At 38.0% G+C, this 68309-nt stretch overlaps 1 protein-coding gene across 1 annotated transcript; it reads right to left on the reverse strand.

Moving 5' to 3' along the window:
* Positions 1-767: 767 nt before the first annotated feature.
* Positions 768-16418, reverse strand: LOC106090587 (uncharacterized). Its single transcript, XM_013256826.2, has 3 exons — positions 16232-16418; positions 3873-3989; positions 768-1010 (listed from the first exon to the last, which is right to left on the reverse strand). The coding sequence occupies exons 1-3, from the start codon at positions 16292-16294 to the stop codon at positions 834-836; spliced, it is 357 nt and encodes a 118-aa protein (XP_013112280.1). The 5' UTR covers positions 16295-16418; the 3' UTR covers positions 768-833.
* Positions 16419-68309: the final 51891 nt, after the last annotated feature.

Genomic DNA, 68309 nt, shown 5'->3' on the forward strand with positions numbered 1-68309 from the left:
CAGGGATCTTGAATTTTTGAGGATGCAATTCACATCCGATTGGACGAAATTTTGTACAACGGCTTCTTTTATGACCTTCAGCATAAGTGTCTAATATAGTCTGAATCGATCTATAGCTTGATACAGCTCCCATATAAACCTATCTTCCGATTTTGCTTCTTGACCCCCTACAAGGCGCAATTCTTATCCGATTGAACTGAAATATTACACAATGACTTCTACAATGTTCAGCATTCATTTATGGTCCGAATCGGACTATAACTTGATGGTCCGAATCGGACTATAACTAGCTCCAATAACACAACAGTTCGCATTCGATATTCTTTGTTTGCCTAAAAAGAGATACTGCGCATAGAACTCGACAAATGCGATCCATGATGGAGGGTATATAAGATTCGGCACGGCCGTACTTAGCACCTTCTTACTTGTTTATGTATGATGAAATAAGCAAAATCACAAAACACGCTTAGGCAATCTCAAAATCGTAACCATGATTTTCCTATGGTTACATTGACTTACGTATAAGTAGGCAAAACATTTAATTCGACGTACACAAACCGGGAAAGATTCGATTTCGACCGACTGTTGTTTGTTTGACTGGATTAGTCAAGCAATTTACATATACCAATATCGCAGCATGGTATTTCACTAACAGCTCTTTAATTGTCGAAAAGAAATAATTTAAGGATAATTTTTTTCCATATATTGTAAGCCACACCGGGTAGGTCCCGATTCAACTAGCATAAAATAAGCTATTGTATATTGGATAGGGTTTGTTGTAATGTCACGATTTTATTTATGAAATCAATTTGCAATGTTTCAGTTGTTTGTTATTATTCGTCCATCAGCGCCATTGCAAAGCGCAAAATAGATTCGATCTCGGCTGATATGAAAACCCTTGAGTCCAATGTATGTGCTGGCATTCTCTCAATGAAGATATCCTGTTCGTCGTTTGGCGACGACTGGCCCTTCTTAAATTTTTTCTTCATTAACTCAAGTTTTTCCTTTATCTAGAAAAGAAAAATGGGAAAGAGAATAACTGCAAATGCTATGATAACGATTTACAGTCCAATTAAAAATTAAGCTATAGTGATAGACCCACAACCTGATTTACATAAACAACTTAGCCAATTGTGATCCTACAGGAACAACAGATCGAGGACCCTTTAATTTCCTATTGTTGGACTAACCCCATCGTCTAAGTACCACTTGCCCATTTTGTAATGCAACCGGAAGCAGCTTCGGCCAGCAAAGTAAGGTTTTAAGCACACATCTGTGAATCCTGCAAACAGATTAGCCTCACAGAAAAATTAAAGACTTACATTTTCATGAAGAACGAAGAAGCGCTTCTTGTGGTGGGCCTAGACCAAAGCTCAATGAAGTTTGGCTAAGAATCAGTACAAGGCGTTATGCCTTTTTATACTCACCACCGAAGGATGTCATTCCGTTTTGCAATAAAAATATATATATTCGTGATCAGCGTAATAATATAAGACAATCTAGACATGTCCGTCCGTCTGTCCGCCTGTCTGTTGAAATCACGCTACAGTCTTTAAAAATGCAGATATTGAGGTGAAACTGTGCACAAATTCTTTTTTGTCCATAAGCAGGTTAGGTTCGAAGATGGGCTACATCGCACTATGTCTTCATATAGCCCCCATATAGACCGATCTCTCGATTTATGGTCTTGCGCCCATAAAAGACGCATTTATTGTCCGATTTTGCCAACATTTGGGACAGTGAGTTTTGTTAGGCCCTTCGGCATCCTTCTTTAATTTGTCCCAGATCGGTTCAGATTTGGATATAGCTGCCATATAGACCGATCTCTGGATTTAAGGTTTTGGGCCCATAAAAGTCGAGATATTTCTGCAGTTTCGCCTAGATCGATCAAGATTTGCATATAGCTGCCCTACAGACCGATCTCTCGATTTAAGGTTTTGGGCCCATAAAAGCGCTTTTATTGTCCAATGTCGCCAAAATTTGGGACAGTGAGTTGTGTTAGGCCCTTCGACATTTCTCTGAAACTTGGGCCTAATCGGTTCAGATTTGGATATAGCTGCTATATAGACCTGTATTTTGATTTAAAATCTTGCGCCATAAAAGGTTTCACTGAAATTTGACACAGTGATCTATATTTGGCTTTTCGACATCCGTCTTGTTTATGGCTCAGATCGGTTTATTTTTAGATATAGCTACTAAAAAGTAAAAAGGCGTTAAGTTCGGCCGGGCCGAACTTTGGATACCCACCACCTCGAGTATATATGTAAACCACCTTTCATCAAAATCCGGTGAAAATTGCATACCTTATATCCCATAGCAGTTATATCGAAATATGATCCGATTTGGACCAAATACTAATAAGTACAAGTCATTGTTCAATTGTGTATAACAAAATATTGGTCTTTTTAGTAGCAATATCTAAAAATAAACCGATCTGAACCATATACAACATGTATAACGAAAAGCCTAACATAAGTGAATGTGTCAAATTTCAGTGAAATCGGATTATAAATGCGCCTTTTTTGGAGGAGCTTAACTTAACTCTCTGTCCCAAATTTCGATAATCGAACAATAAATGCGCCTTTTATGGTCCCAAAACATTAAATCACGAGAGCGGTTTATATGGCAGCTATATCCAAATTGGGACCGATGTGTGCCATAATGCACAAGTATGTCAAGGGGCTTAACTAAACTCACTGTCCCAAATTTCGACGACATCGGACAATAAATGCGCCTTTTATGGGCCTAAGACCTTAGATCGGAGGATCGGTCTATAAGGCAGCTATATCCAAATCTGAACCGATCTGAGCCAAATTGACGAAGGATTTCGAAGGTCCTAACACAACTCACTGTCCCAAATTTCAGCAAAATCAAATAATTAATGTGGCTATTATGGGCCTAAGGCCCTAAATCGGAGGATCGCTCTGTAAGGAAGCTATATCCAAATCTGAACCGATCTGGGCCAAATTGACGTAGGATGTCGACGGGCCTAAGACAACTCACTCACTCAGCAAAATCGGATAATAAATGTGGCTTTTATGGGCCTAAGACCCTAAATCGGCGGGTCGGTCTATATGGGGGCTATATCGAAATATAGTCCGATATAGCCCATCTTCGAACTTAACCTGCTTATGGACAAAAAAAGAATCTGTGCAAAGTTTCAGCTCAATATCTCTATTTTTAATGACTGTAGAGTGACTTCAACAGACAGATGGACGGACATGACAAGATCTTCTTAGATTTTTACGCTGATCAAGAATATATATACTTTATAGGGTCGGAAATGAATATTTCGATGTGTTGCAAACGGAATGACAAAATGCATATATCCCCTCCTTCGGTGGTGGGTATAAAAAAGGAGCAATCAAGGGAAAAATCTCTATTAAACGTGTTTTGATTTTCCGTGCTAAGCTCCCGAACGGGGGATCTGGATTGTGAGAGGACAAGGCCATAAAAAATAGGAAGTAGGAAAGTTATTGGTTGCAGTACATTGTACACTGAGCTGTCGATGTGGATGAAGGGCTCCATCGGGTCAATACGGTTCGTACAATCGGCTGCCATGGGATTAAAGTAAGAGATCGGTATGGCTTCCGCTTTCTTTGCAGTACTTAGGTACGGATACGAAAACCGATTTTAACCAAATTTGGGACATTGAATGGTAAACGATTAGTGATTTTGTGAGCAGCAAGGAATTCCTGGCAAAAATTTTTCCAGGTTAGTTTTTTTTGGTATTAAGAGCGCCATGGAGTGGTTTAAAATTCGCACTTTCTTCTTCAAACGAATCTAAACTATTATGGTAGAACCCCCTTTTAGTACTCTGAAGTAGTTACAGGACGATTTACAAATTAATTAACGTAGATTGAATTACTTACCATATTAACCAAAAATGGAATGTTATTGCAGTTAAATAGGGCTGCAGAAAATTCATAAATATTCTCCGGCTCCTTATCGATAATCTCATGAAGAAGGACCCTTATTATCGCTCTAAGCTGTGTGAATATGAAAAATTAATATCAGTTTCGTTACAATTCACATATTTATTTCCATAACTATGTACATAGAGCATACAAATACAAAAAAGTTGTATCCCACATCACGGTCAAATGGATTTATGCGCTACAGGGTCGATTGAAATTATATATCGATGGATTAATACAAAGAAATAACAACGTGCCATGTACTGTCGGGCCGAATATTGGGAACCCACCAACATGGATTCTGCTAAAAATTTGCACGAAATAAACTTAGACAAAGGGCTTAATTTTACTCTACGTACCAAATTTATGTCGAACCAGGCAAAAGTTAAAGCTTCTTGGAGCCGTAGAAAGCTAATAGAGAGATCGGTTTGTACGGGAGCTATATCAGGTTATTGACTGATTTGGACCATATTTGACACAATTGTTTGTAGTGAAAACAGAACACTACTTGCAAAATTTAAGCCAAATCTGGTAACTATTGCGGCTTGTAGGGGCTCATGAAGTTAAGTCGAAGGACCACTTAATTGGCAGAATTGGCAAATCTGAACCCTTTGCTACCCCCAACGACCTAAATCAATAAGAATTTTACGCAAAATTTCAAAATGCTAGCTTTTCGCGTTCGTTATTTCGAGCGCAGGGATGACTACATTGACCTACAATGTCGAAACGATCAAGAATATTCAAAGGGTTTTTCAATACTGACTTGACAATTTTGAATTTAATTTGTGAACGCACTCCTACACTATCATTGAACTGCCGCTATTAATTTATTCAGTAAACTCAACATTATCATTATGGTAAAGGCGAACGAACTATGAACGAACAGTAAGGAAAGGCAAAAGTCGGGCGGAGCCGACTATATAATACCCTTCACCTATATATTAATATATATATGATAGTAAGTAAGAATTTTTTTTCGCGAGGTGCTAATAGATGCGCAGCATAGCGGGCCGGGTACAGCTAGTATGTTGTAAAAATCGTTCCAAATGGTCAAAATAAGGTACATATATCGCAAAAATGAGCCTTGGTGTTTTTACACGTTTAGGGTAGGATGTATTGTAGAAACCTTTAACGGTTAGTTAGATGACGTGTGGGGCTACCTAAAAGTTTTAGGATCATGGGAATGGGTGCTTTGCGATTAGGGAGATTCGAAGAATACATTTTTTTGTTTGAAAATAGTCGATTTTGAGACGGCCTTAACATATATCAGATGATCAAATCGGGACTTGTGCAGCATTGTTTGCATATACAGTTAGTCCTTTTCTATATGTAAAAACGAAAATCACACATATTGGAAGAAAAACAAGTAAAAAGGCGTTAAGTTCGGCCGGGCCGAACATTGGATACCCACCACCTCGGGTATATATGTAAAACACCTTTCGTCATAATCCGATGAAAAATGCATAATTTATGTCACCGTAGCAGCTTTATCGAAATATGGTCCGATTTGAACCAAATTCGACACGTATATTGAGTGGTCTGATAAGTACAAGTCATTGTTCAATTTTGCAGAACAAAATATTGGTATTATTGATAGCCATATCCAAACATGAATGGAAAGAAAGTTGTCGAATAGCTTAACACAAGTCACACTGCCAAATTTCGGGGAAATCGGAAAATAAAGGCGCCTTTTATGGGCCCAAAACCACAAATCGAGAGATTGGTCTATATGAGCTATATCCAAATCTGAGCCGATCTGGGTCAAATTGAAGAAGGATGCCGAGTGGCCAACACAACTCATTTCATTTCAAATTTTAGCTAAATCGGATAACAAATGTGGCTTTTATGAGCCTAAAACCCTAAATCGGCGGATCGATCTATATGTGGGCTATATCAAGATATAGTCCGATATAGGCTATCTTCGAAATTAACCTGGTTGGAGAAAAAATAAATTTACAAAAAATTATCTGTGCAAAGTTTCAGCTCAATACCTCTATTTTTAAAGACCGTTGCGTGATTTCAACAGACAGTCGGACAGACAGAAGGACGGACATGGTTAGATCGTCTTAGATTTTTACGGTGATCAAGAATATATATACTTTCCATTTCTATCCTAAATGGATATTTCGATGTGTTGCAAACAGAATGACTAAATAAATATACCCCTATCATTTGGTGGTGTTTATAACAAGTAATGAAGAATATAAATAAGTTAAATTTTTTTGTAAAAAATTTAAAATTGTCCTTTCCAACGGTGTAAACAAATTTTCAATTTGTAAACAAATAGTCCCACAATGTAAAAAATACCGACGAGGGCTTAGTTACAATATTATACGAAACAAAAAAACAAGTAAATCATGCTAAGTTCGGCCGGGCGTTTGGAACCCGCCTTCATGGATTCTGTTAAAAATTTATACAAAATAAATTAAGTTGCCCGGCATTATTTTATTCTACATACTAAGCTTCTGTCAAACCAGCAAAAATTAAAGCTTCTAGGAACCGAAATATCAGGTTTTTGAGTGATTTTAGCCGTACTTTGCACAGCTGTTATAAGTCATAACAAAATACTACATACAAAACTTCATCAAATCGGACAAAAATTGCGGCTTGTAGGGACTCAAGAAGTCAAATCGACGATCCGTTTACATGGGAGCTATATCAGGTTATATACCGATTTGGACCGCACTTGACCAAGTTGCTTAAAGTCATAACTTAACACATCGTTCAAAATTTCAGCCAAATCGAACAAAAATTGCCGTTTCCAGGGGCTCAAGAAGTCAAATCGTGATATGATATAACCCATTTGCAATCCTCAACAACCTACATCGATATTACGTATCTGTGCAAAATTTCAAGCTATCGAGCGCTATCGTGATTTCGACAGAAGGACATACATGGTTAGGTCGAATCAAAACGACGAGACGACCAAGAATATATATAATCTATATTTTATTTCTCGAATAAGTACTCAGCTCAAAAACTATTCATTAAACTTATGAAATGAGATCAATTATTTTTCTACCCACCATCATAGGATGGGGGATGGGGGTGTACTAATCTAGTTATTCCGTTTGTAACACCTCGAACTATTCGTCTGAGACCCCATAAAGTATATATATTCTTGATCGTCGCGACATTTTATATCGATCTAGCCATGTCCGTCCGTCCGTCTGTCTGTCGAAAGCACGCTAACTTCCGAAGGAGTAAAGCTAGCCGCTCGAAATTTTGCACAAATACTTCTTATTAGTGTAGGTCGGTTGGTATTGTAAATGGGCCATATCGGTGCATGTTTTGATATAGCTGCCATATAAACCGATCTTCGGTCTTGACTTCTTGAGCCTCTAGAGGGCGCAATTCTTTTCCGATTGGGAATGAAATTTTGTACGACGTGTTTTGTTATGATATCCAACAACTGTGCCAAGTATGGTTCAAATCGGTCCATAACCTGATATAGCTGTCATGTAAGCCGATCTTGGGTCTTGACTTCTTGAGCCTCTAGAGGTCGCAATAATTATCTGATTTGCCTGAAATTGTGTTCGACGGATTCTCTCATGACCATCAACATACGTGTTTATTATGGTCTGAATCGGTCTGTAGCCTGATGTAGCTCCCATATAAAGCTATCTCTCTATTTACTTCTTGAACCCCCAAAGGGCGCAATTCTAATTCGAATTGGCTGACATTGGCATGACATGGCAGGTCTCCAACATATAATTTGATTGTGGTCCAAACCGGATCATATCTTTATATCGCTCTAATAGCAGAACAAATCTTTTCTAATATCCTTTTTTGCCTAAGAAGAGATGCCGGGAAAAGAACTCGACAAATGCGATCCATGGTGGAGGGTATATAAGATTCGGCCCGGCCGAACTTAGCACCCTTTTATTTATTGTATTTGGAAGGTTTGAGGTCTCCCGCTTGTTTAAAATAATTTTCGCGCCAAGTACCACTTTTATACTCTGGAAGTCCCGCTTGTTGGCAAATTGCAATGGTTAGAAATAAACGAGTGTCTTGGAGTCATCGCGCACATGAAGGTAAACTTGAAACTCTTGAATGAAAATGCTGCCTAATTATGTCTGAAGATAAACATAGCAAAGACCATGTTGATGAGGATAGAAACAACAAATTTGACACCGCTTACTATAAACGGCTATGTTATTGAAGATGTCGAAAACTTTTCCTTTCTTGGCAGTAAAATTACAAAGGACTGAGGATCTGAAGCAAACAACCGGGGATATAGCCACAAGGCTAGAAGTGCCTTTTTTGAATATGAATTAATATCTTATATATTGCAAGGGTGAAAATCTTCAACAACAGTGCGAAATATATCCTATTATATGAATGTAAAACTTGGAAATTGATCGAAGCAAATACCAGTAAAATCTAAGTTTATATAAATCGCTGTCTACCACAGATACTTAAAATTTTCTGGCCAAACTGTATTTCAAATGAAGAATTGCGAATAGGAACAAACAATACCCCTGTCGATGTAAAAGTCCTTAAGAGAAAATGATTTTGGTTGGGCGGCATGATGATATAGCGAGAAATATCCTTGACTGAAAACCAGAAGGACAGCAAAGAAACGGACCCCCCGGGAAACACATGGATCCGTTGTACTAAAAGAGAGTTGGAGTCAACCCATGTATCGTGGAATCAAGCCAAAGCTTTGCCCGACGATAAAGCTAGTTAGAGATAACGAAATAAAATTATATTTTGTTTTTTCGTGTGTCTGGCGTCATTTGTCTATTGCTCTAATGGGTTTTATAATTAGTCATACGAACATTTTTGTACCCACCACCGAAGGATGGGGGTATATTAATTTTGTCATTCCGTTTGCAGCACATCGAAATATCCATTTCTGACCCTATAAAGTATATAAATATATTCTTGATCAGCGTAAAAATCTAAGACGATCTAGACATGTCCGTCCGTCTGTCCGTCTGTCAGTTGAAATCACGCTACAGTCTTTACAAATAGAGATATTGAGCTGAAACTTTGCACAGATTCTTTTTTTGTGTATAAACAGGTTAAGTTCGAAGATGGGCTATATCGGACTATATCTTGATATAGGCCCCATATAGACCGATCTGACGATAGCGTCTTAGGCTCATAAAAACCACATTTATTATCCGATTTTGCCGAAATACGGGACAGTGAGTTGTCTAAGGCCCTTCAATATCCTACACCATTTTGGATCAGATCGGTCCAGATTTGGATATAGCTGCCATATAGATCGATCCTCCGATTTTGGGTCTTAGGCCCATAAATGCCACATTTATTATCCGATTTTGCTGAATCTTGGGACAGTGAGTTACGCTAGGGCTTTGGACAACCTTCGTTAATTTGGCCTAGATCGGTCCAGATTTGAATATAGCTGCCATATAGACCTATCCTCCGATTTAGGGTCTTTGGCCCATAAAAGCCACATTTATTATCCGATTTTGCTGAAATTTGGGACCGTGAGTTGTCTTAGGCCATTCAACATCCTTCATCATTTCGGTCCAGATTTGGATATAGCTGCCATATAGATCGATCCTCCGATTTAGGGTCTTCGGCCCATAAAAGCCACATTTATTATCTGATTTTGCAGAAAATTGGGACAGTGAGTTGCATTAAGCCCTTGGACATCCTTCGTCAATTTGGCTTAGATTGGTCCAGATTTGAATATAGCTGCCATATAGATCGATCCTCCGATTTAGGGTCTTAGGCCCATAAAAGCCACATTTATTATCTGATTTTGCTGAAATTTGGGACAGTGAGTTGTGTTCGGGCCTTCGAAAACCTTCTTCGATTTGGCCCTAATCGGTTCAGATTTGGATATAGATGCCATATAGACCGATTTCTCGATTTGAGGTTTTGGGCCCATAAAAGGCGCATTTAATGTCCGATGTCGTTGAAATTTGGGACAGTGCTTTGTGTTAGGCTCTCCGACATTTTTCTGCAACTTGGCCTAAATCGATCCAGATTTGGATATAGCTGCCATGTAGACCGATATCTCGATTTAAAGTTTTGGCCCCATAAAAGGCGCATTTACAATCTGATTTCACTGAAATTTGACACAGTGACTTATGTTAGGCTTTTCCACATCCGTGTCGTATATGGTTCAGATCGGTTTATTTTTCGATATAGCTACTGTACTTATTAGTATTTGGTCCAAATCGGAACATATTTCGATACAACTACTATGGGACATAAGGTATGAAATTTTCACCTGATTTTGATGAAAGGTGGTTTACATATATACTCGAGGTGGTGGGTATCCAAAGTTCGGCCCGGCCGAACTTAAAGCCTTTTTACTTATTCTACCTAAAGAGAAAATTTAAAAATGGTCATTTTCTGTGTTTACCATTCGCATGCGACCGCGCTGCTAAAACTTACTGGCTGCTCTTTAGAACGTTATAATCACTCACTCAAGGAACAAAAAATGCTATGTGTACATATCCTGACATTGAAGGTGAGGAGTTTGTAGGCATCAACACTACCGTAAGAAAGTTTATTAATAACTTAAGTACTAAAAAATGCATTATTTCAGGTTTGAAATCTGTTGATCAAAAAAGTTGGGTCAGCTAAGGAACTCCTAATGGAGGTGAACAGTCTCATGTACTTTGGAATATAGCCATTAACAATATATTATTGTCTCCGGAAAAAAATTCTAAAACAAAAAAAAAAAAGAAAAAAATTCTAAAACTGGTCTCGAATTATGGTGACGAGGTTATTGCGGTTAGTGGAACGATTTTTACAGCACTCTTAGAAATGTTCTTCAGGAAGCTCTATGTGCCCGCAGCGACCTGAGCTACCGAAAGTGGACTAAGCGTAAATCTGTGCAAGATAGAAGAGTAGTTCTATTCAGTAGGAGATAGAAGACCAAGCACAACAAGATTGTATCTTATATTTTACTGTGCTGGTTCACATTAGTGTATGTTATTAAAGTTTTTGAAACAACTAAAAAAAAAATATTAATAGACAGGGTTGTCAACCGTTGTTAATGTGGTAATTGTATCATAGATGCGTTTTTATACCCACCACCAAAGGATGGGGGTATATTCATTTTGTCATTCCGTTTGCAACACATCGAAATATCCATTTCCGACCCTATAAAGTATATATATTCTTGATCAGCGTAAAAATCTAAGACGATCTAGACATGTCCGTCCGTCTGTCCCTCTGTCCGTCTGTCTGTTGAAATCACGCTACAGTCTTTAAAAATAGAGATATTTAGCTGAAATTTTCCACAGATTCTTTTTTTTTGTCCATAAGCAGGTTAAGTTCGAAGATGGGCTATATCGGACTATATCTTGATATAGCCCCCATATAGACCGATCCGCCGATTTAAGGTCTTAGGCCCATAAATGCCACATTTATTATCCGATTTTGTTGAAATTTGGGGCAGTGAGTTGTGCTAGGCCCTTCGACATCCTTCGTCAATTTAGCTCAGATCGGTCCAGATTTGGATTTAGCTGCCATATAGATCGATCCTCCGATTTATGGTATAAGGCCCATAAAAGCAACATTCATTACCCGATTTTGATGAAATTCGGGACAGTGAGTTGTGTTAGGCTCATCGACATCCTTCGTTAAATTGGCCCAGATCGGTTCAGATTTGGATATAGCTGCCATATAGACCGATCCTCCGGTTAAGGGTCTTAGGCCCACAAAAGCCACATTTATTATCCGATTTTGATGAAATTCGGGACAGTGAGTTGTGTTAGACCCATCGGCATCTTTCGTTAATTTGGCTCAAATCGGTCCAGATTTGGATATAGCTGCCATATAGATCGATCCTCCGATTTATGGTATAAGGCCCATAAAAGCAACATTCATTATCCGATTTTGCTGAAATTTGGGACAGTGAGCTGTGTTAGGCCCTTTGACATATTTTGGTCCAGATCGCTTCAGATTTAGATATAGCTGCCATATAGATCGATTTCTTGATTTATGGTTTTGGGCCCATAATGCTCATTTATTGTCTGATGTCGCCGAAATTTGGTACAGTGAGTTTAGTTAAGCCCCTTGACATACTTCTGCAATATCGCACAGATCGGTCCAAATTTGGATATAGCTGCCATATAGACCGATATCTAGGTTTTAGGTGTTGGGGCGATAAAAGACGCATTTATTGTCCGATGTCGCTGAAATTTGACACAGTGAGTTTGGTTAGGCTCTTCGACGTCCTTCTTCAATTTTGCCCAGATCGGTCCAGATTTGCATATAGCTTCCATATAGACCGATCTCTCAATTTAAGGTTTAGGGCCCATAAAAGGGGCATTTATTGTCCGATTTCGCCGAAATTTAGGACAGTGCTTTGTGTTAGGCTTTTCGACATGTTTATGCAACTTGGCCCAAATCGGTCCAGGTTTGGATATAGCTGGCATGTAGACCGATATCTCGATTTAAAGTCTTGCCCCCATAAAAGGCGCATTTATAATCCGATTTCACTGAAATTTGACACAGTGACTTATATTCGGCTTTTCGACATCTTGTCGTATATAGTTCAGATCGGTATGAGGTATATGAGTATAAGGTATGAAATTTTCACCGAATTTTGATGAAAGGTGGTTTACATATATACCCGAGGTGGTGGGTATCCAAAGTTCGGCCCGGCCGAACTTAACGCCTTTTTACTTGTTGCTATTAATACAATTTAAATACACAATACCAACTCACGGCTCTTAAAGCCATCAAACCTAATATGTTTGAAAAGTTTTCTAACCAAAGGTGAAACGCGTCCAATAGTGGTTGGTGTGTGTTGCTATCTTTGGCATTCCTTTTCCATTTTCATTTCCGATGATTGAGCTCGTCTCGAAAGAGAATCAAACAAGAATTGTAAAATTTAATGATATTCGCCCTAACAGGCAAAAAAAATTAAAAAATGAAAATTTCGGCTGAACCCGGCCGGGATTCGAACTTGGGCACACGGAGCAGCGGCGAAAGCCATTGCCGTTTTCTTAGAGTTCGAAGCCATCAATAAAACTACCAACAGATGCACAAAATCATGTGTAGTATGGAAGAAGTGTAATTTGTCACAGAAAGAATGTCTGCCATTACACAAAAATATATGCATTGGGAAAAGTAAAGCTAATAGAGAGGGTTGTCGAGTTTTGGTAATGTGGTAATTGTATCATGGATGCCTTTTGCGCTATTAATACGATTCAAATACAACATACCAACGCACGGCCCTTGAAGCCATTACACCTAATATGGTTCAAAAGTCTTTTAACCAAAGACGAAACGCGTCCCATAGTGGTTGGTGTGTGTTGCTATCTTTGGCTTTCCTTTTTTTTTAATTTGCATCTCCGATCATTGAGCTTGTCTCGAAGGAGAAACAAACAAGAAGTTTTTGAAATATCTTATAGTAATAGTTCGATTATAGAAAGACTTCTAGACGTAGGTTAGGTTAGGATATTATTCCGTCCATGCCACTATCGACGTACACCTAAACCAGTAAACAATACAAAAGCAAATCATTTTCTTAAAGGCCATGCTTGTTTTGTTCAGCTTTGTCATGTTATACTTATTGACACAATGTCTCACCATTAGAAGTGTGTTTATTAAATTGTTCTTAATTTCCAGCATGTATTAGTGAACTCAAGAAATTGGAAAGAACGTTTTAGTTAAATTGAACTAAAAATCTTTATTTCTTTAAGTAGTTCATTCAGTAATACATTTCAGAAAAGGTATTGTCAACGATGATATGCTTTTACCAATGTTTAGTAAAATTCTCGATTATTTCAAAATAGTCGTTTAAGGAAAATTACTAACTCCACCTGAGTTGTAAGCTTTTTCATCTATACTCACGTGTAGTTAATTCTATTCGTAGAAAGTTTATTTTCTCACCCTTTAGGAATTTTTAACTAATCGTTGATAAATATCATGGACTAACGTGTATAATGTAATTAACTCCTATTTACGATAAACAACTCTCTGAGTGCAAAGACGTGTAATGTATACAATGAACTGTCTTTCTGATTTTTATACCCATCACCGAAGGATGGGTATATTCATTTTGTCATTCCGTTTGCAACATATCGAAATATCCATTTCCGACCTTACAAAGTATATATATTCTTGATCAGCCTAAAAATCTAAGACGATCTAGCCATTTCCGTCCGTCTGTACGTCTGTTGAAATCACGCTAAAGTCTTTTGAAATAGAGATGTTGAGCTGAAACTTCGCACAGATTTTTTTTTATCCATAAGCAGGTTAAGTTCGAAGACGGGATAAATCGGACTATATCTTGATGTAGCCCCCATATAGACCGGAACGCCGATTTAGAGTGTTAGAGATTTGGGACAGTGAGTTGTGTTAGGCCCTTCGACATCCTTCGTCAATTTGTTCCAGATCGGTACAGATTTGGATATATCTGCCATATAGACCGATCCGCCGATTTAGGGTTTTAGACCCATAAAAGCCACATTCATTATCCGATTTTGCTGAAACAGTGAGTTGTGTTAGGCTTTTTGACATCTTTCTACAATTTGGCCCAGATCGGTCCACATTTGGATATAGCTGCCATGTAGACCGATCTCTCGATTTATGCTTTTGGGCCCACAAAAGGCGCATTAATTGTCCGATGTCGACGAAATTTGGGAAAGGGAGTTGTGTTAGGCTCTTCGACATTTTTCTGCAACTTGGACCAAATCGGCCCAGATTTGGATATAGCTGCCATATAGACCGATATCTCGATTAAAGGTCTTGGGCCCATAAAAGGCGCATTTATATTCCGATTTCACTGAAATTTGACACCGTGACTTACGCTAATCATTTCGACATCCATGTCCTTTATGGTTCAGATCGGTTTGTTTTTAGATGTAGCTACTAAAAAGATCAATATTTTGTTATACACAATTGAACAATGACTTGTACTTATTAGTATTTGGTCCAAATCGGAACACCTCAAGAAATAGCTGCTAGGGGGCATAAGGTATGAATTTCTCACAGGATTTTGACGAAAGATGGTTTACATATATACCCGAGGTGGTGGATATCCACAGATCGGTCCGGCCGAACTTAACGCCTTTTTACTTGTTGACTGTTAAATTTTAGCTGAAGCAGTTTGCGTTATCGGTTTGATCTGGCAAATTGCAGGTGTTCATAGAAGTACTTGGGTTCATTGGTGTTGATAATCTTATGCAGTTATTGCATCCATTTAACAGATTTTCAAACGTAATATCTGAATATTCCATTATTCATACAATAATGTGATATTGGGTCATTCCGCCTCTTTTTGAATGCACATCTTGCAATGCCATTGTAAGCAACTTTGAGTTCTTTACTGTCATCAGCACTACAATTTGCAAATAACTCACAACCATATAATAGCGTGTTATGCAATGGATATATCCTGCGGTTTGCAGATCTATAATGCTATATGGTGTTGTGGTCTGGTGGACGGTGTTTCAAAAGTTCACCTACTGTTCAGTACTAAGCCTGACCCAAAGGATGGCTTGTTTGTGCATCACAGACGCATTGAGGACTATGCTATCAATACACCTAATGTCTCTGGACATTGTGGCCAGAAAAATTGTTGCGACCGCTGCTGTGAGGATAAGATAGTTTTGGTCAAGCGTGATCCAGTCAGTCTGAATTACACATTGTCTAAAAGGATAGGACCGATTGGAACTGGAATATTCCTGGTAAAAGAAGCTTGGGACTGTACTCTGAAGAACTAGGATTGGTCATATCGAGAAGACTAGGAACTACCTTACATCGTTATATTATTTTGCTATAAAGAATATAGGCGAAGTTGCTAAAGCAAAGTTACTTGCGTTCAATAATTTTACATTCATGGCTAGCGTTTGGTATGTTGGAACAAAACGTTACACAGTTACAATAAAAATATAACTTTGTGGTAAATACGTTCAAAATGTTTTATTTTGTTGAGTGCATCACCATAGGATGGATATATGGGATGGATGGATGGTATATACTTATCTGACCATGCCCTTTGTAACACCTCGAAATATGGATCTGCGACCACATAAATTGAATATATTGTTGATCGATTAGATTCTATTTCTATTTCTGCATACATTTTCAGGCGAACATCTTTATTCATTCGACCTCTTTAGTGATTTCCCCAAACTGACGGACATGTTTATATCGACTTTCAATGTCAGCAGCATGAACATCCAAATCCCCTGGGTGGGCCTACAACCACACCCCACTGATATAAAGGAGAAACAAGCTTCTTTTCTATTGTTAGATGGGAACACGTTATCTATTGGTTTCCTGATATATTTGTATGAACAATTTTCAATCGTATGTTCATTGTTTTTTTTTTTTATAGATAGAAAACGTTCTATTTACCAACGTACCTCTGGATGGCGTTTCAAATAGCTATAGTTGCCTTTGGTTAAACCTTTTTGGAAAGGTTCCATTGATGCATTGGCTTTCACGAACTCTTGGTTTTAATCAATTGAATAAAATAAATTTTGAATCCTTTTGGATTTTTACTATGTTGAAGTGTGAAGTAATTTTAAAAACTGTCAATAGTGTCATAAGTATGGCACAGTCAACAAGGTACTAGTACCAACAAAGCAGAGCAAAGAGCCCATAGCAACCGATTGTACGTACCGGATTGACCTGGTACGTACAAGGGCTGCCGCCTCAGCGTACAATACGCCGCTATAACAAAAACAAATAATAAGGCAAATTTTTTAATTTTTTAGGAAAATTTTTAATATAATACTAGCTGACCCGGGCCCGCTCCGCTGCGCCTTCTTTTACTTTATATGGGACAAAAGTTTCTTTGGAATATTTATTTTCGACAATTGAAGATCTTTAAGTGAAATACCATGCTACGAAAATAGTATATCGCTTGACAAACAGTTTAACAATATAAGTGCCCTTATCTGAAACACATATGATCTTTATTGGTCTACGAATTTAATTTTGGATGTAAGGTGTACTCCATTCCTAAAATACTTCATTCCAGCCCGATATTCTCATGATGTCTGATTTAGTGGTGTTTTTGGGGGAGAGGTGGTCCCCAAGATACTTGGCCCTGAAAAAATATCAGCATCGTGCTCTTGTCTCAAATACCATTTATTTAAACCCCATATTGCCATTGGCTTAAGGGGAGTTTACAGGATGAGGCGTCCCCCAAACACATGGCCCCAAAATAGGTTATCAAATTCGTTTTCTAATCTCAAATACCTTTTATTTTAGCCACCTTTGGGGGTGTTTTGGGAAAGAGGTGGTGCCCTAAATACATGGACCAACATTTGAATGTCAAATTCGTATTCTACTCCCAAAAACCTTTATTTGAGCCCCATATTGCGATGGTCACTAAAAAATGGCTGTTTGTGGGGTATTTTGGGAAAGGGGTAGATTCCCAGAAAATTGTTTCCGAAAATGGGTATCAATTCTTGCTCTACCCCCCAATACCTTTCATTTAAGCCCCTCATTGTCGTGGTCGATTTAGGGGTGTTTTAGGGATTGGGTGGTCCCCCAAATTCTAAGCCCGGAAAATATATCAGCAACGTGCTCTATTCTCATATATGTATATATCATTTATTTGAACCCCATATTGCCATTGCCATCAAAATAGGATATCAAATTCGTTTTCTAATCTCCTAACTCCTAAATGCAACAGTCAGCAAATATGTCCGATTTGGGGTATTGGCCGTAAAAACTATGAATATTAAGTTCCACTCTCTTTAAGACCCAAATTGTCTTGGTGAGCAAATACGTCTTATTTGGTGGTTGTTATGGTGGTGGGACGTCCGCTAGACAGTTGGCCCCTAATGTTGATATCAGATACGTGGTCTACTCCCACGTACCTTTAATTTGAGCTCCATATTCCATAGTCGGCAAACATGACCGGCTTGAGGGTTGTTTTGGGGGATGGGCGGGCACTCAGTGAGTTGGCCTTGAAAATATATTTCGGATTCGTGTTCCACTTTAAGAACCCTTTTATTTGAGCCTCATATTGCAATAATCAGAAAATACTTACTATTTGGGTTGTGTTGTGGGGGTGGGGTGGACCCATAGACACTTTTCACGAAAATTGATATCAAATTCGTGCTTTACTCCCAAAGACGTTTCATTTGACCCCCATATTGCTATGATCGTAAATTTGTCCCATTTGGGGGATGTTTTAGGTGACAGGCGGCCCCCTTACCTTTGGTCCCATATTTGGATATCAAATTCTAATTCTACATTCAAATACCTTTTATTTAAGCCCCATATACCCATGATCATTTAATAAGTCCTGTGGGGGGGTGTTTTGGGATATCAGATTCGTATTCTACTCGCTAACACCTTTCATTTGAGTCCCATATTGCCATGGTTGGTAAATATGTCCGATTTTTCTTATCCTAAATACCTTTCTTTTGAGTCCCATATTGACGTGATTGGTCTAAATATATGTTTGGTTTTTAGGGTGGGACAGCCCCCCTAGGTTCCCCATCCGAAATATGGATACCAAATTTTTATTTTTAGTGTACTATATGAGAGCACACAAAATTTCGCTCCGAGATCTGGCGTTTCTGAAAATTTGGAATGGGGAAGGGTCCGCCCCCTTCAGATATCAAAAAATGTAGTACCCTATTTTCACCACGGGATCATTATGCACCATCTGTGAAAATTTCAAGAAAATCGGTTCAGCCGTTTCAGAGTATATAAGGAACACACAAACATACAAACAAACCTACAAACAAACACAACATGATTTTCATATATAAGATTTTTTTTTCCAGAGACGAATAAGATTTTTTTTTGACAAAATTTTCTAGAGACATAATTTCAATGATATTTTCGATTTATAAGGAATTAAAATTATTTAAAGACATACAAAAAAAGTTTGTGTTGACACAATTTCAACAAATTTATTTCTAAATGAAAAAAATTTTATTGCTCAGGAAGGAAATTTTAATGAAGTTTTTTTTTAAAGACCAAATTGTTATGAAATTTGTTCTGCATACAAAATTTTATTCTGAACATAGAATGAAATTAAATTTTCTCTCGAGACAAAATTTCAATGACGTATTTTCTAAAGACAAAATTTCAGTGAAAAATTCTCTAAGGGTAAAATTGAACTTTTGTCCGGGCTACCTTAACATTATTTTTATACCCTCCACCATAGGATATGGGTATACTAATTTCGTCATTCTGTTTGTAATGCGTTTTCGCTATTAATACAATTCAAATACAGCATACCAACGCACGGCCCTTGAAGCCATCACACCTAATATGGTTGAAAAGTCTTCTAACCAAAGACGAAACGCGTCCCATAGTGGTTGGTGTGTGTTGCTATCTTTAGCTTTCCTTTTCCATTTGCACCTCCAATCATTTTCAGCCAAATCGGATAGGAATCGCACCCTCTAGAGGCTTAAGAAGTCAAAATCCTAGTTCGGTTTATATGGCAGCTATATCAGTTAATGGACCGATTTTAACCATGCTTAGCACAGTTATTGGAAGTCATAACGAAACAACTCGTGCTAAATTTCAGTCAAATCGGATAATAATTGCGCCCTCTAGTGGCTCGAGAAGTCAAGATTCAAGATCGGTTTAAATAGCAGCTACATCAGGTAATGTACCGATTTAAACCATACCTTAGCACAGTTGTTGAAAGACATAACGAAACACGTCGTGCAAAAATTCAGCCAAATGGTATAGAAATTGCGCCCTTTAGAAGCTCAAGAAGTTAAGACCACAGATGGGTTTACATGACAGATATATCAAAATATGGACCGATATGGCCCATTTACAATCCTAACCGACCTACACTGATAAGAAGTATTTGTACTTTCGGCAGACGGACGGACGATCGGACAGACGGACGTACATGGCTAGATCGAGTATATATATTTTTTATGGGGTCTCAGACGAATATTTCGAGGTGTTACAAACGAAATGACGAAACTAGTATACCCCCATCCTATGGTGGAGTGTATAAAAAGGCATTAAGGGTGTAGCGAGCCATGTCACTTAAAAAGTAATAACTGTACTTAAATGGGATATTTATGCCATAATGCCATGTTGTGAAACGCTTCAGGCCCAATGTGCAAAGTCTCTTTAGCACTTGTGATTAGCCCTTTTATGAAGCCTGTGCATTTGGTGAGGACTATCTGTTTTTAGGTAAGTTTTAATACCTACTTATGTACATGGAATAAGGAGCACTGGACTGACCGTGGATATAAATAGACAGACACATGCACAAACAAACACACCGTCATACACGCCTGTTGGACCGGCAAATGAATGTTTGTTTGAACCGTGCCCGCCCTTTCTGTGTTGCTGGTTAAAATTGCCAAACCTTTGATATGCAAATTCATGGAGATTGATGCGGTGTCAGCAGTACTGAAATATTTATACATTTATTTAATTTAGGTAAATACATTGTGAATATTACACGGCCAACTATTATCCGCTTTATTCATTTGCATTTTTCATTCAACAACATTATCGCCAAATGAGATAATGTTTTATTAAGTAAGAAGGCCATAGGATCCGTCGAGTACACCTGTTCTTAGTACCGGTAAAAGTTCTTTGGCAATGCCACCAGCACAGGTCACAATACACCATTCCCCTAAATCATAAATGCCATAAGAGGTTTAAGAAGTTATAAGCGGTAAACAAGTAAAAGCTAGCTATGTTCGGCCGCGCCGAACCTTGGGAACTCATATAAACCATGGATTCTGCTAAAAATTTATACAAAATAAATTTATTTGATGGGCATAATTTATTTATTGTACATACCAAACTAATGTCAAACCAGCAAACATTAAAGCTTTTTGGAACCGAACAAGCATGAACGAGAGACCGGTTTACAAGGGAGCTATATCAGGTTATAGAGTGATTTGGATCTTATTTGGCACAGTTGTTGGAAGTCGTTATAAAACACCGCATGAATAATTTAAGCCAAATCGGAAAAATATTGCGGCTTCCAGGCGCTCAAGAAATCAAATCGGGAGATCGCTTTATATAAGAGCTATATCAGGTTATAGACCGATTAGAACCCTACTATGCACAGTTTTTGGAAATCATAAAAGAACATTAACTGCAAAATTTCAGCCAAATCTGACAAATATTGCGGCTTGTAAGGGCTCAAGAAGGCAATTCGGGAGATCGGTTTATATGGGAGCTATGTCTGTATCTGAACCGATATTGCCCATCACGATAGCGGTCGAACGAGTAAAGCTAGCCGCTTGAAATTTTCCACAGATACTTCCTAGTCATGTAGGTCGTTAGGGATTGCAAATGGGTCATATCGATTCAGATTTGGATATAGCCCCCATATAAATCGTTCCCCCGATTTAATTTCTTGAGCCCCTAGGAGCATTCATTTTCATCCGATTTGGTTGAAATTTGGAACAAAGACTTGTGTTATGACTTCCTATATCCATGCCAAGTATGATCCCAATCTATCTGTAAACATATATCTCCCATATAAACCAATCCCCGGATTTGACCTCTTCAGCCCTTAGAAGCCTAAATTTTGAGCTGATTTGGCTGAAATTTGGCACAAAAACTTATATTATAACCTACAACATCAGTGCCAAGTTTTATTCGAATCTTTCAATATGGTAATATAGGTCCCTTTAAGTACCGATATCCAGATATGACTTCTTGACACCAAAATAATTAAAATACAAACTCAGTTAATAAGGGAACGTTTTTAGAGGAATCCATGGTGGTGGATACCCAAGATAAGGCCCGGTCGAACTTAGCACACTTTTAATACTCACCACCATACGATGGGGGTATACTAATCTAGTTATTCCGTTTGTAACACCTCGAAATATTGATCTTGGACTCCATAAAGTATATATATTTTTGATCGTCTCGAAATTCTGAGTCGTCCGTCCTCCGCCATGTCCGTCCGTCCGCCTGTCGAAATCAAGATAGCGGTCGTACGCATAAAGCTAGTCGCTTGAAATTTTGCACAAATACTTAATTTCGATTTAGGTCATTGGGTATGCAAATGCACTGCATCGGTTCGGATATAGATAAAGCTCTTATATAAACCGATCTCCCTATTTGACTTATTGAGCCCCTGAAAGCCGCAATTTTTGTCCGACATGGATGAAATTTGGCAAATAGTGTTCTGTTATAACTTCCAAAAACTGTGCCAAGTGCGGTCCAAATCGGTCTCTAACGAGATATAGCTTCCATATAAACCGATCTCCCGATTTGACTTTGTGAGCCCTGGAAGCCGCAATTTTTGTTCAATTTGGCTGAAATTTTGCACAAAGTGCACAACTGTGCCAAGTATGGTCCAAATCACTCAATAAGCAGATATAGTTTCCACGAAGCACGAAGAAGGAAACGGTGGATTATCACCCGGCATCGTGGGTGAACTTGCAGGAAGGTGGTGAGGATAAAACTGATTTTCGAACCACTTTTGCGGAAGCTGGAAGGAGAATCAGATCTCTGGAAGACCTAACACTACTACTGTGACTTCCAAAAGGCAAGGAGCCGCCCTCATATGCCAAAGTGGCAAGGAAGCACAACAGAGATGTGCCAACGTATGCAGTCATTGATATCAGCAGTGCATCCGGTAGGATTTAACTAGTGAAGGATCTGGTTAACGAGCTAAATTTGGAACATATGTTCTACTCTGAAGAGGGTCCACCCATACAAAGGTTTAGCTGCGAGTATAGAGGAGATTTCCCCTCTGATGATGCTGCGCTTTATGTCAGCAGAATGTATTAATACCGTCAAAAAGCTCGTTGGAAGTATCCACAGTCCCCTCGAAGCCAAAAATCTTGACCAAGTGAGAGAAATGGACATCCCCCAGCTCACAAAGATGACGGTCTTCACCATGAATGAGGTAGCAAAGTTGCGACCGAAAATATGATGGAAGCCGTGACTTTCTCCAGATTCGGAAGACTAGGATAAGCAAAGATCCTAATATTGATGCATCATGAAGTGATATGACAGAAGATTCACTACAGGGAGCCGACGATGAGACCATTACTGACTCTCAAGAAGCCCATTTACTCAAAGACCAATAATTAGATAGGTTATCCGGGTAAACCCTCACCGGAGAAGGACAGTTACACACGCTCTGATAGAAAAAGTCAGCTAGGGCAAGATTCATTTTGCCTTAATTCAGAAGCCATGCGCGACCTCGAACAAAGTTTAATTTCAACTACCAATTATTATATGCTAACACGAAAACTACGCTGAGGACCTGCGTAAGAGTACATATTTTCCCTAGAGTTGTCAATGTCGTGTGCAACAATGGTGAGACGGAGAGACGGTTGAGCATACATCACATTCGACACCGTCACCCGCGTCGGAGCTGTAATGACTGATGAGGAAGGCAAAACAGAAAGGAAATAAGAAACTTATAGGGTGCAATGCGAACTCCCACCAAATTTAGTGGGGTAGTACCAACATAAGCGCAGCCAAGCGCTGTCAGAGTTCTTGAATACTAACGACCTTTTAATACTAAATGTTGGTAACCTGTATCTTTGTTAAAAGGAAGGAGGTTTTAGATGTGACAATATGTTCGCAAAAAATTAAGCATTCCTTCTCGGACAATCGCTTCATTAAGTTTAAAATAACTAGGTCAGCGCCGAATTTGATAAGCTTCCGAAATAAGGGTAACCCTATTGGATAAAATTTATAATAAGTTGATCATACCAGCCAAACAAGCCTCCTGGAAACTTTTCTGCGAACAGGTCGATAGCGCTAATGATGCCACCAAGTTTCTCTCAAAAATCCATGTCCAAACTGAAATGTTAATACACGTGATGGGTGTGGGAGCAAAAACAGTGGAGTATATGTTGAGGCTTTTGATGAAAACTCATGTTCCACGCCATACGACGGGACTCACATAGACACCGCAACCTTGGAATAATGATGTTGATTATATATTGAAGTGGTTTGAGCTGGTTCACCATAATAATAATAATTTCTTTATTCACCAACATATTTCTTTACATTACAATAGATTGCTGATCTGTAATTACAGTTTGGTAAAAAAAGAAAGTAAGGTATTAATAGACAATGGCTCTGTTATAAGCCGTCTGTCATATATATAACTTTTCATGCCTTCTATACGGAGTTGTACTCATTTACTAGAAATTTCCTGTAGGATAAACAAGTTTTTAAGTATGAAATTAGCTGTCGCCAATTGTCAGGTTCACGGCCGTCTAAGATGTTGATCATGGTTTCCTCAGATAGCACAGCAGATTGGAATATTGTAATTCTAAATTCTCTCAAAACAGGACACTCTCCAAGAAAGTGCAGTAATGTTTCATCTCGATTAAGGTTGCACATAGAACATTTTCTTTCCTCGTTTTCTGCATTAAATCTGTTGGCATTCAGGTTGATCAATCCACATCTTGCCTTAAAGACCCAGGAAATTTGATCGCTAGAGTAAGAATCAGTAAAGTACATTTCTCCCATTCTATAATCTAAATGTTTGTATATTCTAGATTGGCTTTGATATTTTAACTTCAAGTTTTCATAAAAGATATAATGTCGTTCACTATTAACCAAGCATGTGCTGAATAAATTCCACTCATATTCATTCGTGGTATTTGGCCATTGTACGTTTAATCGTTGTGCAGTTCTTTTAATATCTGATACCCAAAATCCTTCTTCTTGCAGTAATAAATTAGTTAGCTTTCTTGGTAAACGAGTTTCTTGATATTTGTGCATTATTTGGTGTATGTATTGTAGATGTAGATTTAGTGTATATAAATGGCAACTTTCAACCGCGGTCTCGAGCATGAGTGCGTAGTTAGGAGCAAAACAGGGCGCCTTCAGTATTTTCTTCAAAAAATAACGTTGTAGTTTATCAACCTCGTCAAAGTGAGCAAATCCCCATACTTGAGCAGAATATGTTTGTATTGCCCTGCAAACGGCCTGGTAGATTTTCCATTTCATGGGAATATTGACATCTTTTTTTCCCAGAAAGTTAGTCCATGTGGTATTTATTGCCATCTTTGACTGGTTTGTGCGATTTTCTACATGCTTTAAAAATGATAGCTTTGGTGTAAATGTGACGCCTAGATATTTATACTCGTTTACAATTCTAATCTCATTTCCATTATACATCCATTTCTCTCTTGCGCTAAGCCTTCCTCCCTTTCTGAATATGAGTATTTCAGACTTGCTCATATTGACTTGTAAGTTCCACATTCTGCAGTAGTTTTCGAGGTTTAAGATCATGGTTTGCAGTATATGTATATCATCTGCTAGGATAACAATGTCGTCTGCATATAGCAAAAGTCTTATGTTCAAATTTTTGATGTATATTCCACCTTCTAAGTGTTCATGTAGATCATTTATATATAGAGAGAATAGCATTGGCGATAATAGGCATCCCTGTTTAACACCCGAATCAGTTCCAAAATATTCCGAAAGTTCCTCTCCTGTCCAAACCGCATATTCTGTGTTGTCATATATATTCTGAATCAGTTTTACGAACTTGTTTGATACACCAAGTTGAGCCAGTTTGTATAAAAGTGATTTTCTGTGAACATTATCAAAAGCCGCTTTGAAGTCCACAAAAAATGCGTATACTTTTTTATTTTCCTTGATTTTAAGGCTCACAATAGATGCTAGATTATAGATGTTATCAACAGTGGAATAACCTTTTCTGAATCCGGCCTGATATTCACATAACACCTGATGATGATTTACCCATTTACATAGTCTTTCGTTTAGGATACCCATCATTATTTTTGCCAAGCAGTTCATAAACGCAATTCCTCTGTAATTTGAAGGTTCTGACATATTTCCTTTTTTATGTATCGGGAATATTATAGTCTTATTAAATGCATTATCAATATCTCCAGTATTTAGAATTTTGTTGTATCTAACTACTAATTGCTTATGGAAATCTTCTGTTGCATATACAATGTGTTCATATGGGATTCGATCCTCTCCTGGCGCTTTATTCATCTTCAACTTTCTAAGAACACTTTTTAGCTCTACCAAACTGATTTCACTATCTAAAATCAGATCAGTGTTAAAATTTAGGGCGTAAGATATTTGCAATGCATTCTGTTGAGGGTTTAAAAGCTCTTGAAAGTGATTTTTGAAACATTCTGATGATATTGTTGGACTTATTTGAAATGTTTGGTTCCTTATCACTTTGACTGCTCTCCACCACTGCTTAGAGTCGCTTACATTGTTTATTGTATTCAATAAATATCTGTTATGGTTCTGTTTACTGATTAAGCATATATATCTGTATTTTTTGGCAGATTCTAAATATTGTGTTTTGGACTCAAGTGAGTTGTCTTTTTTGTAAGTTTTTAACAGAGAGAACATACTATTTCTTGCATTGTGACATTTAAAGTCATACCAAGGTTGTTTTGGTGTAAATCCTCTTTGGTGTACCTCAAGTTTTACTGACGCTTTTATTGTGTTTCCAAGATCGGCCAATGTAAGGTCATTTGATCTGCTTATAAACTTATTTAGATTCTCTTGGAGATCTACATGGTACCTGCTGATTTTATTTTTATTCCATAAAAGTTTAGGAAGTAAATTAAGGCCTTTGTTAGTAGTGTTTTCTGTAGGTAACTTGAGTTGAATTTTTATTGGCAAGTGGTCTGACCACGTTTTATTTTCTACTACAAATTCCTCTACCAGATTTAGTATTTCTTGTGATACTGCGCAAATATCATTTACGGATGCTCCAGTTCCACTTATAAAGGTAAGATTTCCTTCCTCGTCTCCGCGTGTTCTACCATTTAGAATGAGCATATTATTATTTGTACATAGTTCTACAAGTAGATTTCCCTTTCTATTAACTTGTTTATCTCGAGATTTTCGTGTGTTCATTCCAGCTGAGAATAATTCCCTGTATACTTCGTTTACTTCTTGTGATATTTCTCCTATCCTTGAGTTAAGGTCCCCAATTAAAATTGGATTAAATACATCTTTTTCTTCGAAAAGTTTACGGATTTTATTATAGTCATATGACCATTGTGCGGGTCTCCAATATTGAGGTATGATTGTAAATATTGGTCCCTGTTGGGAATAAAACAGATAGCAGTTTATATTTTCATGTTTTATTACTCGATGGTTTATACCCATTCTTGAAACAGTGTTATTTACTGCAAATATGATACCACCAATTCCACGACCGTGCGTGTGTACTTTTATTGCCGGAACATTATACAATTCAAATCCAGGGAAATATTTCTTAACGTTTTCAAATTTATTTTCAAGTAGATGTGTTTCTGTTAATACAAGTATATCATTTTTATTTAAGAAATTGAAGAATGATGGATATAAATATTTGTTTTCCATTCCATTGACGTTATACGATAAGGCAGTAAGGTTTCGGTAAGTTGTATTTGGGGTTGTAATTAGTTTTTTGACTGAGTTTCACATAGCAAATACTCGTAATTGGTGTCCAAAGTTTCAATAATATCACCGTAGATCTTATGTAGTTCATCCTTGGCATCGTTTTTTCCGGCAACTAGTTTTCGGTCCTTATTCCATGTAAACCATATATTTTTTATTTTGATTTTGTCTTCTCTCACAGTAATATTATGCTCCTTAGATATTTTCATTATTTTTGACTTCAGACATAGAGAGATCTTTTTCAACTGTTGCTTCGAAGGGATGAGATCACGCTCTATATATATGTTCGAACCAGCTAACTTTCTACCATTTCGAATGACATCCTCAGATTCTTGGCTTGATGTGAACTCTGTCACAACAGTCATTCTACCATTTCTTTCGTGTATCTTCCGAACGGATCTAGCCATCACTTTGAGTTCTAATTTATTGGTTAATATGTTGTTCACCTCATTTACAGGTTCACTTGAACTATTTAGCCCTCTGATAAAAATCTTGTTGCTTTTGATATGTTCGTGCATCCACATTAAGTCCTTCTTGTTTTCTTCGCATTCTCGTCGTACATATCTAAGTTCCTCTTTTAATTTCTGATTTTCAGTTCTCAATTGGTTTATTTCCGAACTTATAGAGTTGATTTCTACTTTGACTTCTTCTATGTCTTCTTTTGTGGACAAAGTTTTTAGCTTTTCATCCAAATTTGAATTGATTGTGCTGCTAATAAGCTCTATGAGTTCGATTTGTGAAAGACCAGTCGGAGTTACTGCCCTTTCTGTTTCAATATTTGGGGATAATTCGTTTCTGTTTCGTTTCGCAGATTGAACATTAATTGTTTGCTGGGTAGCAGTGGAGTTAGCTGGAGGAGTACGTTGGATCTTCAAAGTTGAAACCAGAAATATTTTAACGGAAATTTGCTGTGGTTGGCAACTCGCTTTTTTCGTAATCGATATTTTTTCCAAAGTTATCGAGATTTATCGTTTTTATATCACCACTATGTTTGAAGAACAAGGCCAGCTGATGTTATTGTTTTGGTTTTGTGGTGTTGGTGCGAACATTAACTTTCCAGTGTGAAAATACAAAACTCTTGCAATTTTTGTGGGAGAAATATAGCTTTTACTGACTTACCTAGGCATGCAAGAATGTCTTCTACACCGTCAGGAGTGCCACCTTCCCTATATTTTTGTTTGGAAGTGGATCCAAGATTGTTTGATGTCTCTTTCCTCGTAAATTTGATGGATAAGTAGCAGCTATCACGCAGTATGTCCGTCTGCTCGTATAATCAATCAATCATGCTTGGACCATGATCGTTTTCGACTAACGTTGTTGTAAACAATCCATTTTTCATCTCCAGTTATGATTCGTTTTAAAAACGGATCAAATTCATTGCATTTAAGGTGCATATCACAAGCGTTGATTCGGTTTGTTAAATGAATTTCTTTCAATACATGTGGTATCCATATTAAAATTGACGCCAAACAAACAAATGTAAACAAAATTTCGCCCACTTTTTTTCTAAAGCAAGCTAAAAGTAACAGCAGAAAATGACATAAGAAAGAATGCAATTACAGAGTCACAAGCCGTTGAAAAAATTTGTCACCGCCGACTATATTACTACTATATTACCGACAATTACTTTTTGGGCAACCCAATAATTTATGGTAAAAGTAGTCTTTAGGGGCGTTAAACCATTTAAGTCACCCGGACTTATTATTACTGAAGTAGGTGGCAAGCAAAGTTATGCGACATCAATGGTCTGCATACCTATAGGTAAAGATACATTGAAAAGAGGGTGCCGATATTAATCCGCGCCATGCCACTACGGATATATGTATATCTAAGCCAGTAGTCCACTTTTTGTGCACTCCAAATAATCAAAAGAAACCTCCAAAAAGAAAATCTAAAGCTCCTATTCCACGATCAGACATGTCATATGTAATTTCGAAATAGAAACTCTCAAAATTGTACACATTGTGTAATACGTACGAAAAATTTAATATGACAAATAGATTTGGGAATAAATATCCAATGTTTTCGATTAAATCGAGCTTCTATTTCGTCGAACATGTAAAATGGAATACATGCCGACTATATCCCGCTCTACTCATATTTGACGTACATAACACAAGTCTTATAAATACAGAAAGTGACAGCTCATGTGACATGTTTGATCATGTCATTGCAGCATAAGTCAGGAATTCCGTGCTGCTTTCAAAATCCCTAATTGTTTCCCATACCAAGTCCCTAAGTTGGTTCATGTCTGTGTCCCCACCTAAGTGCCAATGTCTGTTAGCCATGAAAGCCGGTCAATGATCATCATCATCCCCACATGCTATCACTTGATGCACCGATTTTGCATAAGTGAGATCGTAGGCCTATGTGGCCTGTTATGATACCGAAAGCTAAATTATCCTGCCTCTTATTATACTCTACACCACTACTGTGGTACAGGGTATTATAACTTGTGATAAGTATACCGATCGACTCAGAATCACTTTCTGATTCGATTTAGCTATGTCCGTCTGTCTGTCCATGTTAATTTGTGTACAAAGTACAGGTCGCAGTTTTCTTCCGATCGTCTTCAAATTTGGTACAGGCATAGAAACGAAGCCTATTGAAATTGTTAAAAATGAGTTCAGATCTGGATAGAGCTCCTATTTATATATGGATCCGATTTTCAATAATAATGCAATAAAATGGTCATTTGTTAACCGATTCTCTCTAAATTTGGCAGGAAAGATTTTTTACGACTCTCGACATTACTGGTGAATTTCATGGAACTCGGTTCAGATTTAGATATAGCTCTCATACATATATATCGCCCGATTTTCACTCCCCGAGCCTCTGCAAGCACATTTATTGACCAATCTTGTCATACTATTGCACAACGCTTTCCTCAATGACTACAATATACATAGAGTTTGGTCAAAATCGGTTCAGATTTAGATATATCTCCTGTATATATGTTCGTCCGATTTGCAATAATATTGCAATAAAATGGTTTTTTGTTATCCGATGTTCTCGAATTTCGGACGAGGGATTTTCTCTTGACTCTCAATATTACTGACGAATTTCATGGAAATCGGTTCCGATTAAGATATAGCCCTCATATATATATATCGCCCGATTTTAACGTCCAGAGTCACAGCAAGCACATTTATTGATCCATCTTGCTAAAATTTTGAAAAAGGTTTTCCTCGACGAGTTCCACAGTATCTGAGGAGTTTTCTCGAAATCGGTTCAGATTTAGATGTAGCTCTCATATATATGTTCGTCCGATTTTGAGAAATATTGCAAAAAAGTTATCACATGCTATCCGAAATTCTGTCTTATGACTCTCAATATTACTAGCGAATTTCATAGAAATCGGCCCAGATTTAGATATAGCTGTCATATATGTATATCGCCAGATTTTCACCCCAAGAGCCACTGCAAGCGCATTGTTTGACCAATCTTGCCAAAATGTTGCACAACGCTGAGAAGTTTGCTCGGAATCGGTTCAAAATTAGATATAGCTCCCATATATACGTTCGTCAGATTTTGGGTAATTTGCCAAAACCGTAGTTTTTACAGTTTGAACATATTTGCTCGCCGAGGTCCATCAAAATTGGTTCAGAATTAGATATAGGTCCCACATTCTTATAGGGTAGGTGTAGGGTATTACACAGTCGGCACCGCCCGACTTTTGCCCTTCCTTACTGGTTTGAGGTTAATTTTTGGTATTAAGAATCGGACCATAACATGTTATAGCTCCACTGTTAAAGCAATTTTTTTCTTCTCTAAGTATGGTTCAAATCGGTTCATAACCTGATAAAACTGACATATAAACCGATCTCCCGATTAGAATTTTTGAGCTTCTAGAGAGTGCAATTCTTATCCGATTTGTCTGAAATTTCCCACATGTCGTGTAGGTATGATTTCCAACAGCTCTGCCATGTATGGTCTAAAACTGTCCATAACCTGATATAGCCGCCATATAAACCGATCTCCCGATTAGACTTCTTGGGCTTCTAGAGGGCGCAATTCTTATCCTATTTAGTTCAAATTGTTCACATGTCGTTTCGGTATGACTATCAATAACTATTCCAAATATGGTCTAAATCGGTTGATAACCTGATGCAGCTACCATAGCCCGGCTGAACTTAGCACGCTTGTTATATTTTTATACCCACCACCGTAGGATAGGGGGTATATTCATTTAGTCAATCAGTTTGCAACACATCGAAATACCAATTTCCGACCCTACAAAGTATATATATTTCGTATCGTCGTAAAATACTAAGACGATTTAACGATGCCCGTGTCTCTGTCTGTCTATCCGTCTGTAGCTGCTATATACCGATTTTCCGATAAAAAGGCTAATGCCCATAAAAACTTTATTTTTCATCCGATTTGGCTGAAATTTAAAACAGAAAGTATTATAAGGCTTCCCGACAACTGACACAAATATGGTTCAGATCGGACTATATTTAGATATAACTACCACATAGACCGATCTCCCGATAGAGGGTCTGAAGCCCATAAAAGCTTTATTTATTGCCCGATTTAGCTCAAATTAATACAGTGGATTATTTAAGGCCTCCCGACATCTGACCTAAATATGGTTCAGATCGGACTATATTTTGATATAGCTGCCATATAGACCGATCTCCCGATAAAGGGTCTGAAGGCCATAAAAGCACTATTTTTTATCCGATCTCGCTGAAATTTGAAACAGTGAGTTTTTCTGAGCCTCCCGATATCCGACCTTAATGTGGTTCAGATCGGTTTATGAATGGATATATCTGGCAAAAAAAAACAATATTTTGTTCTACAAAATTGAATTGTGTCATATATATTAGACCACGCAATGTCCGTGCCGAATTTGGATGCTTAAGTTATACAGTTTTCCCCGGATTGTGACAAAATTACTGTCTTAGGTGAATTTCCATAGTAGAGTAGGGTGGATTTATATCCGCACCCTTTTTCAACGTAACCTAACTTAACGTTGCCGCAGCTCTGGTTTGAATGATGCATTCGTGAGGTCCAAATCGAAAGCGACCTATTAGTCAACGAAGAGATGGTAATAGTTAACCTGTTCTTCTTGGGTCATTTCGAAGATTTGGGGCAGTGTGAATATCTGGTGTATGGTGGATATGCCAATTTAAAAACCGCACTGATAGGGCCCAATTATTTCGTTGGTCTTAGACTTCACAAGGTACGCTCGATAGCGATTGTATGAGTTTGAAGGAGACTTATTACTCTGTCGTTGGCACATAATGTCTAGTCCTCTTTCTTGTGTACGGGACACAGTATACGGAGATTCCAATCATCGGAGACGCGTTCTTCTACCCATATTGTCTTAAACAGTTAAGCCTGCAACCCATCGGCTCCTACTGGCTTATTGTTTTTCAGCCGGATTACTGCTATGTGGATCTGGTTTTGACTAGGTGGTACAAATTCTGTGCCAACATCAGGCATTGGTTTGGTGGTATACTTATCGCCACTGTCAATGGATACCAGCAGCTGGGAAAAGATTTCTTCCATATCCTCAGCACACTATCTGTGTCTCTTACCAGATTTCCTTCTTTGCCTCTGATGGAGGATGTGCCTGTAGCAAAGACATCGGTTTGATGTTCAATTCTTTAAAATTTTCGTACTTCATTATGGCTCCTGAACATATCGATTCGTTCACAATCACGATTTTCTTTTTCTTCTTGCAGCATAAACGTTTTCCTCTCTCTCTTTTCTCCTGATACCTCCACCTCTAAAGTTGTCCTGAATGTCTCTTCCTTGGACATAGAGAATGTCTCTTCCTTGAACATAGAGACATAGAGTATGCCGTTGGAATGACAACTGAAATTTGAAAATGGTATAAAATATGAATCAAACTTTCCAAAATGTTGGATTTGAAGTTCAATTTCATGTCCAGCAAAACACCCAGGTATTTATCGCTTCTGTAAGTGGAATATTCTCTCCTCCTAAGGAGACAGGTGCCACAGTCGGTAACTTGTATGTCCTTCTGAAAAGAACTGCTTCTGTCTCGCACGGATTTACGCCTAGACTACTTCGCTTTTGCACGTAGAGCTTCCTGAAGTATATCTCTTAAAAGGCTGGGAAACTTTCCCCTAACTGCAATTGGCACGTCACCACCATACGCGACCCCTTTTACACCTTTTTCTTCCAGAGACAATAATATGTTGTTAATGGCTATATTCCAAAGTAGAGGAGACATTACACCTCCTTGAGGTGTTCCTCTGCTGATCCATCTTTTAAGAACCACAGATCCCAAGCCTGCCGTAATGCATCTTATAGTAAGTAAGTTAATAATAAACTTTCTTAGGGTAAAATTGGGCTGTTTCAGTGGATTTGCCCTTTTTATATACATGCTGCTGCCGCGACAGGGATCGCCAGGGATCTCTAAGATATGTTTATATCAACCTTTCAAGAGTCTTCAACATAAAGGATGACAGACCTTCGTGGACCTTCCACAGGTATATCTATGACATGCTAATACAAGCATGTCCTGTACCAAGGAACCAGTCCATCAGACACATCATGTAATTAAACCAGTGATACATTCCCAGCCCCGGGGACTTAAGGATTTTCGGCTTAGACACAATTTCCTTCACAACGTCCGACGAATGCATACCAGTGACAACCTCCACTGGGCTCCAGAAAATCTTTTATACAAAAATCAATTTGTGTTTGTTTGTAGGTTTGTTTTTTTGCTTGTTTGTATGTTTGTGTGTTCCTTATAGATTCAGAAACGGCTGAACCGATTTTCTTGAAATTTACACAGATGGTGCATAATGACCCCGTGGTAAAAATAGAATACTACATTTTTTGATATCTGAAGGGGGAGCGGACCCTCCCCCTTACCCTTATTTTCAGAAACGCCAGATCTCGGAGATGGGTGGTGCGATTTAAGCGAAATTTTGTGTGCTCTCATATAGTACCCTAAAAATAAAAATTTAGCATCGAAATTTCGAATGGGGTACCTAGGGGGGCCGCCCACCCTAAAACCTACCAAATATATATTTAGACCCATCACGACAATATGGGACTCAAATGAAAGGTATTTAGGATAAGAAAACGTATCTGATATCCAATTGTCGAACCATGTGCTAGGGGAACCACCCCAAGCCCCAAACCACCCTTAAATCGGACATATTTATCTACCATGGCAATATGGGACTCAAATGAAAAGTATTGGCGAGTAGAATACAAATCTGATATCTTAATGTGGGATCACGTTTCTGGGGGTCGACACGTTTCCCAAAACACCCCCAAAACCGGACTTAATTACTGACCATGGGAATATGGGGCTTCAATAAAAGGTATTTGAATGAAGAATACGAATCTGATATCCAAATATGGGACCAAGTTTTTGGGGGGCCGCCTCTCCCCAAAAATATCCCCCAAAGGGGACAAATTTACGACCATAGCAATATGGAAGGTCTTCGGGAGTAAAGCATGAATTTGATATCAATATTCGGGAAAAGTGTCTATGGGCCCACCCCACCCCCATAACACCACCCAAATAGTAAGTATTTGCTGACTATTGCAATATGAGGCTCAAATAAGAGGGTTTTTAAAGTGAAACACGAATCCGATATATATTTTCAAAGCCAACTCACTGAGTGGCCGCCCATCCCCCAAAACACCCCCCAAGCCGGTCATGTTTGCCGAATATGGAAATATGGGGCTTAAATTAAAGATATGTGGGAGTAGACCACGTATCTGATATCAACATTAGGGGCCAACTAATGTTGATATCAGATATAGGGTCTAGCGGACGTCCCACTACCATAAAAACCCCCAAATAGGACGCCACCAAGACAATTTGGGTCTTAAAGAGAGTGGAACTAATTATTCATAGTTTTTAGGGCCAATACCCCCAACCGGACATATTTGCTGACTTTTGCAATAAGGAGTTTAAATGAGATTAGAAAACTAATTTGATATCCAATTTTGAGGGCAATGGCAATATGGGGTTCAAATAAATGATATATAGATATATGAGAATAGAGTACGTTGCTAATATATTTTTCGGGCTTAGTGTTTGGGGGACCACCCCAATCGCCAAAACAACCCTAAATCGGGCATATTTACCCACCATGTCAATGTGGCGCTTAAATGACAATACCTTTCATTTAGAGCAAGAATTCATTAGGGTAGAGCAAGAATTGATACTCATTTTCGCAAGAATTGATACACAAAATACCCAACAAACAGCAATTTTTAGTGACCATCGCAATATGGGGCTCAAATAACGGTATTTGGGAGTAGAATACGTATTTTAAGAATGGAGTACACCTTACATCCAATCTTAAATACGTAGATCAATAAAGATCATGTGGGATTCAGATAAAAGCACTTATATTGTTAAATTGTTAGTCAAGCGATATACTATTTTCGTAGCATGGTATTTTACTAAAAGATCTTTAATTGTCGAAAATAAATATTCCAAGGAAACTTTTGTTCCATATAAAGTAAAAGAAGGCGCAGCGGAGCGGGCGCGGGTCAGCTAGTCATATATAAATCATCCAATTCATCCGAACTGTCAAAAAGAAAAAAACTGTTACCAGATTAAAAATCACCACCTTAGAATCAGATATGCATGTTATATGTATATACCTTCCCATGAGGGTATCCAAAGTTTTAATTGGAAGAACTAATGCATAGTGACATGTTTCTGCAAGGGCCATTGGCAAAATTTGGGGGCTTACACCCCGCGTCATGTACTGGGTATACACTGTAGTTGTTAGACCTATAATGCTATATTATGTTGTGGTCTGGTGGGCGGCGCTTCAAAAGTCCACCTACTGTTCAATACACTACCGGATCCAAAGTATGGTTTGTTTGTGCATCACAGCTGCACTGAGGACGATTCCATCTGATGCACTGAATTTAATGCTACATCTAATGCCTCTGGACATTGTGGCGAGACAAATTGCTGTGACCTCTGCCGTGAGACTAAGGGAGCTTTCATGTGACGGCTACGGACACTGTGTTATTCTGAATACAATGTCCGATGTTCCAGGCAGGGTAGATTACACCCTGTCTGAGCCACTTTTTGATAAAAAGTAGTGTACTACCATTTCTGATAGAACCGATTGGAACTATTACATCCCTGGTAATATAAGTTATATAGGCTTCAATACGGGTGGTTGTAAACTATACGACCAGGTGGGTTTGGGGTGTACTCGTAAGATCTAGAACTGGTCATATCGAAAAGGTTACCCGACCACTGCAGTGTGTATCAAGCGGAGATCCTTGCAATTAAGGAAGTGGTGCAATGGCTAATATATAACGACATAACGACGATTGAAATAAATATCTCTTCAGACAGCCATGCAGCCATCAAATCCCTGTACAACGTATTTCTGAACACAAAAACCGCCCTCGACTGCCACAGATCCCTCAACGAGATGACTGAACTGTTCAAAATTCACTTGTTGTGGGTGCCGGGCCACAGAGATATCCCAGGGAATTGTGGATATGGAAATGTGGCCTAATCTAGACTTGAAGAGGTCTACCGCTTTGCTGTCACTGGTTAGAACAGACGTCTCAGCCATTGTGTCTGTAATGACAGGTCACTTTCTAATTGAAAAATCTGCTGATAGACTGAAGGCTGCCAGTAACGACTTTTGCAGAAGCTTTGAGGACATCGAAGAAGAAGAGACTAAAGAACATTTCTGGTTTTTTTGTTGCGTTTATTTAAGTTTGCAATTTATATATATGTCTGCAAATAAACAAATAGAATATTGATCTTATGTAATTACGAATATTGATCTTGGTACGCTGTTCCAAGTTCGGACATTGCAAGTACAAAAATAATTAGCAAATAGCTTAGAATTTCCTTTAAGACCTTATAATGAATGGAGAATATAGTTGTAATTTATAATTGCCGATTATGTGCATGTTAATGAAAAAAAAAAAAAAAATATAAAAACATTGCCTGAAATGTGGAGCGAAGGTATAAAAAAAAGGAAAAAGGCGTTAAGTTCGGTCAGGCCGAACTTTGGATACCCACTACCTCGAGTATATATGTAAAACACCTTTCACCAAAATTCGGTGAAAATTTCATAACTTATGTCCCATAGCAGTTGTATCGAAATATGTTCCAATTTGGACCAAAAACTAATAAGTACAGTAGCTATATCTAAAAATAAACCGATCTGAACCATATACGACACGGATGTCGAAAAGCCTAAAATAAGTCACTGTGTCAAATTTCAGTGAAATTGGACTATAAATGCGACTTAAAATCGAGATATCGGTCTATATCGCAGCTATATCCAAATATGGACCGATTTTGGTCAAGTTTCAGAAAAATGACGAAGAGCCTAACAAAACTCACTGTCCGAAATTTCGGTGATATCGGACAATAAATGCGCCTTTTATGGGCCCAAAACCTTAAATCGAGAGATCGGTCAATACAGCAGTTATAACCAAATCTGGACCGATCTGTGCCATATTATAGAAGTAAGTCGAGGGGCTTAACCTAACTCACTATCCCAAAATTCGGCAACATCGGACAATAAATGCGCCTTTTATGGGCCCAAAATCTCAAATCGAGAGATCGGTCTATTTGGCAGCTATATTCAAATCTGAACCGATGAAGACCAACTTGAATAAGGATGTCTAAGGACATTGCACAACTCACTGTCACAAATTTTGTCCCAAATTAAATGCGCCTTTTATGGGCGCAAGACCTTAAATCGAGAGATCGGTCTATTTGGCAGCTACATCCAAATCTAGGCCGATCCGGGCCAAATTAACGAAGGATGTCGAAGGGCCCAACACAACTCATTGTCTTAAATTTCAGCAAAATCGGATAATAGATGTGACTTTTAGAGGCCTACAACCCTTAATCGGCTGATCGATCTATATGGGGGCTATATCAAGATATAGTCCGATATAGCCCATCTTCGAACTTCATTTGATTTTCTACTATCACTAAGCGGAAGTTTATTGGGATGTGTATTACACACGGCTCAAGGAATACAATAAGAGCGGAAAAACGTGCCTCCTGGAAGCTTTTCTACGAACAGGTCGATAGCGTTAATGACGCCGCCAAGATGAAAAAGTTTCTCTCAAAAACACATGTCCAACCGGAAAGTTTAGTAGACGACATGGGAGTGAGAGCAGAGACAACGGAGGACATGTTGAGGCTTTTGATGATAACCCATTTTCCACAGGATACAACCGGGCTCACGGAGACACCAGAATCTTGGAATAATGCCGTTGATCGAAGGTTTATAATTACGGAATTTATGGTGAAGGAATCCTTGAGGAGCTTCAAACCATTTAAGTCACCCGGACATGATGGAATATTTCCGGCGTTACTACAGAAAGAGGCAGACTATTTGGCTCCTCATCTGGCCAAAATTTTCACAGCGTGCCTAGGAGTTGCATATACTCCGAATGCCTGGCAGGAAGCAAGGGTGGTGTTTATAACCAAACCCGGCAAAGCAAGTTATAATACACCAAAGGCCTACAGACCCATAAGCCTTACGCCCTTTCTACTCAAAACCATGGAACATATTGTGGACACCATGATAATGAGTATGAGATCCAGCGAACTGCTTAAATACAAACAGCATGCCTATGTTAATGGAAGGTTGGTGGAGACTGCCCTGCCCGAGGTTGTCAATAAAATAGAAGCATCCTTCGATGCCAAAACGTACACCCTGACGGTATGCATTGACATCGAGGGGTTTTTTAACAATGTGCGGACTGACACACTGATCCAATCCTTAGACCAGTACCGGGTGGATCCGGTCCTTAGAGACTGGATAAACCATATGCTAAGGAACAGGTGGATAAATTGTGTGTAAATCGGTGGGCCAATTTAATGCACCATGTTTCCTCAATAAGACGATTCCGATAACTGACAAGGTCAAATGTCAAGGTGTGATCTTGAATAGGAAACTGAATTGGAAGTGTCACATTCAGGAGCGTACTGAGAAGGCTCACAGATGTTGGGCACTATGTAGACGGGCCGTAGGCTCGAAATGGGGCCCGAAACCTAGGATAGTCCACTGGCTCTACAGGAGCGTGATTAGACCAATACTTACTTACGCCTCAGTTGTTTGGTGGACTGCTATGGAGAAAAAGTGCAACATAAGGACCATACAACCGGTTCAGAGAATGTGTTGTCTTGGCATAGGCGGAACGATGAGGACCACGTTTACTAGGACACTGGAGATTATTCCAGATATTCGACCCATTGACATACAGATAAAGTGTGAGGCAGCCACTGCGGCTATGAGACTTAAGGCGATGGGAGAATGGATTGAGAATGGGAAGAGGAAGGAAGGGAAGAGATTTCCGACCGGATACCTGAGATGAACCTTGAAGTCGAGTGCGAGGCACTGCAATACTAGGGCTCCGTCATTCCACAGTCTTGGATTGAACTGATTGACTGCCATCTGGAAGATGATCATAAACGGATGGATCAAAGCTAGAGGACAGAGTGGGCCTAGCGGTCGCAAGGACGTCGAGTGTGAACATCTTTACCCACAGTAAAATTACCATAAGGGCAATAACAGCCAGGACGGTAAGGTCACGAACAGTCTTGCAATAACAACCAGGACGGTAAGGTCACGAACAGTCTTGCAGTGTAAGAAGGAGATTAACGCCTTCTATGAGGTTGGCAAAATCCGCATCATTTGAGTGCCGAGCCATAACGGAGTAAGGGGAAATGAAAGGGCACACGATTTGGCGGTGAAGGCCAGAGGACTGCCGTCAATAAACTTGGTTAACACGAAGCCTTTAGGGTCGACGCAGTCCGAGTTAAGGGAGTGGGCGACGAATGCGCATGCAACATTGTGGAACAGCGAAACGGTCGGTAGGACGACGAAAATCCTATGGGGGGATCCGGATCGTGAGAAGACGAGGCTATTACTGAAAGGAAGCAAGAAGAAGGTCAGTATAGCTATTGGTATCATAACGGGACATATAGGACTACGTGCTCACTTATGTAAAATCGGCGCGGCAAGTGATAGCATGTGTGGGGCATGCGGGGAAGATGATGAGACGTTGGAGCATTTCCTTTGTCATTGCCCGGCTTTCGCGTCCAACAGATAACGGTACTTAGGTGGAGACACAATATCAGACATGAACCAACTTAGGGGAGTGGTATTGAAAACAATTAAGAATTTTATAAGAAGCACAGAATTCCTAACTTAAAATTTTCTTTTCAGAGGTTACTTTATAGTTTTTAGAGCGCACAATAAGCCGATTACTGGCTTAGGTGTATGTCCATAGTGGAATGCACCCTCTTTTCAACCTAACCTAACCTTAACTATCCGATCTAGCTAAAATTTTGAAAGTACTGTTTTCTACGACTTTCTACAACAATCGATACGATCTAGATAGGATAGGGGGTATATTCATTTAGTCATTCCATTGGCAATACATCGAAATATCCATTTTCGAATCGTCGTAGAATTCTAAGACGATTTAACGATGTCCGTGTGTCTGTCCATCCGTCTGTTGTAATCTCACTACAGCCTTCAAAAATTGAGATATTGAGTTGAAATTCACCACTAACACGTCTTTTTGCTGCACGCAGGTTAAGTTCTTGAACGGGCCAAATCCGACCATATTTGGATATAGCTGCTATATAGACCGATTTCCCGATAAAGGGTCTGAAGACTATAAAAGCTTTATTTAGTGAGTTGTTTTAAGCCTCCCAAAATCTGACCCAAAAGGGGTTCAGATCGGACTATATTTAGATATAGCTGTTATATAGACCAATCTGCCGGTTAAGGGTCTAAGGTCCGTAAAATTTATTTATTATTTATTACCCGTTTTCCTGATATCAGACTCAAGTATGGTTCAGATCGGACTATATTAAGATATAGCTGCCGACATAGACCGATCTGCCGATAAAGGGTCTGAAGCCCATAAAAGGTATGTGGGATTAGACCACGTATCTGATATCAACATTAGGGGCCAACTGTCTAGGGGACGTCCCACCACCATAACAACTCCCAAATAGGACGTATTTGCTCACCAAGACAATTTGGGTCTTAAAGAGAGTGCAACTAAATATTCATAGTTTTAAGGGCCAATACCCCAAACAGAACATATTTGCTAACTTTTGCAATAAGGAGTTTAAATGAGATTAGAAAACGAATTTGACACCCAATTTTGAGGGCAATGGCAATATGGGCTTCAAAAAAATGATATTGTATATAGATATATAACAATAGAGCACGTTGCTGATATATTTTCCGGGCTTAGTCTTTGGGGGACCACCGCAATCCCCAAAATATCCCTAAATCGGGCATATTTACCGACCATGTCAATGTGGAGCTTAAATGAAAGGTATTGGGGGGTAGAACAAGAATTGATACCCATTTTCAGGACCAGTTTTCTAGGGTCTACCCCTTCTCCAAAATACCCCACAAACAGCAATTTTTTAGTGGCCTTCGCAATATGGGGCTCAAATAAAGGTATTTGGGAGTAGAATACGAATTTGACATCTAAAAGTAGGACCATGTATTTAGGGCATCACCCTCTTTCCCAAAAAACCCCGAAGAGGAAAAAATTTTTCGACCATGGCAATATGTCGCTCAAATGAAAGGTATTTGAGATTAGAAAACGAATTTTGGGCCATGTGTTTGGGGGACACGTCATCCTGTAAACTCCTCTTAAGACAATGGCAATATGGGGTTTAAATAAATGGTATTTGAGAGAAGTGCATGATGCTGATATTTTTTCAGGGCCAAGTATCTGGGGGACCGCCTCTCCCCCGAAAATCAGACATCATGAGAATATCGGGCTGAAATGAAGTATTTTAAGAAAGGAGTACACCTTACATCCAAACTTAAATTCGTAGACCAATAAAGATCATATGGAATTCAGATAAAGGCACTTATATTGTTAAACTGTTAGTCAAGATAGCATGGTATTTCACTAAAAGGTCATTAATTGTCGAAAATAAATATTCCAAGGAAACTTTTGTTCCATATAAAGTAAAAGAAGGCGCAGCGGAGCGGGCCCGGATCAGCTAGTTGTTGTTGTAGCAGTGAGTTATACACTGAGGCGGCAGCTCTTGCCGATGAAGAAGTCCATCGTGTCAATCCGGTACGTACAACCGGCAGCCATGGGATTGAGGGTCAGCTAGTATATCTATATACTCTGATCTGATTCATATTTCGGTCGGACTTTGGGAGGCTTAAAACAACTCACTGATGCACATTTCAGTGGAATCGGGTAATAATTAAAGCATTTATGGGCTTTAAACTCTTAATCAGCATATGGGTCTATATAGCAGCAATATCTAAATATAGCCCGATCTGAACCATATTTAGATCGGAAGTTTGGAGGCTAAAAACAACTCACTGTTTCAAATTTCTGCGAAATCACATTGACATGGTCGGTAAATATGCCCGATTTAGGGATATTTTGGGGATTGCGGTGGTCCCCCAAACACTAAGCCCGGAATATATAGCAGCAACGTGCTCTATTGATATATATCTATATAAAATATCATTTATTTGAACCCCATATTGCCATTGCCCTCAAAATTGGATATCAAATTCGTTTTCTAATCTCATTTAAACTCCTTATTGCAAAAGTCAGCAAATATGTCCTGTTTGGGGTATTGGCCCTTAAAACTATGAATATTTAGTTCCACTCTCTTTAAGACCCAAATTGTCTTGGTGAGCAAATACGTCCTTTTTGGGAGTTGTTATGGTGGTGGGACGTCCCCTAGACAGTTGGCCCCTAATGTTGATATCAGAAACGTGGTCTACTCCCACATACCTTTAATTTGAGACCCATATTTCCATAGTAGGCAAACCTGACCGGCTTGGGGGGTGTTTTGAAGGATGGGCGGCCACTCAGGGAGTTGGCTTTGAAAATATATATCGGATTCGTGTTCCACTTTAAAAACCCTCTTATTTGATCTTCATATTGCAATAGTCAGAAAATACTCACTATTTGGGTGGTGTAGTGGGGGTGGGGTGGCCCCATAGACACTTTTCCCGAATATTGATATCAAATTCCTGCTTTACCCCAAAGACCTTTCATTTGAGCCCCATATTGCCATGGTCGGTAAATATGTCCGATTTAGGAGTGCTAGGGCCTTTTGCGAACTACTTTGTAATATTTCATGCCTCAATCTTTGTATTAAAAAAAAAAAAAATTTCATAACCCGGACCTACCCACTTGAACCGATACATTTCATTCTTTTAGCGGTTTAGGACAATCACTTATACTCACAGCTATTATATGTGTCGACAAAAAATGAAATCTAATCCTTAAAACAATAAGCTCTATTTTGATCAATGCTTTCTTGGAGATATTTTCTTAGAATTAGATTTGTTCGTAGATTATGATTCTAGTATCTGCTTAGTTCCTTTTTATTGGTCCATACAAATTCGCCCGCCCTATCGAACTGTTTGCATTTCTTCATTTATTTATTTAAATACTATGGTTATAGTAAACATAAAATAAATCTATTAGGGATATAATGGCATTGGCTGCTAAGGCCATTAGCTAAATTTTTCCATTTAAGTTATTACTAATACTAAGAACCTACCTCAAGTATAAGAAAATTTTTTTTTGCGGGAAATGGCCTGGCAATACAGTTTATGAAATTAAATATTTTTCATTATTGAGTCTTATTAGGCATTTAATAATGCGTTTTAACTTTCGGAAAAGCTAGCAAATGACTCGCGGGGGATCGTGGTACTTTCGAGCTTTAAAAAGTATCAAAAAAGTACAAAGGTACTAAGATTATCATCCCTGGGCGGGACAGCAGTTATATTCTCCTTCTACGTGCTCGTAGAAAATATCCTTGTGGCTAGCCTCTCATCCACAACACAAATAATGCACGCCATAATATGCAGTCTGACGCTTGTTTCCGAAAATGTTCTTTAGTCTAGAACAACAAATTTGCAGGATTGTGGAGAGATGATGGCGACGATTCCTCTTTATAAAGGGTGATTTTTTTGAGGTTAGGATTTTCATGCATTAGTATTTGACAGATCACGTGGGATTTCAGACATGGTGTCAAAGAGAAAGATGCTCAGTATGCTTTGACATTTCATCATGAATAGACTTACTAACGAGCAACGCTTGCAAATCATTGAATTTTATTACCAAAATCAGTGTTCGGTTCGAAATGTATTCATTCACCGTATCGTTGCGTCCAACAGCATCTTTGAAAAAATACGGTCCAATGATTCCACCAGCGTACAAACCACACCAAACAGTGCATTTTTCGGGATGCATGGGCAGTTCTTGAACGGCTGCTGGTTGCTCTTCACTCCAAATGCGGCAATTTTGCTTATTTACGTAGCCATTCAACCAGAAATGAGCCTCATCGCTGAACAAAATTTGTCAAAATTTGAACACATTTCGAACCGAACACTGATTTTGGTAATAAAATTCAATGATTTGCAAGCGTTGCTCGTTAGTAAGTCTATTCATGATGAAATGTCAAAGCATACTGAGCATCTTTCTCTTTGACACCATGTCTAAAATACCACGTGATCTGTCAAATACTAATGCATGAAAATCCTAACCTCAAAAAAATTACCCTTTATCATGTAAACGTAAAAAATAATTATATTTATGTCGAACGTTCTATTAGCATGTTTTTCAAGCGAGTTGACACTGTTTAGTTTTGCTCATAAGCAAAATTATTACATTGTCGCCAGAGTGTAACCTACTTGAGCTCATTTCATTCCCTCGTTAGACGCCGTTGCTTTTATTACATTGTGCTACATTAAGAGATTTGTGGTTTTGTAGCCATATTGTCGTCCACTATGTTGTGGTGGGTTCTAGTGTTCTATGTTTGCTCTTATACTCGAAAGAGACTAGCGAATATGCATTCAGAGGAATCATTTAGAAGTCAGTTTAAACAATTTTATGTTGTACAGTTCAGCAAGCACGCAAGGAACGATGCAACAAACGAATTCATTCACTGAGCAAAGACTACCTAATTATTTTCCAAGAAAATTTGTTTAATTTCTAAACTCGCTAATATTTATGCATAAACTGGCTAGGCCAGTGTGCTTCGTTATGCCTATTTATATCTTCCACCATAGTACTGGAAGAATGATAGCTGCATCATTACGTTAATAACATCTCACAATAATGGTCTAAGACCCTATAAAGTCTACAGATTCGACAAAGGAACTGGGGCAAACTTCTCACATATCACTGAGTGCAGACCGATTCAAACTTAAAGCTCAATAATAAGGGCCTCCTTTTTATAGCCGAGTCCGAACGGCGTGCCGCAGTTCGAGACCTCTTTGGGGAGAAGTTTTAAAGTACGAAATTTTGCACTAATACCCATCAACCTAGGTCATTTACTATTGTAAACGACTTCTAACATTCAAGCTAAGCATAATTCGTTATAATTTGATATACCCAACATATAAACGTTTCCCCCGATTTATCTCCTATGAAGCTGGGAAGGTGCAAATATCCGATTTGCACCAATTTGGTACAAGGACTAATATTACATACATTAGCGTCCACACAAACAATGATAAAAAATGGACCGTATAAAGATTTAGGTAGTATATATCCGATCTCTAGACTAAATTTTAAGCTTATAAAAGAGCGTAATTTTATCCGATTTAGCAAGGAATTTGGAATCAGCAGTCATGTCCTTACAAATCCGAATCCGATTTCGAATTTTCATCGAACGAAAAGTGCCCATTTATTGATTGCGAAATCCGACGGGCCTTTTTTGTCGTTTAAAGAGAAATATGTAATGACGCAGCGATTTGTCACGGACATTGCTAATAGAACCCAGTATGCGGAAATTTTCTGCATTCACTTTGTCAAAATTTTTTACCCATCCCAGAAGGATATACCCCCATCCTTCTGGGTTGGGTAAAAAATTTTGACAAAGTTATATACATTATACCCTACATCACTACTGTGGTACAGGGTATTATAACTTTGTGAATGAGTTTGTAACATCCAAAAAGGAAGAGAGATAGACCCATTGATAAGTATACCGATCGACTCAGAATCACTTTCTGATTCGATTTAGCTATGTCCGTCTGTCCATGTTAATTTGTGTACAAGCTACAGGTCGCAATTTTCACCCGAACGCTTCAAAGTTGGTATGGACTTGTTTTTTTTGGCTTAGAGACGAGGCCTATTGAAATTGGAAAATATCGGTTCAGATTTGGGTATAGCTCCCGTACATATGTTCGTCCGATTTGCAGTAATACTGCAATAAAATGGTCATTTGTTAACCGATTCTCTCGAAATTTGGCAGGAACTTCCAATTATGACTTCCGACATAACTGGTGAATTTCATGGAAATCGGTTCAGATTTAGATATAGCTCTCATATATATATCGCCCGATTTTCACTCCTACAGCCACTGCAAGCGCATTTATTGACCAATCTTCCCAAAATTTTGTACAACGCATTCCTCGACGACTTCCACAATGTCTATGGCTCTCATACATACATACATATATTCTCGTCCGATTTGCAGTAATATTGAAAAAATTGTCATTTGTTAATCGATTCTCTCGAAATATGGCAGGAAGGATTTTCTATTGCTTCTCGACATTATAGATGAATTTCATAGAAGTCGGTTCAGATTTAGATATTGCTGTCATATATGTATATCATCCGATATATCTAGAGTCACTGCAAGAGCATTTTACGACCAATCTTGCCAAAATTTTGCACAATGCTTTTTTCGACGAGTACCACATGTTTTATAACCCACCTGAAAACATCCGGCGAGGTCCACGTAAAATTGGTTCAAAATTAGTCATAGCTCCCACTTTGTACCTATATGGTATATCTACTTCTGACCCCACAAAGTACATATGTTCTTGAACGTTGAAATTACTTGCCTGTAAAAATTAAAGTATTGAGTTACAACTTTGTACAGATAATTTCTTTTGCTATCAGCTTGTTAGGTTTGCAAATGGGTTATATGAGATGGGTTATATGAGATTACGATTAATGAATAGTGATTTGTATTAGATCCTTCGAAGTTCGTGCCGAATATGGTCCAGTTCAAATGATATTTGGATATAGCTGCCATATAGACCGATCACCAGATGTATGGTCTTTTGGGCCCATAAAAGACGTATTTACTATCAGTTCTGATATAGTGAGTTGAGCTATACGCCTCGATATCCATGATAAATAGGGTTCAAATCAGATACCAATCTCCCGATTTTAGTTGTAGCACCACGAATTGTATTTGGGGCCTCGATATTAGTGTAAATATAGTCCAGGTCGGACAATATTTAATATAGCTTTCATATATACCGATCTCCATATTGTCTGGGACCATAAACGGCTGATTAGTTTCCCGATTTTGCTGAAATTTAGCGCAACGAGTTGTGATAGGCCACTCGACATTCGTACCGAGCATGATCTTGATAGGAATATGTTTGGATGTAGCTACCATATAAACCGTACTCCCGATTTCAGTTCTTGGATCAATAAAAGGCGCATTTTATATCAATACCGAGTACATATCAGATTGCACGATATTTGGATATAGCCTCAATATGGAACAATTTCCGATTGAAGGTCTTACATACCATGTATAGTAAATTTATTATTGGTTATGATATACAACAACTGTGCCAAGTATGGTTCATATCGGTCCATAAACTGGGGACCGATATGATCTGGGGACTTGAACAGATCTGGGGACTTGAATTCTTGAGCTTCTAGAGGGCGCAATTCCTATCCGATTTAGCTAAAAATTTGCAAGACTTTCAACAACTGTGTCAAATAAGGTTCAAATCGGTTCATAATCTGATATAGTTACCATATAAGCCTATCTGGGATCTTGACTTCTTGAGCGTCTAGAGGTCGCAATTATTATCCGATTTGCCTGAAATTGTACGACGGATCCTCTCTTGACCATCAACATACGTGTTTATTATGGTCTGAATCGGTCTATAGCCTGATACAGCTCCCATATAAATCTATCTCTCTATTTTACTTCTTGTTTTCTTTTACCCTTTGTTTGTCTAAAACGAGATACCGGGAAAGAACTCGGCAAATGCGATCAATGGTGGAGGGTATATAAGATTCGGCCCGGTCGAACTTAGCACGCTTTTACTTGTTTTTGTATTAAGATTCTATTGGGTTGCCCAAAAAGTAATTGCGGATTTTTCATATAGTTGGCGTTGACAAATTTTTTCACAGCTTGTGACTCTGTAATTGCATTCTTTCTTCTGTCAGTTATCAGCTGTTACTTTTAGCTTGCTTTAGAAAAAAGTGTAAAAAAAGTATATTTTATTTAAAAAATGCATTTACTTTTTTTTAAATAAACCAATCAATCAAAAAAGCAATTACTTTTTGGGCAACCCAATATATATTGGTCCATAGTGGTCTGTATCCGTTTTTTATTCCATACGTTCGTCAGTTGGGGTGTTAATTATGTGCATCATTTCTAATTTGTATCTTCTTTTGTGATTAGGTTCTTGGGCTTATATCGTGATGTCCTTGAAATTTGGTACATGTCCTCAAGTTGCACAATGGGCAGTCTTCTGTTCTAAAGGCTTATCCTTTGCCTTTTGATCCGATTTATGAGCGGTAACCCTTGTCTTTAGTTTTGTTTTTGTAGTGCCAACATATGCCATTGGACATAAATTGCACTGGTCCCCATTGCAGCTTATCTTGTATACCACGTTCGATTTTTCCCCTTTCCTTATCCTTGTTTTCGTCTTGCTAAATAGGCTGTTGACGGTATTAGTGCCAGTTGGTTTTTGTAAATGTTGGAGTTACCAAATCTCTACGAAAAGCCTGAAATATATGTTGTCCTTTTATAAGTTCTTGGTGCAAGTTCCGTCGTATTATTATCCTTTTTGTTCTTCGTGTGATTTATTAGATCCGTTACCATTTCTCTTGGGAAATTATATTGCTCTAATATGTTTCGAATTCTCATCTAATTCTCGATGTTGAAAGATTTGTTGCTTTTTTTGAACACCATAACGATAAAATCTGTGGCAGTGTTGATTTTTAACCTCCTTGAATGCTTTGAAAAGAAGTTGATGAGTCTTCCCGATGCTGTGTCTTTTTGGTACCAATCGAGCCTCAATCAGTTGCCCTTCCTATGGACTACTGTGCCAAGGTAGGGTAACATGCCATTTGTTTTGCATTCCATTGTAAATTGGATCTGTTTATTGAATGAATTCAATATTCCGAGTGTGTTTTCTACTTCATTCTTGTCGATTATGCAAAATATGTCATCTACATATTTGGTAAAATATCGCGGTTTGCTTGTCAGTTTATCAATACAATTGTCTAGTAGTTCCTTCATGATTATGTCTGCTACAATCGGCGATAATGGAGACCCCATTGGCATGCATTTTTTCTATTCATAGAACCTGTCGTCATACATAAAATATCTGGAATCCCTTGGACATAAGTTTACCATCCCATAAGTAAATTGGAATTTTTTATATTCCTGATAAATTGTCCATTTCTCCTTTTATTGTCGATATTGTGGATATTGCCAGATTGACAGGAACACTGAGGAGCAAGGATTCAATATCAACTAGACTAGCAATTCCGTTTTATGTAATAGATTAAGGGTTATCGTATAAAAAATTTTCTTATAATTATGTTCAAAAACATGCTGAAATTGAGTTCAGATATTCCAACTTATTGAAAAAGTCAACTTGATTTTATTACACTCGCATATGTCTAAAATAAGAAATTGTGTATTCCAAATGGGATAAAAAAACCTTAACCGCCAAATCACGGTCAATTTTACTTCTATATATTTCAATTTTCATTCATTTGCGGTTCACTTTTTTTGAATGTACATTATTTACCGGTGGTTTTCATAGAGGCGGTGGGTATCCAATGCCTTTTTACTTGGAATAAATATATATGCACATAAATAAATAAAGCAACGGTGATCAACGAAGCTGTTGTCATCCAAGAAATCCTAGTCATATATTAATCCACAGTTATCCTCTGACACAATTTTAATAACTAGCATCTCCTGCATGTTCCTGGTAATAGAGATTGGTCTATATCCCTTATTACAAATCTCTAGATTGCCATATATAATATGCTTGTTTGTTTGTATGTATGTATGTTTATTGATATGACCACCAGGCACAACAAGACAGAATCTTGTACAATATATTACAGTGCTGGTCGCTCTAGAGTACATTTAACATTCATTCTTTCTGTAATAGATATATTAATCTTAATACCTACATGAAAAATAAAATCGAATGAACGTATTACTAAAATAAACAATAACTTAGAATATATTTGTATTGACTTTTAATTGTAACAAAACAACGCGTCAAATACAGATTTAAAATATTACTTAAGATGGTCCAAAAGCTATTGTTTTAAATGTTTTAGCATTGCTTATGCGTTGTATATTTGCTAGCAGTTTGCTCCAGAGACGTGTGCAGTTAACAAGAAATTGTCGCTCTGTGTTTGGATTTTAAATTTTGGCTGAATTAGTTTTAGACCGGGTTGTTCGTGTAAATTGCAGATGTTGTTAAAGATATTCAGGTAATGCAAATTTGCCCATGAATCTTTCATTAAGAAACATGGGCAAACTTCTCACAAATCAGTGAGTGCTGTCCGATTCAATTATAAGCTCAATGATAAGGAACCTAGTTTTTATAGCCAAGTCCGAACGGCGAGCCGCAGCGCGACACCTCTTTGGGGAGACTTTCTTACATGGCAAAGTTCCTCACAAATGTCTCCAGCTTTAGGAGGGGATAACCACCGCTAAAAAAATTTCTGATGTTCCTGCCAGGATTCGAACTCAGGTCTTCAGCGTCATTGGCGGACATACTAACCTCTTCCCTACCGTGGCCTCAAAGATATTCACGTTCTTTGGTGTATAATACTTTATGCAGTAGAAGTATGCATTTTACTTTAAGTAAGTTTTCAAATGGAAGGTTAAACAGCTGCTATGCAAAGTGTGACATACGATTTAGGCGTCTTTTATTAAGTACATCTCTTGATATATCATTGTAGGAAACTTTGAGCTTTTTACTATCATCTGCATCACAACTTGCAAACACTTGGCATCCATATAACAGGGTTGGTATTAAGAAAGATTTCGCAAGCAGAATTCTTATATCAAACCGAGTTGACAATCGAACTGTCCACAGATTACGCAACATACCAGGAACTTTACCAACAATTGCATTAACCCATTAATGTCCAGAACTTTTTTGTTGGAATTTTGGGCTGAAATTTGGCATACGTGGTTCTTAGTACTCAAGATGATTCTTTGTTCAGCAACCTTGAGAACAAACGAGGGTAGACAGGAGTTCTCGGCCGGCAACTTAGGTAGCCATTGGGCACATAGGTAACATACATATTGAAAATACATATATTCAGTTTAATGATAAACACAAAGTTTAATTCATTGCAAATATAAGAGTAACAAATATTATTACATTGTTTTTCGAAAAGCATTCGTTTGGGTAAATGGAAATATTACATTACAGTTTTTACATTGGTCGAATTTCGAATCCCCTCTTATTGTTATATGGTCCTGAGGTATATGAGATATTATGACCCATTTTTCGAAATAATATCCATCCTTGAATACAGCAAATATCAATCGCCCATAAGGAAAAATGGCCACCGCGATTTAATTGTTCGTATAATTTGATAAAAATTCGTCACATAAATCTACACCGCCCATTTTTTTTTATTATATATTGTGTCAAAGGGAAACGTAAACTTCCAACAATTGTACTAGGAATGGTTCAAATCGGTCCATAACCTGATATAGCTGTATAAAACCCGTTCTGGGGTCTTGACTTCTTGAGCCACTAGAGAGCGGAATTTTTATCCGAATTAGCTGAAATTTTGCATAAGGTGTATTATTATGACTTTCAACAACTGTGCTAAGAATAGTTCAAATCGGTTCATAAACTGATATAGCTGCCATATAAACCGATCTGGCTTGTTTACTTCTTGAGCCTCTACAGGGAGCAATTCCCATACGATTTGGCTGAAATTTTGCACGACGTGTTTTGTTGTGACTTCCAACAACTGTCCTAAGAATGGTTAAAATCGGTCCAGAATCTGATATAGCTGCCATATGAACCGATTTGGGGTCTTGACTTTTTGAGCCACTAGTGGGCGCAATTATTATCCATTTAAGCTGAAATTTTGCATGAGGTGTTTTTGTTATGACTTCCAACAACTGTGCCAAACAAGGTTCAAATCGGTCCATAACCTGATATAGCTGCCATATAAACCGATCTGGAATCTTGAGTTCTTGAGCCTCTAGAGGACGCAATTATTATCCTATTTGTACAACGGCTTCTCCCATGGCCATCAACATACATGTTGAATATGGTGTGAATCGGTTCACATACATGATAAAATTCGCCTATTAACCGATCTCCCTATTTTACTTCTTTAGCCCCTAAAGGGCGCAATTCTTACTGATTTGGCTGAAATTTAACACAATGACTTCTACAATGGGCTCCAATATTCAATTCAATTATGGCCCGAAATGAACCATAACTTAATATAATTCCAATAACATAGCAATTATTTTCTTTTATTCTTTGTTTGCCTAAAAAGAGATACCGGGAAAAGAGCTTGACAAATGCGATCAATGGTGGAAGGTATATAAGATTCGGCCCGGCCGAACTTAGCACCCTTACACGTCATAACTTTTCCAGTACATGCGCAGTAAAGGCAGTGAATGGTCGTGATCGAGAGAAAATGTATGATGTCCTTTTTGTTGTGCATATAAATTTGTTTAAATTAGGATTTTATCAATAAACTCTGTTGAGAAAAAAAAACAAAAAACTCATCTAAATGCTGGGTAATGATGGGCCAGGAATTGAATTGGGATATAGTAAGGTAAATGTTGGTGGATTTTTTGCCACTTTAGTCTTATAACCTTGCGTTTTTTTGATTGTAGTGCAGGTCATTAGTTTCTGCATATTTGGTTACATCAACAATTATACGATTTTCTGCTTCTATTCTCATAATACGCCCAGGCAATCTCTATGGATTTCCAAGCACTTCGACATCAGATTTATCAGAATCAATATCTGTGTCTCGTACAACTGCTTTTACAGGCGGTGTTATAACTATATCTACGGACACATCGTATTCTAAAAGTTCCAATTCATTAAATTCATCATCAAACGTGAGAGTCCGCTTTTTGGATGCACTAAGGCATGAAAACACACATTCTGTTACAATAACATTCACAGAAAACAAATATCCCAAAACAAATTTCTTTACATAAGTGCATTGGTAACTTAAGTTGCTACCACTAAAAAACACATTATTTCTCTAAGCAAACCAAATATTTTTAATCTAAAATATAATCAAGATATATTTATATATTGTAAATACAAACATACTGTGTTATAAAACAGGAAAGGCAAAAGTCGGGCGGAGCCGACTATATAATACCCTACATCCCCGAGTGTATGTAGTACTTTTTATATGTAGAACTTATCACGGAATCTAGTCAGACTTTAATTTGGATACCCATTGAAATATCAAATATAACCATGCAAGATTTTCCTACGATAGGACAACAAATTTGGATTTCCACATCCTTAAAAGGCCATATCGGATAAATGATTATATGGAAGTTATATCGAAACCTGTGCCAATTTTGATGACATAGTGGGACGTCAAATTGTGGCTTTTACTGTCTTAAAAGTTCATATCGGATAAAATATATACATTGCAGCTATATCTTAATCAGGACCGATTTTAATGAAATGAAAATGCAAAATCGGACGAAATTTGTGGATTATACAGGCTTAAGTCTATTTCGGATGAAATACATATCGGGGATACCTATATCTAAATCAAAACAGAATTTTAAGACATTTTGCACACGTTTTAAGACACAAATTAAAAACCTCGTACTACATCTTGTTAAGATCGGACTAAAATAGTGGCTTCTATAGCCTTAAGAGACCACATCGGACAAAATATATATATGGAAGCTATATCAAAATCTGTACCGATTTCGACGAAATTTTGCACACATATGGCGGCGTTGAATAAAAGACCCCATGTCAACTTTTGTAAAGATTGGACCTGTGGATGCCTTAAAACTCCATATCGGATGAAAGATATATATGGGAGCTATATCTATATCTGAACCGATTTTTATGAATTTTTGCATACAAATGGAAACGTCAACTAAACCGATTTTTTTCTAAATCAATAGCGTTCGTCCTTGGGCCAAAAAAGAGACCTATGTAAATTTCAGGACAATCGGACAATTAATGCGACCTGTAACTTGATCTCAAGAATACATGGACTGACAGACAGACGGATATAGCTAAATCGAATCAAGAAGTGATTCTAAGCCGATCGGTATACTTATCAATGGGTCTAGCTCTTCTCCTTTTAAGCGTTGCAGACAAATGTACAAAGTTATAATACCCTGTAGTGGTGGGTAAAATTATTTACTATAATAGAAAAACTTACATTGTAAAACAGCAGTCTCACATGAAATGGGATTTTTGAAGCAGGTCGAAAATCAGCAGCTTATAAAAGACAAACCCAAGAAACAATTGACATGAAAAAAACCAAAATTAACAATTAAAAGCGTGCCAAGTTCGGCCGGGCCGTATCTTATATACCCTCCACCATGGATCGCATTTGTCGAGCTCTTTTCCCGATATCTCTTTTTAGGCAAACAAAGGGTAAAAGAAACTAATTGCTATAATATTGGACCTATATCAAGTTATGGTCCGATTAGTGCCATAATGAAATGAAATGTTGGAGACCATAAGTCAGACCATAAGAAGTCATTGTATAAAATTTCAGCCACCTCGAGTAAGAATTGCGCCCTTTAGGGGCTCAAGAAATAAAATAGAGAGATCGGTTTATATGGGAGCTGTATCATGCTATAGACCGATTCGGTCCATATTTGACGCGTATGTTAAAGGTCATGGGAGAAGCCATTGTACAACATTTCAGCCAAATCGGATAATATTTATGCCCTCTAGAGGCTCAACAAGTCCAGACCTAACATCGGTTTATATGGAAGCAATATCAGGTTATGGACCGATTTTAACTATTCTTAGCACAATTGTTGAAAGTCATAACAAAACACGTCATGCGATATTTCACCCAAATCGGATAGGAATTGCTCCCTGTTGAGGCTCAAGAAGTCAACACTCCAGATCGGTTTATATGGCAGCTATATCAGGTTATGGACCGATATGAACTATTCTTAGTACAGATGTTGAAAGTCAAACAAAACACGTCGTGCAAATTTTCAGCAAAATCGGATAGGAATTGTACACTCTAGATGCTCAAGAAGTCAAGACCCCGGATAGGTTTATATGACAGCTATATCAGATTATGAGCCGATTTCAACCATACTCAGCACAGTTCTTGGAAGTCATAATAAAACATCTCATCCAAAATGTCAGTGTAATCGGACGAGAATTGCGCCCTCTGGAGACTCAAGAAGTCAAGACCCATTTACAATCCCAACCGACCTACACTACTAAAAGATATTTGTGCAAACTTTCAAGCGGCTAGCTCTACTCCTTCGAAAGTTAGCGTGCTTTCGACAAACAGACGGACGGACATGGCTAGTTTGGCTTAAAATGTCACGACGATCAAGAATATATATACTTTATGGAGTCTTGGACGAATATTTCGAGGAGTTACAAACAGAATGACGAATTTAATATACCCCCATCCTATGGTGGAGGGTATAAAAACAGCCCAGGAATGTATTAAGGTCAAATAGTTATTAATATCCAAGACACAAAAACGCCCTAAGGGCGCTGGACATATAAATAAATTGTATTTTATTGAAGCAGAATATTTCACGAGACAAAAATGTTAATCACTCACGACTCACGAAGAATTCATGATTCACGAGATTGAGGATAAAATTTAATACGTAGTTGGGTCTTTGTCCGTTTCCACCATATAGGCCTATCTGCGCTCCGGAACATTAGCCATACATAAAATTTTGAAAAATGTAAACATCTCAAATTTTCATAGAGGCTTTCAAAATTATACTTTTAATTGACTCTGTTGGCAAGAGCAGAGTTCTATTGCCCTCCATGAACAAGTGTGAATGTGTTTGCCCTTAAGACCTTTAAGCAAAACACTAAACGCTGCGATGGCCATTTAAGAAAGGATAATGAAATAACACCAACAAAAAGTTTCATTACTTTTTAAATGAATAATCTCGACATATTTAGGATCCTATGCCGTTCCACTTCTCCTCACCCCAAAGCCCTACTTATAGAAACTCTTGTCCACTTACAGATTCTGTCAGGTATCATCATCATGCACTGCGTCACCTGAAACTTGCTTATATTAATGGAAATGCCAAGGTTAATATTTGTATAAAACGAGTCAGCACAACAAACAGCAAAATGGGCACAAAGGTTAAGCAAATACAATGTGGTACTTACTACACTACTCTGGCAAAGTAAATAAATACGGACTCGTGTTTGCGAGACGAGAACACTAGCTTAAGACCGACCCTGGCCCGTCCTACTCGGCCCAACCCCGTCTAAGTGCAATGAATGTAATTTATTTTTGTAAACACACATCCTGAAAAGGACGAGCTGTAAAAGCACATCAACACAATGTAAATAAACACCAAAGTATTCATAGGTTCATGAGACACTGTTATTACTGACCCCTATGATGATGAATCTCGGCCTGCTGCTGCTGAAATGATTACCTTGCTAATGATGGCGATGATGACGAGGGCCATGATGAGGACGATTATGAGGGTCCTTGTCACACACTTTAATTATTTGATGTTTAAATGTTAATTTATGTTGTACCAAGGAAATGTTTCACTAATTTATATTCGTTAACATTGGTAATGATGATATGGACAAACTTTAATTAACATCTCTGGGCTTAGTTCATTCACATTTTTATTTTCCCGCGCAAATACTTGTTCCTAATAGTGCCAGACAAAATAATACCACCCATTCTCTTTTTCCTAATGTCCTTAATGTACCCTACATTACTGCGAAATACGCTTGCTATTCGTTGGTTGGTTATGTGGAAAAAGTGATGGATGCATTTCAAATTACAAATACCGATGGCGTATAACAATGTACAAGGCGCAATTAAAAATAACATAGGTATTAGGTAAGGTTAGGTTTAATTGGCAGTCTGCCATCAGACTCACTTAGACGTTTTCGTCCATTGTGATACCACAGTAACACAAGAAGGAAGATGCCTTTTATTTCCTACTGTTGAACCATCCACATCGCTTTAAAAAGCCCAGCAACTTGCGAATGTTCACATCCGCTAAATCAAACAGGTTCTCATAGAAATGAAAACCTAAAGTGGATCTCCTTCCGACTGCCAGTGCAGGATACCCACAGAAGGTGTTCTATAGTCTCTTCTTCTACGATGACCTCACAGCTTCTGCAAAAGTCGTTACTGGCAACCTTCAGTTTGTCAGCATGTTATCCGATTAGAAAGTGACCTCTCATGACGGACACAATGACTAAGACGTCTGTTGTAGCCAATGATAGCAAAGCGGTAGACCTCTTCAATTTAGATTAGGCCACATAGTTTTGGATCCAGAAAGTAATCCACACTGCTTGGAACATCGGATATTGTATCAGTGTCCGTAGCCCCCACATGAGCGAAGAGACGACGCAGCAGTGGTCGCTGCAATTTGCCTCGCCACAATGTCTAGAGGCATTGGGTGTAGCATAGAATTCTGTGCATCAGATGGCGTCTACCTCAGTGTGGCTGTGATGCACAAACAAGCCATCATTGGATCCGGTTGACTATTAAACAGTAAGTAGATTTTTGAAGCGCCGTCCACCAGACCACAACACCATATAGCAAAATAGGTCTGACAAATGCAGTATATGCCCAGTGTATGACATGCGGTTTAAACATCCAACTTTTGCCAATGGTTCTTGTAGGTGTATAGGGAAAAATTTACCTTTCTCGCCCTCTCCAAAATGTAAGATTTAAAGTTAAATTTCCTGTCCCGAAAAACACCTAGGTATTTTGCGATTTCTGGAAATGGAACATTCTCTCCTCCCAAGGAGACAGGTGCCACTGTGGGTAATTTGTATCTCCTGCTGAAAAGGAGTACTTCTGCCTATCACGGATTTTCGCCTAGACCACTTTCGGAAGCCCATATATATATATATATATATATATATATATATATATATATATATATATATATATATATATATATATATATATATATATATATATATATATATATATATATATATATATATATATATATATATATATATATATATATATATATATATATATATATATATATATATATATATATATATATATATATATATATATATATATATGGGCTTCCGAAAGTGGTCTAGGCGAAAATCCGTGATAGGCAGAAGTACTCCTTTTCAGCAGGAGATACAAATTACCCACAGTGGCACCTGTCTCCTTGGGAGGAGAGAATGTTCCATTTCCAGAAATCGCAAAATACCTAGGTGTTTTTCGGGACAGGAAATTTAACTTTAAATCTTACATTTTGGAGAGGGCGAGAAAGGTAAATTTTTCCCTATACACCTACAAGAACCATTGGCAAAAGTTGGATGTTTAAACCGCATGTCATACACTGGGCATATACTGCATTTGTCAGACCTATTTTGCTATATGGTGTTGTGGTCTGGTGGACGGCGCTTCAAAAATCTACTTACTGTTTAATAGTCAACCGGATCCAATGATGGCTTGTTTGTGCATCACAGCCACACTGAGGTAGACGCCATCTGATGCACAGAATTCTATGCTACACCCAATGCCTCTAGACATTGTGGCGAGGCAAATTGCAGCGACCACTGCTGCGTCGTCTCTTCGCTCATGTGGGGGCTACGGACACTGATACAATATCCGATGTTCCAAGCAGTGTGGATTACTTTCTGGATCCAAAACTATGTGGCCTAATCTAAATTGAAGAGGTCTACCGCTTTGCTATCATTGGCTACAACAGACGTCTTAGTCATTGTGTCCGTCATGAGAGGTCACTTTCTAATCGGATAACATGCTGACAAACTGAAGGTTGCCAGTAACGACTTTTGCAGAAGCTGTGAGGTCATCGTAGAAGAAGAGACTATAGAACACCTTCTGTGGGTATCCTGCACTGGCAGTCGGAAGGAGATCCACTTTAGGTTTTCATTTCTATGAGAACCTGTTTGATTTAGCGGATGTGAACATTCGCAAGTTGCTGGGCTTTTTAAAGCGATGTGGATGGTTCAACAGTAGGAAATAAAAGGCATCTTCCTTCTTGTGTTACTGTGGTATCACAATGGACGAAAACGTCTAAGTGAGTCTGATGGCAGACTGCCAATTAAACCTAACCTTACCTAATACCTATGTTATTTTTAATTGCGCCTTGTACATTGTTATACGCCATCGGTATTTGTAATTTGAAATGCATCCATCACTTTTTCCACATAACCAACCAACGAATAGCAAGCGTATTTCGCAGTAATGTAGGGTACATTAAGGACATTAGGAAAAAGAGAATGGGTGGTATTATTTTGTCTGGCACTATTAGGAACAAGTATTTGCGCGGGAAAATAAAAATGTGAATGAACTAAGCCCAGAGATGTTAATTAAAGTTTGTCCATATCATCATTACCAATGTTAACGAATATAAATTAGTGAAACATTTCCTTGGTACAACATAAATTAACATTTAAACATCAAATAATTAAAGTGTGTGACAAGGACCCTCATAATCGTCCTCATCATGGCCCTCGTCATCATCGCCATCATTAGCAAGGTAATCATTTCAGCAGCAGCAGGCCGAGATTCATCATCATAGGGGTCAGTAATAACAGTGTCTCATGAACCTATGAATACTTTGGTGTTTATTTACATTGTGTTGATGTGCTTTTACAGCTCGTCCTTTTCAGGATGTGTGTTTACAAAAATAAATTACATTCATTGCACTTAGACGGGGTTGGGCCGAGTAGGACGGGCCAGGGTCGGTCTTAAGCTAGTGTTCTCGTCTCGCAAACACGAGTCCGTATTTATTTACTTTGCCAGAGTAGTGTAGTAAGTACCACATTGTATTTGCTTAACCTTTGTGCCCATTTTGCTGTTTGTTGTGCTGACTCGTTTTATACAAATATTAACCTTGGCATTTCCATTAATATAAGCAAGTTTCAGGTGACGCAGTGCATGATGATGATACCTGACAGAATCTGTAAGTGGACAAGAGTTTCTATAAGTAGGGCTTTGGGGTGAGGAGAAGTGGAACGGCATAGGATCCTAAATATGTCGAGATTATTCATTTAAAAAGTAATGAAACTTTTTGTTGGTGTTATTTCATTATCCTTTCTTAAATGGCCATCGCAGCGTTTAGTGTTTTGCTTAAAGGTCTTAAGGGCAAACACATTCACACTTGTTCATGGAGGGCAATAGAACTCTGCTCTTGCCAACAGAGTCAATTAAAAGTATAATTTTGAAAGCCTCTATGAAAATTTGAGATGTTTACATTTTTCAAAATTTTATGTATGGCTAATGTTCCGGAGCGCAGATAGGCCTATATGGTGGAAACGGACAAAGACCCAACTACGTATTAAATTTTATCCTCAATCTCGTGAATCATGAATTCTTCGTGAGTCGTGAGTGATTAACATTTTTGTCTCGTGAAATATTCTGCTTCAATAAAATACAATTTATTTATATGTCCAGCGCCCTTAGGGCGTTTTTGTGTCTTGGATATTAATAACTATTTGACCTTAATACATTCCTGGGCTGTTTTTATACCCTCCACCATAGGATGGGGGTATATTAAATTCGTCATTCTGTTTGTAACTCCTCGAAATATTCGTCCAAGACTCCATAAAGTATATATATTCTTGATCGTCGTGACATTTTAAGCCAAACTAGCCATGTCCGTCCGTCTGTTTGTCGAAAGCACGCTAACTTTCGAAGGAGTAGAGCTAGCCGCTTGAAAGTTTGCACAAATATCTTTTAGTAGTGTAGGTCGGTTGGGATTGTAAATGGGTCTTGACTTCTTGAGTCTCCAGAGGGCGCAATTCTCGTCCGATTACACTGACATTTTGGATGAGATGTTTTATTATGACTTCCAAGAACTGTGCTGAGTATGGTTGAAATCGGCTCATAATCTGATATAGCTGTCATATAAACCTATCCGGGGTCTTGACTTCTTGAGCATCTAGAGTGTACAATTCCTATCCGATTTTGCTGAAAATTTGCACGACGTGTTTTGTTTGACTTTCAACATCTGTACTAAGAATAGTTCATATCGGTCCATAACCTGATATAGCTGCCATATAAACCGATCTGGAGTGTTGACTTCTTGAGCCTCAACAGGGAGCAATTCCTATCCGATTTGGGTGAAATATCGCATGACGTGTTTTGTTATGACTTTCAACAATTGTGCTAAGAATAGTTAAAATCGGTCCATAACCATATATATATATATATATATATATATATATATATATATATATATATATATATATATATATATATATATATATATATATTTCTCTTGCCTATAGTACGGTGTTTCTGATTTTGGAATGAAAGTTACCTTTGTGTCCCTCCATCTTACAGGTATCTTCAACATGCTGATACAAGCAGAGTATATCTTCCTAAAATGTAAGTTTATTGGATTTTTTTTTATGAAAATGTGCGATAGTTCTATTTTGCCCACATTATGACGTCTTTTATGAGCAACGTTTGTATTTCGGTATGAATGGGAGGTTTTTGTAAAGAATTTAATATACATATATGAATATATTTATTTTATACTTTTACTTCATAAAATATTAATTTATTTTCGGATGTATGTTTGAAAATAAAATAAAATAGTTTTAACATTTAATGAATAAAATTGAAAGCAAAATATAGTTATATATGGCGTACGATATAATTGTACTTTATGTCATATCTTATTGGATATTATTATATATAGTAGATATATTTTTGTTTGTTTCTCTTTCGAGACGAACTCAATGGTCGGAGATTTTCTTTGCAAAATGGAAGAGATAGCCAAAGATCGCAACACACACCAACCACTATTGTACGCGTTTCGTCTTTGGTTAGAGGACTTTTAAACCATATTTGATGTGATGGCTTCAAGAGCCGTACGTTGGTATGTTGTATTTGAATCGTATTTATTGCGAAAACACCTCTATGATACAAATACCACTTTAACCACGCTGTCTATTAGCTGTACTTTTCCCAATGCAAGTGTTTTGTGCAATGACAGTTTTTGTGTGTGCCACTATAACACCACTTCCATGGTGCACATGATTCTGTGCATCTGTTTGAAGTTGTATTAATCGCTTCGAACGCTAGGCAACTTTAACGGCCCTCGCTATTGGCCGGTGCCCATGTTCGAATCCCAGCCAGGCTCTACCGAATTTTTTCATTTTCAAGTTGTTTGCCTGCTGGGGTTAGAACATTAAAATTTATTATTATACCCACCATCAAAGGTATACTAATCTAGTCATTCCGTTTGTAACACCTCGAAATATTCGCAAATGGTTCATATCTATTGAGATTTATATATAGCTCCCATCGGGACGTAGCCAGGATTGAACTTTGGGTGGGCCAACCCCACAATTTTTCAATATCGAAAAGTTCCAAAATTTTTCTCTTACAGTGAAATTGGTAAAGATACCTCAAACTTTTTTTGAAAATTGTCGTCGCAACTAAGTGCAGGAATTGGCCCATCGGCGATGACATGTGGTTAGTGTTAGAGTTAAATTTTGTATGGCTTGGCAACACACAATTATCAGGCCGATCATTTTCTTTCAAAACCTTAAAAATGTGCTTGTCTTTGCGAATATCTTAGTTTTATAGTGATTGTTTTGGCGAATGAGCTTCAGCATTTTGATGACATTTATTCTTTTGCGCTCGTTGCTATTGATCTCAAGCTAGTTTTATGATTTCAACAGGTTATTGGTCGCATCGGTCAATTGGTTTTAAACGACTTTTATTTCCATCAAATTTTACGCAAAAAAATTAAAAAGTTAAGGAACAATAAATGTTAAATAGTTAAAAAAAAATAAATTTTGACCACTTTTTACGACAAGCCATTTACGTTCTGCTTAAATGGTGCCTCTTATTTCTCGTCCCATGGCGAAATAATTAAAAGTGGTCTCATTTGTTTAGCAACCACAAATCATATGGTGCAATCCGCCATCTAGTCATCAAGATGTTATTTCAATATAGGCATTGTTCTTATCAAAACCAAAGAAACTTGCCTTGTTTGCGTGCGTGTGCCAGTTAAATGAGAGAAAGAGAAACTCAAACAACGAGAACGTACAAAAATGGGGTGGTTTGCTGAGAATGTAAACAGAGAAATGGCATTTTAATACCGTCAAACTGGCCGGCCGTTTTCAGCTGTTTGCGTGAGACCACCTTCATTAATCCAACATGTTATCCTCCGAACTTAATTAAAATCGATCGAAAATTCGATTTTGAAGGAAAAGATGTACGGTAAAAATTGCATCCAACTATTGCCGTAGATGGCTATAATTTGCATCATGTCTTTAGAAGTTCTAAAGTTTTCCTAATTTACTGGAGATAAAATAAGAAAAGGTAGTAAAACTAAAAATACGAAGACATTTCCACGTTATTGCAGTTCTAAACTTTTTCTTTCTTTGCTCACTAATTTTTACTCTGTAGATGAAATAAATAAATAATTGATGTCAAATGACCTAGCGACAACCATAAGTGTAATATAAAACTTGTACTCAGAGATAAAAGTCTTCCGACTAATATCATTTTAATAAATTTTTTTTGAAAAAAATCAATAATTCCAAAAAAAAATTTTAAAATTAAAAAAAAAAAAAAAAATATTACACTGTGTCCAACTCAATAGCCAAAGCCTACAGAACTAATAAATTTCTACTAGAATCAATGCTGCTTGCTGTTGACTGATAGATTTCGATCCTACCTCACTATGAGCTCCGTACCAATTGCCTTCAATACAGTATTGTGAAATTCCAAGGAGAAAAAGAAATGGTTTCATTTGAAATAAATATTTTAAAATGTAAATCAGGGTGACTCGGTCTTTAAAGAAAATGTCATTAACCCATTAAATACGAAAGGGTAGAAAAATATCCAAGAATGGAGCAGTTTTAGAACAATTGCAGCTCCAGCTAGGAATGAGGTGCTCTATTGAAATGTGAATTATCGTAAAGTGGACGACTAAAACTAGTCGATATAAGGTCAAGTTTTTGTGAAAATTGGCTTGCCGAAATCGGCAATTTTTACATTCTAAAATATCCAACAAAATTTTTTTTTAACAATTTTTAGGAGTAAGACAAGATAATAATCTTATAATTAGAGTGTAGATTTATTGTCATATAATACATCCGACTTAAGCAGGTTCTCAATAAATAAACTAGGCTACAATAAATAAAATAAAAGCGTGCTAAGTTCGGGCGGGCCGAATTTTATATACCCTCCACCATGGACCGCATTTGTCGAGCTCTTTCCACGGTATCTCTTTTAAGAAAAACAAAGGATAAAAGAAAATAATTGCTTTGTTATGGGAACAATATCAAGGTATGGTTCATTTCGGACCATAATTGAACTGAATATTGGAGACCATAGTAAAAGTCATTGTGTAAAATTTCATGTAAAATTTCACCGCACTTTAGGAGCTGAAGAAGTGAAATAGGGAGGTCAGTGGGAGCTGTATAAGGCTTTAAATCGGATAATACTTGCGCCCTTAAGAGGTTCAAGAAGTCAAGATCCCATATCGGTTTACATGGCAGCTATATCAGGATATTGAAGGATATGAAGTTTTCTTAGCACAGTTGTTGAAAGTTGTAACAAAACATGTCATGCAATATTTCAGCCAAATCGGATAAGAATTGCTCCTTGTAGAGGCTCTAAAAGCCAAGACCCCAGATCGGTTTATATGGCAGCTATATAAGGTTATGGACCGATTTGAACTATTCTTAACACAGTTGTTGAAAGTTATAACAAAACACCTCATGCAGAATTTTTTGCCGAATCGGATAATAATTGCGTCATCTAGTGGCTCAAGAAGTCAAGCCCCAGATCGGTTTATATGGCAGATATATCAGGTTATTGACCGATTTGAACCATTTTTAATACAGTTGTTGGAAGTCATAACAAAACACGTCATGCAATATTTCAGCCAAATCGGATAAGAATTGCTCCCTGTTGAGGCTGAAGAAGTCAAGACCCCAGATCGGTTTATATGGCTGCTATATCAGGTTAAAGACCGATTTGAACTATTTTTAGCACAGTGGTTGAAAGTCATAACAAAACACCTCATGCAAAATTTAAGCCAAATCGGATAGGAATTGCGCACTCTAGACGCTCAAGAAATCAAGACCCCAGATAGGTTTATATGACAGCTATATCAGGTTATGAACCGATTTCGACCAAACTCAGCACAGTTGTTGGAAATCATAAATCTAGCGGCTCAAGAAGTTAAGATCCCAGATCGGTTTATATGACATCTATATCAAAACGTGAACCGATATAGCCCATTTACAAACTCAACCGACCTACACTAATAAGAAGTATTTGTGCAAAATTTCAAGCGGCTAGCATTACTCCTTCGATAGTTAGCGTGCTGTCGACAGACTGGCGGACGGACGGACATGGCTAGTTCTACTTAAAATGTCATGACGATCAAGAATATATATACTATATAGGGTCTCAGACAAATATTTCGAGGAGTTACAAATTTAATGACGAAATTAGAATACCCCATCCTATGGTGAAGGGAACAAAACAGTGTTTAAAAAAATAAAAAGTGTTAAAAAATCAGCCGGATGTTATTGGGAATTTAACAAAAAGCACAAATTAATTTATAATTTTAAAGCAAAATTTAAAGAAATCAGAAAAATTGAATTAGCCGTATTTTAAATGTAATCGTGTTGCTGATGCATTAAATATCGTATGGTAGATTATTCCAAAGACGTAGGTTGCTATTGTAATATAAAATTGTCGCTCGGTTGTCGCATGTTGAAATTCTTGTTTTTGTGAACAACCAAACATTTGATTTTCTTGGATTTAACAACAAACCATTTGCAGTCGCCCAGTCATAAACGCGATGTAGGTCCGCGTAAAGTTTACTTATGCAGTCGTCTACATTGTCCACAAATAGAACCATAATCTGACCGTGTGCTAGTTGACGAGGCAAGTCATTCGCATATAATGAAAAAAGAAGGGGACCTATAATCAATAAAAATTGCACCCCCGAAAAGCTGAAGATGTCAAGACCCCAGATCGGTTTATATGGCAGCTATATCAGGTTTTGTACCGATTTGCGCCATACTTAGCACAGTTATTGGAAGTCATAATAAAACACCTCATGCAAAATTTCAGCCAAATCGGATGAGAATTGCCCCCTCTAGAAGCTCAAGAAGTTAAGATCCAAGATCGGTTTATACGGCAGCTATCAGGTTATAAACCGATTTAAATCATACTAACCGAAGTTTTTGGAAGTGATACCAAAACACCACGTGCAAAATTTCAGTCAAATCGGATGAGAATTGCGCCCTCTCGAGGCTCAAGAAGTCAAGACACAAGATCGGTTTATATGGCAGCTATATCGGGCTATGAACCGATTTAAATCATACTAAGCAAAGTTTTTGGAAGTGATACAAAAACACCACGTGCAAAATTTCAAATGTCAAATTGGATGAGAATCGCCCCCTCTAGAGGCTCAAGAAGTCAAGAGCCAAGATCGGTTCCTATGCAGCTATATCCAAATCTGGACCGATCTGGGCCAAATTGAGGAAGGATGTCGGAGGGCCTAACACAACTCACTGCCCCAAATTTCAGCAAACTCGGAAAAAAATGTGGCTTTTAAGGGCCTAAGACCTTAAATCGGCGGATCGGTCTATATGGGGGCTATGTCAACATACAGTCCGATATAGCCTTTCTTTGAACTTAAACTGCCTAAAGACAAAAAAAAGGATCTGTGCAAAAGATTCAGCTCAAAATCTCTATTTCTAAAGATGTGCAGAGTGATTTCAACAGACAGACGGACGGACAGGGCTAGATCATTCAGATTTTTACGACGATGAACAATTTATATATTTTATAGGGTCAGAAATGGAAATTTCGATGTGTTGCAAACTGAATGGCATTGGATACGCATCACCTCGGGTATATATATCTTATATATAAAAATCAAGTTGTGTTTGTTTGGAGATTTGTTTGTTTGTATGTTTGTGTGATCCTTATAGACTCAGAAACGGCTGAACCGATTTTCTTGAAATTTTCACAGATAGTGCATAATGATCCCGTGGTAAAAATAGGGTACTACATTTTTTGATATCTGAAGGGGGGGAGGACCCTCTCCCTTACCCTAATTTTCAGAAACGCCAGATCTCGGAGATGGGTGGTGCTAGGGGGACCATCCCAACCCCCAAAACACCCCTAAGTCAGACATATTTTCCGACCATGGCAATATGGGACTCAAATGAAAGGTATTTTCGAGTAGAATACGAATCTGAAATCCAAATGTGTGACCACGTTTCAGGGGGTCTACCTCTCCCACAAAACACCCCCAAACAGGACTTATTTACTGACCATGAGAATATGGGGCTTAAATGAAAGATATTTGAGTGTAGAATTCGAATCTGATATCCAAGTAAGGGACCAAGTGTTTGGGGGGCCGCCTCTCCCCAAAAACCTCCCCCAAAGGGGACACATTTACGACCATTGCCACATGGGGCTCAAATGAAAGGTCTTTGGGAGTAAAGCACAAATCTGATATCAATATTCGGGAAAAGTGTCAATATTTGCGAAAGTGTCTATGGGAAATATGGGGTTCAAATTAAAGGTATTTGGGAGTAGACCACGTATCTAATGTCAACATTAGGGACCAACTGTCTAGGGGACGATCCACCACCAAAACAACCCCCAAATAGGACGTATTTGCTCACCAAGACAATTTGGGTCCTAAAGAGAGTGGAACTAAATATTTATAGTTTTTAGGGCCAATACCCCAAATGGGACATATTTGCTTACTTTTGCAATAAGGAGTTTAAATGAGATTTGAAAACGAATTTGATATCCAAATTTGAAGCCAATGACAATATGGGGTTCAAATAAATGATATATAGAGATATGAAATAGAGCACGTTGCTGATATAATTTCAGGGCCTAGTGTTTGGGGGACCACCCCAA

The sequence above is a fragment of the Stomoxys calcitrans genome, chromosome 2 (assembly GCF_963082655.1).
Source record: "Stomoxys calcitrans chromosome 2, idStoCalc2.1, whole genome shotgun sequence".
In the NCBI taxonomy this organism is placed as follows: domain Eukaryota; kingdom Metazoa; phylum Arthropoda; class Insecta; order Diptera; family Muscidae; genus Stomoxys; species Stomoxys calcitrans.

What these genes read in the sequence shown, in the direction of transcription:
- LOC106090587 (XM_013256826.2), bottom strand. Translation starts at nt 16,294, where the DNA reads ATGGAACCTTTCCAAAAAGGTTTAACCAAAGGCAACTATAGCTATTTG. An exon ending in ATTTGAAACGCCATCCAGAG is followed by an intron (nt 3,990 to 16,231) that starts GTACGTTGGTAA and finishes ATATTCACACAG; the next exon opens with CTTAGAGCGATAATAAGGGT. An exon ending in TTCCATTTTTGGTTAATATG is followed by an intron (nt 1,011 to 3,872) that starts GTAAGTAATTCA and finishes TTTCTTTTCTAG; the next exon opens with ATAAAGGAAAAACTTGAGTT.